The sequence below is a fragment of the Girardinichthys multiradiatus genome, chromosome 17 (assembly GCF_021462225.1).
Source record: "Girardinichthys multiradiatus isolate DD_20200921_A chromosome 17, DD_fGirMul_XY1, whole genome shotgun sequence".
In the NCBI taxonomy this organism is placed as follows: domain Eukaryota; kingdom Metazoa; phylum Chordata; class Actinopteri; order Cyprinodontiformes; family Goodeidae; genus Girardinichthys; species Girardinichthys multiradiatus.
In genome coordinates this window covers 20565888-20637976 of record NC_061809.1, presented here as the reverse complement: position 1 = coordinate 20637976, position 72089 = coordinate 20565888, and the positions used below count along the sequence as shown (strand labels likewise).

The window sequence follows — 72089 nt, the reverse complement described above, 5'->3', positions numbered from 1 at the left end:
CAATGAATCCAAAATTGTACATACAAGCTCAGAAATACTGTATTTATACAATACCCACTAATATTTGGTTAAATGTCCCATAACAAGTAGCAGAAAACCACACCATTTTTGTAGCCCTTTAAGAAGCTTCTGGTATAATTCTGGCTGGAAGTTTGACTGAACCTTTTGACAGAAATACAAAAGCTAATTTGAATTGGCAGATTTCCTGGTACAGACTTGGCTTTCAAGCATAGTCCTCAAATTTTTAAAAGGGCTTAGGGTGGGGTCATTCCAGAAGTATGATGTTTGCCTGATTTGTCCATTGCAAAACACGCTTTTTAAAGGTTTTTGTGCCACCAGTGGCCTTTATTTGCAGTACTCAGAAAGAAAAATGGGCAGAGAGCGAAGACGTGCAGCGCAGGTCCCAAGGTCAGAAATCAAAAAATCAGGGTAGCATTTAGCTTATGGTATGGCCCCATCCTCAAGTCTATTAAAAATGTCATGGTTGTATGCTTAAATGCTGGGTCAACACCAGGAAACTGCAGTTTAAATGAACTCTACACATTCTGTCAAGAAGAGTGGTCAGATATTCAGCCAGAATTTGGTGTGGTATCAGTGCAACTTGCTAATGGAAATTTAATCAAATATTAACTAGAGTGTGCATATATTTGAGCTTGAATGAACAATTTTGACCCTATGTGGATTAGAAAAAAGACTTACAATAATAATAACAGGTCTTAAAGTTTTAAGGGTTTCCTTTGTGTTAACACATCGTTAGCCTCATAGCATAATTGCCTAAGTCATATTTTGGCAAATACGACTTAAGCAAATATGCTAGGCTAATGACATTTAATTTAATCGGGATACTAAATTGTCAGTTGGAAATTTCATAGTATAGATTTAAAGTTATAATGAAAATAAAATAGAAAAGGCACCCTTTAAGGTTCCAGAAAACACTGAATACATTACTGGTTGTTCCACAAAAATGCAAAGACAACATATCAGATTGGCAAAGGCTGTAATCTAATGTAGTAGTGCTATACAATGGCTGACTGTCAGACAATGCAAATCCCCGAGTCTCATGAGGATCCAAAACAGCTTTTGGGTTGGATACTATCTACTGTGTTTACATGTCCTGACGGTTTGCCGTGGAACAAAATAGCCAAGAGACAGCAGGCAGTTCGGAAGAACACAGTTGACAGTATCACAAAGGACATTGCTTCAAATCAACAAAGGCTATCTAAAGGCAGGAGACGATATGTGCAGGTTTCTTATCAGTCGAATTGCTCTCTGTGTACCATAACAACTTTGTCTGATTAACCCTGCACTCATCAACTGTGTATCCGTGTGTGCAGAAAAAGGATAAGAGTGTATATATGAGTGTACACAAAGTAGATTTTGTATTTGTGTGTTTGGCTGATAGGCATAAACAGACATCTCAAACTGTAGCATTTGCCTACACTGATTACATCTCTGCCTTTTCAGGCAAAACCTGTCATACCCCATACCATGCTGCAGTACAGTCACACATATGGTATGCATGCTCACAAACACATAAATTAAACACTAACCCTGCACAGGCGTGTGATGTGTAAACATTTTATCTGCAGTGGACGAGAGGCACTTTAAACTTCCCCTTTAGGATATGTCAACAAACAGGCCAATTTGTACATGCAAATGTGAAGACCCAGTGGTTAGATGTAAATCTTGGACATGATGAACTCATACCTACCCGAGCTCCTGTATTGTAATGAAAGGCTTTATGTGGATTGGTTATCAGAGGTCTGTATTTACAGGTGTGTAGAGAGCACAGAAAATGTAATGAGCCTTACAACCTGGTAGGTCCACTCAACTGGAACACTAAATGCTAAATATCTTGGGTCCTAATTCAACATGTATGTGAAGAAGTGTGCAATGACTTTACAGTGCCTTGAGAAAGTACTCAGACCCCTTAAACTTGTTCATATTTTGCAACCTTACAGCTACAGACTTCAATGAACTATATGAACATTATAAATGTTAGGCCAACACATAGTACTGCAAAAATGTGAATTAAAAGGAAAATAATTTCACTTAAAACTAAACTAAAATTAGTCTTTTGGGGTATGTCTCTACCAGGTTTGTACATCTGCGGACTAACATGTTTGCCCATTTTACTTTACAATATAGCTCCGCCTCTGTCAGATTGAACGGATTATGTCTTTTAACAGCAATTTTGAAATCTTGTCAAAGATTTTCAATTGAATTAATCTGGGTAGGTTTGCAGACGTGGTATACTTTTTCTCTTTTCAGAAGATGTATTGAACAATCCCCAGTGAGGTGTTTAACGCTTGGATCACAGGGCTGTGTGTGTGTGTGTGTGTGTGTGTGTGTGTGTGTTCCTGTCTTGGCATCACAGTGAGAACCATTTTCCCGATTTCACCATCTAATTGAGGACCGTTTGTACCAAAGTGAGGACATTTTGCTGGTCCTCACGACCTATTTTGCTAACGGTTAGGTTTAGGACTAAGGTGTGAATTGACTTTAGGTTAAGGTTAGGGTTAGGCATGCACTGGTAATAGTTAGGTTTAGGGTTATTGTCAGGGTTAGGGCATAGAAAGGGTTGAAAATGACTGAAAATCAATGGAAGTCAATGGGAGTCAACACATGGTCCTCACTATATATATAGCAAAACAAGAGTGTGTGTGTGTGTGTGTGTGTGTCTACCTCCCCTGATTGCAGGTGTGACTGGAAGGTGTGTCTTCACAGCTGGAACTTGTCAGTTTGTCACCCATCATTCACCATTACTCAACTGCCTGTCCACCCTCCAAAGCACCACCACCTCTCACGTCTCCACCTGGGAGCAAGAACAAGGACATTATTACCAGCAAGCACCACTCACCACCACCTGCCAACTCAGCCTCTGTAGGTATACTCACCTTCCTCCCAAGGAACTCCACATCTCTCCAGCAGTAAGCTAACTGTGTCATCCATCAGTCTCATAATATCTGATTTATATCCAACTTCTTATAATAAAAACCTACCTCAACTCTTCAGTGTCATCCTTGATTTTTCCTGTGAACCCAGTAGAAACCATTGACTAATTTACTTGTCTCAATAAACAGCTCAAACTTCTATCTGTAATTGTTGCCTGCATGGGAGTCTCAAACAATAACATGACAAACCCTGCTTTGAACCTCTTCACAGCCAAATTTGTGAAAAAATGTGTGTTGGTGTTCCTTTCTCTTTGCAAGGATGAACTGCTTTGTGTTGGTCTATCACATAAAAATAAATCCCAAAAAACACATTGAAGTTTTTGGTTGTAAGAGTGTGAAAAAGTTCAAGGGCTGTGGATACTTTTGCAAGGCACTTTAAATGGAAACATATCAATCATTGTACAAAGCATGTAAAGAGACATGTAAGAATGCAAGCCTGGGAGTTATCAAGTCTGACACCCATGAAGTTTTGTTTTGAAGCTGCTCAAATCTAGGTCCTGTACATGGGTTTAAAAAAAAGACAAACTTTGTGCAACCTGGAACTTGCAGGGCTATTGTTTTCTTTGATAAAAAGACAAAAAGAAATGAATACATTGGAATAGCAACAACCCCCCACATTTTTGCTTTTCTTTCCTCTAACTTCAACTGGAAAACATTAAAATGCCAAACATGCCATAAGGATAAAGGTCTGAAGTTTAGCAGTATTTCATTCCGAATAACTATAGGTTGCTTAGCAGATTAAGAGGCCATATTTCATTCGGAGCATGATAAATATAGTTGATTACTATGTTTTTCAAGGTTAGTGTAATGAAGCCATGTTATTGTCTTATGGTTTAGCTGGAGGCCATATCGTCCAAATCAGGCTTTCACTTTACAACTAGGCTGTTGTTGAAATCAAGTTTCAGTTTTATTTATCTAAATTGTAATTGCTGCATCATTGACATGGAGAAGAAACAAAACTATCTTTCAGCAGCCTGTGATTTGGCCTTTTCACATCTGTTGCGAACTAAATGACCTTTGCACCGCAGCAGCTGCAGTGCAGGAACTTTTTCCATTACTGTTTGCTGTTCAGAACCATTACAGGGTAATATGGATTTATTGCAGGCAAGGTATACTAAATGAAGAAGTAAAACTTTTTTCAGTTTACATATTAGGCTTTCGCTGTTTTTGCTAAAGCTACACATGGAGTGCCCTTTTGGTTTTGTCTGTTTCCCTTTTCTTTTCTAGTGATTGCTCTCTAAAACTCCCCTCTTGCATTTATAAATGTTCTCACACCACAAACTACCGCTGGAAACATTAAAAATAAAAATCCCCTCACTTCCCTGAAAGAGCACTGACATTGCCTTTGGTCATGAGCAGAGAAATCCTCTTTTGTTCACTTGATGATCACAACTAGACACAGGTTCTTCTGAAAAGTGCAAAAAAAAGCAAAAAGCTAACTTTGATAAGTCTGCGGGGATCTTTTTGAACTCCCGATAGCGGTGCCTCAACAAGCTCTGAACAACAGAACCACAGACTGCCTGAAATTAGCCTTGCAGTCAGTCACATGCACTGTGGTAGTCATTTAGTAAATAGTTCCTTCGTTTGTTACACACTATCACTCTGACCACTAATTAGACAATGCCCATAAGAGGCAGGGTTAAAATGTACAGACTGAAGGAGCAGCAGTTGGGCAATAGCTAAGAGGATTATAAGGACAGAATAACAAAGAGCTTTAAAGACTTGAATATGTGTGCCTCCAGGGACCCCTATAGCAGTGGCACTGATCCATTTTTATTTCATGACCTTAAAATAGATCTACTTATAACTGTTCCTTGTGTCTTACTGAGATTAAATAACTTGTGAGCACTGATTTTCCCTTGAGCACGTAGCTGTAGGGACTTTTTCTTTATCTTGTCAAGACCACATCTTTAAACCTGTTGGATGGAGTCTGCTCCACAACTGGATACAAAGTACCCCTGACGTTTGTTAGTGTATTTTCCAAAGATACATAAAAAAGAAGCTACTTAATGGTTAATAGTGGCACATACAGTCTGGCAATATCATTGCTTGAGGCGTTTTTTACATTGGTGTATTTAACCCCTTAAAGATTTCTTCTGGGTTTGCTTTGTGTCACACTTAACCGTTTTACATCATCAAACATATTTTCATACCAGATAGAGATAACTTGAGTAAATACAAAATGCAGTGAGAAACAGTGTAACAGGGAAAAATTAATTGCCCCCCTACTTTTAAATTATGAACTTTCAAATGACATTTGTTTGAAAAGCTGTGCTCAGTTTTACACATCACACCCAGGCCTGATTACTGGGAGACATGTAGAGTAAATAACTCACATGAAAAATACCTGTCTGACAGCATGAATGAGGCTAATAAATCACAAAGAGCAACAAATTACACACTCTAATGAATTTCAAGAAAAGATGAAAAATAAAGTCATTTAAATATATAATTTTGGAATAATTTACAAAGCCATTGTTTTCAGGTTTTGAAACTCAAACAAACATGAGTAGGAGCCATTATCAACAAATGGAGAAAACATGGAACCTTTGGGAACCTTCCAATGATTGGACATCCCGCCTAAATTAGTCCAAGAGCTCATTAGTGACTCATCCAAGAGGTATAAAAAGAACCTAGAAGAACATCTAAAGTAATGCAGGCATTACTTGCCTCAGTTATGGTCAGTGTTCATGATTCAACAGTAACAAAGAGAATGGGTTAAAATGGCATTTATTGGGTATTTCCTATATGCAAATCATGGCTGACCAAAAGTAACATGAAGGCCTGTTTGATTTTCCCCTAAAATATTTTGATATTTCCAAGACTTAGGAAATATTCAGAGAACCCGACAAGTCAAAAGTGTAACTTTTTGGAAGGGGTGGACACACACAGCAAACATCATACAGAGAGCCAGAGGTGGTAGAGTGATGGTCTGGAGCTGCTCTGCTGCTTCAGAACTTGAGCAACAGGTCATAATTGGTGGAGCCGTGGATTCTGCTTCCTACCAGAGAACTTTAAAGGAGATTGTGCAACCTCTGGTTTGTGACTTTAAGCTCAAGCCCACCGGAGTTATGCAGCAGGACAATGATCCAAAGCATAACAACAAGTCCATCTCTGAATAGCTCAAAAAAATTACTATGAAGGTTTTGTTATGGCCTAGCCAAAGTCCGGAAATGTTGTAGTGTGACCTTAAACAGGTCATTCATGTTTGAAAACCTTTTAATGTGCCTGACTTAAAACAATTCTGCAAAGAAGAGTGGATCCTAGACAGGGATGCAGAAAGATGCTATGCCAGTTATTTGATGGTGGCATTTGTCACCAAGAGTGGCCCAATCAGTTATTACGATTTGTGGTCAATTACTTTTTATATAGGGCCTGTTTGACTTAGTTTGGATAGCTTTTTTTCTTTAATTAATTAAATCATCATGCTTTTTGTGTTCACTCAGTTAATAATTTTCTGATATTAACATTTGTTTGACAATCTGACACATTTAGCTGTGACAAAAAAGCAAAGATTTAAGCAATATGTGAGAGGATAAATACTTTTCACAGCAATCTGCAAAGAACAGAAGAGCGAAAAGGGTATAGCTTTCAGCACAATTAGCACTAAAACTACTAAATTTAGCACGTGGTCATTCTCTAATTCTACTGAATTTTATGTATCATTATAAGTTGTCATGATCCATGGGTGTTTGTGTCTTCTTTGTTTTTTGTCTGTACTCTAATCATTCTTAGGTTTCTTATTGTTGTCATTAATGTATTGCCTTATTGGTTCATTCCTTTGTCTTGAGTTCTGACTTTTTCTTGTCTCCTGTTCATTTCGGTTAAGAGTCCTATCTCATTGCTGGCTATTTCCTTTTGGTTTGTAGATGTTTTGTATTTAGTTCAGCTCTCTCCGTGCTCTCTGTGTTAATCTGTTCAGCATTCCTCTGCTTAGACTCACCTGATTTCCATGTCACTAATCACACTTCCACTGTGCTGAAGCTCCTGGGATTCTTGGTATCACTGCTGGTTACTTACATTATGCTCACCTGGTTCCATGTCCTGCTATCCTCTTGCCAATCCTGTTAGTTTCTTTGTTGTTTTCAGTAACTCCCCAAATCATTATGCAGTTCCTATTTTCATGTCGGCCATGCTCAAACACTCACTCTAACTTAAATGAATGTTATACACAAGATTATTATTACTGCACTACAACCCCAATTTCCAACGAAGTTGGGAAATTGTGTCAAACGTCACGAAAAACAGAATACAATGATTTAAAAATCCTGTTCATCCTATATGTAATTGAATACACAACAAAGACAAGATATTTAATGTTCAAACTGATTGGTTTTTTGCAAATATTCCCTCATTTTGAATTTGATGCTTGCAAGACGTTCCAAAAAAAGCTGGGACAGAAGCATGTTTACCGCTGTGTTACATCACCTTTCCTTTAACACTCAAAAAGCGGGAAGTGTGGACACTAATTGACAGCTATGTAGGTGGAATTCTTTCCCATTCTTGCTTAACGTACAACTTCAGTTGTTTGACAGTCCAAGGACTCTGTTGTCTTTTTTTGCTCTTTATAATGCAGCACACATTTTCAATAGGGGACAAGTCTGGACTGCAGACAGGCCAGTCTTTTACATTCACTATTTTCCTACGAAGCCATGCTGTTGTAACACATGCAGAATGTGGCTTGGCATTTTCTTAATGAAATAAGCAGCAATGTCCCTAAAAGATGTTGCTTGGATGACAGCATATGTTGCTTCAAAACCTGTATGTACCTTTGAGCATTAATGGTGCCTTCACAGTTAAGCAAGTTATCCATGCCATACAATTTGAAATGAGGAACAGAGCACACTTATCCCCTTTGTGTCAGTCCATCTCAGATGAGCTCGTGCTCAGATAAGCCGGCTGTGTTCCTGGGTGTTGTTAATAAACGGCCTTCGCTTTGCATGGTAGAGTTTTAAACTGGGGTTATAATCAGTGAAATATTATTTTTGCTGCAGCGGTAATTACATTTGCTTGTCTGTTTTGAATAAAAGTAATGAGATCACTTTATACATTTTTGCTATATTTTGTTTTTGTAAATGTGAAACCGTGATATTCCTAAAGGTTTTAATTTTGTGAGAAGCTCTTTATGGCTCATGCCTTATGTTACCACATAATATGAGGCAGGATCCATTCGACTCCATTGTTTCGGACACTCCAACAGCTCATACATCTATATCCATATTATGACAGCAGAATGTTTTTAGTAAATCTCTTATGGCTAAAAAGACTAAACCAGCATACAGTCTTTTATGCTGGGTTTAATTTACAGACATTTTAAAGCTTATTCCTTTGAGAGATAGACCTAAGTATAAACAATATAGTGTTACAATGCAACCCTCACTACATTACATTACTACGCCAAAGGGATCAATCATCAGGCATTGCACCATCATACATCTTTTGACACATTTCCCATAATCTCATTAGGAAGCAGGTGTAAACAATATGGAAACTGTTGTGCAACAGTTTACTGTAATATTAGGTACACTTAGCAGCAGGAAAAACACAAGCAGCAGGTCAATGGAGTGCATGCGAGGAAATGTTTGGAACTCTGGCCTTAAAAAGATTTGGATTGTTATTTTGAAAAACTATGCATGCTTGATAGGATTAGCAGATGTGAACGTTTGACATGGGATTGTAAATAACTTACTTTATAATACAATAAATTTCAGAATACACATATATTTTATATAAATTCTATTCTGAACATCAGAAGGGATCAATGTGTAAAATTATCAACAAATTCTTGCACTTACATTTTTTTTTCTGTGACTCACAGATTTATTAGAAGCTTTTTGTTTTGTTTTACGGAAAAGCACCTGTTTCCGCTGGTAACCGTTCTGAACATCCCAGCTGCTTTAAAAAAAAAAAGATTTACACCCCCATCATTGGTCTGTATGCTTGTTTGTATGTTTACCAAGTTATGTCCAAAGAGGAGCATCTAGGTGTGCAATTTGGTGCTATGATTTTAATTTTAGCAGTGAATCGTTTTCAGCTATTTGTTTCTCCTATGATGACAAATTTATGGCTTCAATCGAGCCAATGAATGAAGCAAACATTTTTAATTAAGCCTTAGAAATTTGAATTCCTTGTATTTACCCATACAAAGTAAAAGTTAATTACTTAAACCTTCCTTATGAAACAAAAATCTTGTTTTACCTCCTTCTCTCTCTGGACATGTTGGTGCTTTTTGACATGTATTGACATGTCTACTAACTCTGATCTGTGATGTTGCTTCAAATGAGTAAACGAATGAGCTTCTATTCCAAAATAAGATCGTGCCGAAATGTTATTGACATGCCAAGAAATGTGTAACTGGATACAAATCCCCTTCAAATATCATAAAATCACTCAAGCAAATGGAGGCGTGAAAGTATGTGAGTCAACATAACCTGATTTCAGATATATATTAGCTTTCTCCATTTGTAGAAAATTATATTTGATTCAATCTGCGCTCTGCTTCACTTGCACCTGGCAATCAGCTCCATGCATGAATGTTTTTCTGGGTTCAATGAAAGCCAGATTCACCTCACTACAATGACGCTCTGTATTAGAACCTCAAAGGTTTCACATATATTACAATGCATTAGACGTTCAGAAAATAAAAGTGTCACTCGCATGTATTGTCAATTATGGGGTGTCTTCCTTTGCATTTTTTCTCAATGTATAGCATCTCCTGCTTAAAAACGGGATTGGGCAGGAATATAAAAAAACATATTCAAAGAGGATGCATAACCTTATATTGGATGCATACATCATGATGCTCTGTGGTGCTTTTTATTCAACACGTTTTTGATGGAGATTTGAAAGATTGCTGCCTTCTATTGTAATCAAGCATAATTGCTAGAAAATAACTTTTAAAAATCTAATACTGGACACTGGTATTTCTTTGTTTCATTTTGTAAATAATAAATTTGAATATATTGCTATGTCACTAACCAGAACAGCACGGTGTGTAACAGTACACACAAGTCATGGTTCCTTTTGTACCTTGATTTTGGGGTACAAGTTAGGTATGGGTATGAAAAAAAGGCCAAATGTTGACCATTAGTTTTTTTCATTTTAGTTATTTTGACAAACAAATAAGCCAAAAAAAACAAAACAACCTAAAACAAACCATGGCCGTATGTGTATTTGAGTAATATTACATTTCCAAACTATGTGTTTACACTAATGTCAAATGGCAAGGAAATCATACTGGTTCGCCAACACGAGCAAGACAGGTTTAGTTGGGTGTAATTACAGTCATGCGTATAACGTTTAGTCAAAAGGAATAAAAACTTAAAAATCATAGCACAGGCATTAGCATGAGACCACAGTGTTTCTTGTGACAGAGAAAAACTATTGCTATCCCTAGAAAAAACTATTGCATTTCATTTCACCAGCATTGGAAGACATGTAGGAAATTGAAGTGCCCACATTACCTTTCTGCACATTTAACACCTGATTTTGAAGATATCACAAGATACTCCACTAGTGCTGCAACTTCCATGTACCAGCACTGGTCTGATAACATTATTCAATGTCATGCTACACTTTGCAGTTGCTTTACTCACCTCAGCATGCAGTATGCTTGATCCCAAAATGTATACCATCACTTACTGTCTTTTAATCTGACTAATATTTATCGTGTCACTTAGCAATATAAATCACCTAAATTTTATTTGCAAATGGTCAGTTGATCCTGTAGTAGTAAGAAAACAAAATACTACGAGACACAGACAACAACCCTGACAACAAAAGAGACATCTTTATTCCTGATACAGCTGAACTGTGTGAATCCCAAACAGTCACAAATGCACTCTGCATATGTGTGCGTTAGAACAGGAGGACATTGGATGTGATGCAAATATTTTAAACACATGACTTTACAAGATGTAACCTGGCTTTTTCAGGGAAAGGATATTTTTTTTGGTATGCATCAACTTGTACCCAGCAGAGGGATGTTTTCAGACAACCAACGATTTAAAGTAATTTTCTCTTATGCTTGTAGTCCACTGTAAGAAATGGGATGATATGACTTCAAAAAATGAAATGTAACACCATCATGTTGCACAATGTTACAATGGTTTTAATCAGGATTGATAATCTCCAACATTTCATCAAGGATCAAATGTCCTAAATGGGGATCAGAACCAAACCCACTGTTAATAAGGTATAATATAAAATAATTTGAAGATAATATCCACTTACATTAAAACTTCTCATGACGTATGAAGAATTTTATGATTACTAATAGCCATATCTTACTAGATATACCTAACTACCAAGATTAATAATATGATATGCAATAGTAAAGTACAGGTTATGTAAACATGACTGATTAGATTTAAAACAGCCACATAGCTGCCTGTATGGGATGTGGATGGGTGTAAATTTTAGTGTTGTGGACACAAATAGATGGCTGATGTGTGACTGGGTTCGGCTGGAATGTTTGAGAATTTCTACAGCTCTTTAAGGCTAAATTATATTTTTATCCAATTAAAAATAAAACATTTTTATTCATTCGCTTTCCTTTTTGGATTAATTATGTCTGAATTAAATTAATCACAAAAAGGATTCCAGATTGCCTTGAGTGATTGAGTCTATGTTTTATCATATTTTTTTATTCTTTGTTAAATACTAGAGACAATTTCTGTTTGCACAACAGATGATAATTTTTTTATAAGTGAAATATTTTTCACTTTTTCAGATTATTCTTTTTATGTCCATTATTTACAAAATAATTTTTTTAAAGAAATGTCTTACAACCTCAACATCTAAAAGAATCCTCACTAACAATTTATCCTTTTTTTCTAAAACTAGTGCCTACCTTGGTAATATTGTATTGTTATATGGTATGGTAATATGTTGTATCATTTGTTTGGATTAATGTTGTAAAATAAGTTCATGTTGTAAAGAAATTAAGTGTGAAACTTTAAAGTAGAAAAGAATAGGTCAGGAGGTTTCACCTACAATTGCATTCATACCCCTATTTGATAATGGAAAAACTTGTGCTCCCGACTGAATACTGAGTGCAGATGCAACAAGAATGACAGTAAAAAGCCCACAATAAGCATTTGTGCTTTACTAGTTACTTTGGGAAATATGAACAGCAAGCCAGACAATAATTGCTGGAGACCATGTTTTGGCTGGGGCATGGTTGTTGTCTGTATGTTGTGCCCTGTTGGAGCGTGATACTCCTTATGTACGGCTTGCAGCCAGTACCAGTTGTTCTCTTTTTCATCCTTCCCAAGTTTAATATCCAAGCCAGATTTAATAAAAACTGAGGTCTAAGAATGCTGCCTTTCTTAATTTTAAGTGGCCATTAAACAGCACTTTGTTGCAATGCAATTACCACACCCCTTTATTTCTATGTATGCATCAGGGGACCTTTGATTGCAGAGGCTGCACCTTTTTACTTTGTATTCTTAGTTTGGTGTGTTATTAGATTGTTTATATATATATATATATATATATATATATATATAGTTATGTGATATAGTTATAGTAAAGTGACTGTATCTAAGTGTCCAATATATCCATGAGTGGATAGGTCACAATTTCCTCCATGTCATTCCAGAAAATACAGAAATAATAGTTTTTAGTCCTAAAAATGTACAGTTCATATTAAAAGATTAAACTTGACTCCACGTGACTAAAGTCCACAGAGCAAGCAAAAAAAACTTACTGTCATCATGGACATTCAGAAACATGTAGTCTACAATAAATCCACCAACTACCACCATTAAAACATTGCCAAAATAAAGGGTTTCCAAACAACAGGACACAGAAATGTTATGTGTGCCCATATTTTCAGTAGACTTAGATTATTTGAATGGTGTCTATACAAGTCTTGGCAAAAAGAAAAAAAAAAACAATAAACAACCAAGCACATAAAATCACATTTTTCAAATCTTGTGGATGGTCTTTCAAGTAGTGTATGGTCTTCGTCCTAAATGCATTTCAGAGCTCCGGGTCAAGTATCAACCATGCAGGCTCCAGAGGTCATTAAAGACCTCTTTATTCTGTGTTCCCAGAACTAGTATTAAATAAGGGGAGGCAGTTTCTATGCTCCTTGGCTGTGCTGACATTGCTGCCTCTTTGAAATTGGGACTGAAACAATACAGGTTACTGCAGCTTATTTATAAAAGCCAAAGTTTGTTTTGTCATTTCCATCTCGACCTAAGTTTTAAGTTTTCCTAAATGTAGTCATTTTAATGTTATGTTATTATGTCTCATATTTTTTGTCGGGGCTGGAGTTTCTCTTGTATGTTTTTGTCTGTGTTTTTTGACTCCTAGTAGGCGCTAGTGCTCAGCAGTGGTGGAGACAGGTGATTTCCTTCTCAGTGATTGAGTCCTGGAGTACTTAAGCAGGAAGCAGCCAGGATCTCATCGCTCGAGTATTAGCCTCTGTGGTAGCTACTCAGCCAGCCTCGTATTAATTAAGTTTACGTGTACTTTGCCTTCGACAATGTTTAACTTGTTCTTTATTCTTCTTAGTGAACTGAACCGGCGACTACCTGGAGGTTACCCAGGCTGGCCCCGGTGGCTTCGTTCAAACACTAACTACGTTTTCAAGGACATCCAAGGATTATACCGGCGACTACCTGGAGGTTACCTAGGCTGGCGCCGGTGGCTTCTTTTTACATTAGCCTCGCTCCTAGGATCTCCCCAGGAAGGATCTTTCACACACACCTACCCGACGGCAAACTCTGGAACTTCCCCGGCTGGCTGCTTCCGGACCCAGATTCTCCAGAGACCATTCAACCTAACCTGTCCACCCTCCACCTCTTCGCTGATGCTTCGCCTGCACTCCAGCTGTAACCCAAGTAACTAAGAAATCATCGGACTTACCATTGACTGCATATTCACTTCTTCTCCAGTCCGAATCCCTCTCCTCCTGGCGGATTGCCTACTCCCTCCTAGTAAGAGACATTTCACATTTAAGTTCCGGTTTCGTTTACTGTGCCCCTTACCTATCGTTTTTTCTTACAGTTGTTCCTGCACACCATACCAATCCATTCTCATTAAATAAACCTTTTTTCAAACTTGTACCGTTTCTCTTGAGCGTGATTCTGCATGTGGGTCAGATCCATACGTAACACTGACATTTTTATGCATTTTGTAATGCTTCGTTCACCTTTTTGAGGTTCGTTTTTTTATCTTTTTTAAAAAACATACTTTTCTTTTGTTGTTCCTGTGAAGTACTATGAACTATCCTGTGTATGAATGGTGTTATACCAATAAATGTGCCTTGCTCGACTATTATGTAACAGAAGGTATTAAAAAGAAGGATGCACAACAAGGCAATGTTCAGAAATCCAGCGGACACACCCCATTAACTTATTACCATTATTCTTAGTTTCTTAGACAAAACTGATTAAAGCAGTTTAAGTACTATCTAATTACAGGCTGAAAATGGACACTGAACAAAGCAGAAGAAAAATAACAAACAAAAGCTGGCATTTTGAGATGAGATAGTAAATCATGTGCTCTAGTACACAATTAACAACTCAAATTTTACCTTAACATCTTCAGTAGATCACTTGTTTCACATATCTTCACCTTCCATCTATGTCTAGACTCAAACAGTGAGAAAAAGCCATCTGGAGTTTTTTTTCTCCCCCATTTTACACAGAACAAACATCTACTTTCCAGTAGGTCATCAAATTTCCCCCCATTGAACACTACAAACAATGTTTGCTTTGCCAATATTATCACAGGAAACCAGAAACACCTGTGATATTATGTGTAAGATAAAACCGGACAGCAGTTTGCAGAGAACTGACGATGCCACAAATATTCCCTTACAGATCAGTAAATAGATCAGGCTTTTCAAAAAGTGAAGCACATACACCGATGTAACTGAGATGTCTGGGAAGTTTTAAGCATCGCATGTTGGATTACGAATGACTGACACTTCTGCATGACCTTTTTTCTGGTCAGCCACACTTCAGACCTTAGAGGATAAAATTAGAACCCAGAGTCACTGTGGCCTAAAGGTAATGGTTGCTGACCTGAATGCCACAGCTGCTCAACCACCACAGTTTTTCCATGTATGCATCACCTGTTTGTGCAGCTTTGCTCCATAAAGGGTCACCTTGTTGCTTGACCTAATGTTTTTACATGCTCAGTATGTCTTGATTTGCTGCTGCAGCTCTTCCTTCTTTCCAGGAAAACCTCAATAATTCAATGGATGTGTGTTGTCTTTACAGTGCACGGCACACATGCAGGTCCAAACATTTACTGAATGAAAGAGAAGAAAACATTAAGAAAAGGATAGGGTTCATTTTCTAGAAGCACACATGTCAAATAAAACGTGCCACTTTGCCAGTGAACTTACAGTGAAGAAAAATCTGAAATGTAAATTTAACACAATCAATGCTATGTTCTTTTTTTGCATTCGCTTTTGTTTACCTTTTGATATTTCTGCCAAGTCCAGCAGAATTGGCCCCATTAAACTGTGTCTATATACTCCATACTTCATGGTCACAATCCAGAAATAAAAAGAGCGATCTGTATTAAATAAATATTTTAAGTGCTCAAAATCACTCTTTTTTTTTATCTATTCCTTTGTAAAACATTGACATCAATCAAAGCCATTGGTATTTATTTTTCTTTTTGTTGTGAACTTAGCCATTTATCTTAACTGTGTTCCTTGTTCCCATTAAGCAAACCTGTTTTCATTTACCTGATTACTGCCAGCAGTACTTATCTGCATTTTCTTTCTGCTCCGCTCCTTAAGTTTCTTCTGCTGCCACATACCCGAGGTGTTGTCCTGCTAGTACTGTTTTGTTTTTAACCAACTTAAAACCTACAGCTGAATCAAGTTGGCCTTTTTTTTTTTACTGTAATCACTTCTTTTTGTCAATCTTTTCTAAATTATAAAGAAAAACAACATGTTAAAACAGTTAAAGTACACATTCTCCAAACATTTATGCAGCTAAATGCCAAGTAAATACTAAGCCTAACATATACACAGCTTTTTTAATCATCTGATTAAAGTCAAAGTTCTGTTGTGTCTCACTCAGACCTGAAGGTTGTTCAACAAGCTTCTGCAAGGTTTTTGACCAAGTCCTCTGTTCTCACATGTCAAACCATTGTCTCCAAAGGATCTGTTGCACTTGCTTCACGTTAACTTCATAGTCCATTTCAAGCTTTTGGTATTAACTGTTAAAGCTATACAAGGATATGGACAAATCTACATTTGGAAACCTTTGCTCCATGGCGTGCTGCCTGTGCCTTATAGCCAAAAACTAAAGGAGAGTGTTTGCAACGGTTGCCCTGAGAAGTTGGGACTGTCTAACTCTGAGCTTGAGATCACTGGAGTTTCTTCTTAAAAAGCAACCAAAACATTTTGGCTTTGTGGTCTTTTATTTGCTTTTTCTACTGTTAACTATTTTCATCTTGAAAGGTGCCTTAATAGAAAAAGAAATCAAATTACTTCTGGATTTTTTTTTTTTACTGTATCAAAAGTGTTGTTTACAATAATAATGTGGCATAATATGTTACAATCTGTTTAACTCAGATTTTTGAACTGTCGATTCTAGCCTCACACTAATGAATCAGACTAACATTTGTATGGGCATTCTTTGAAAACAAAATGTGGGACAGAAGGATCTCTTCTTCAGCCAATAAACATAGAATTTGGCCTGTCTCTTCTAAAGAAGATGATCAATTTAGAAATGAAGAAGGTCATTTAACAGTTGGGAAAATAACAATAACCTCACGTATGAATTTTGTGTTTGAAAGTGTTTATAAATTTAGGTGTTGCTGTAAAAAGGCCCTAAAATGGTAAACAAAGCATTCTGAAACCAGCTGGTTTTGAACAGCTGCATTGCTGAGTTGTTCATGGGAATATAATGAGCCAGAATTGGATGGTAGTAATGCTCAGCTCCTGCTGAGGTGCCCGAGCACCCTGGGCTTTTATACAACTTGTTATTCTTCAGTTCTGGCTCACTAACACCTGATAAACTCAACTCCATAAGACCTGAAGGTGTTGGCTTGATAAGAAACTTATCTGGTCCAGCACTGCATATTTAATGTTTTAGCATACACATCTTTTCCAGTGTCCTGCTTCTTTTAACTAAAAACATACATCATAAAAACACCTGAAGACTGAACCAAATACCTGAATTTAGTATAACAGACTGTATTTTAAGATCATATTGGAGCCTTTCCCTTCTTTATAAGGTAATGGCATAAATTATGTCAACATTTCTCCATCACCAAGGAAGGAGCAACAGTTGTCTGACAGCAGAGGTCAAAGTTTAGAAAGTTTAGAAATGGGACACAACAATGGATTTCCTCATGACGATCCAATAAAAACTGTATTTTGTACTATATGAGCAAAAATAAAGAGAAGGGCAAATTTCTGGATCACAAAATGCTCCAGAAAGTTAGAAAACTATCATAATCTAATTAGTTTTTCTTGCAAATACACTGAGATGCATATTATTTGTTAAACAATTAGGAGTTAGTATCTTGTTCAATAAGATCTTGAAATAATATGCCAAGGAACAAAAGAGTCCAACCTTTGCATTTGTCAAAGACACCCTGGGATGCTCGGCAGCATATCATAATCCTTAATCTTAAACCTCCCAACTCCCTTGTGACAGCGGCATACTGTAACCCTTTCACAAATAAAGAACAACTGTGCTTGTTTTTTCTTTTCCAGGAGGGAAATATATATGTGTATATATACAGTATAGATCAAACGTTTGGACACACCTTCTCATTCAAAGAGTTTTCTTTATTTACATGACTATGAATACTGTAGCTTCACACTGAAGGCATCAAAACATTAATCAAATGAACATGTGGAATTATATGCTGAACAAAAAAGTGTGAAACAACTGAAAATATGTCTTATATTCTAGGTTCTTTAAAGTAGCCACCTTTTGCTTTGATTACTGTATATATATATATATATGTATATGTGTGTATGTATGTGTGCAACCTGGCTTTAGTTTGCACACTGGTTTATATAATCCTATTTATGTAGCTGCACAGAGAACCAAATATATAATTGATATATAATTTCCAGATTTATGTCCTTTACTTACTCTGTCTTACCCTCTACCATATGGGCTCCCATATAACAGTGTTGGAAATGTGTTTTATTTTTGCTTTATACAGTTTTACGTGCATGTATAGGCATGCTCCTGTGCCAGCGTATGCTTCATTCTTCTGTTCCTGGTGAATGTTAAACGGTATTAAAGACTTCTAAGACCTCTGTCATTAGAGTAACAAGATCTAATGACTGAGCGCGGAGGAACCGAATACACACATGCAATTGGTTCGTATAAGAGTGAAGACCCTCAATTTCAGGCATACCAGAAACTATTATGACTCCTCCATTTTTCATGGCACTAATGTGGATATGTGTGAGAGTGAGCAAAAAGATGGGACTGAAGGAGAAAGAAGAATGGGGATTGAAATTATAGCAGAGGTTATCATCAACCTCTGCAGTCTGATTTCAGAAGCAAGACGCATAGACGAAAACCTCAATGTCACCCTTCTAGCCTCCCACAGGAGACAGGAAATAGGAAAGTCTTCTTGTTTTCCCACTCCAACAGGCAGCCTCATCTCTTCCAGTAAACTATAATTATCACCAAACAGATGAAGATTACAGGGGTTGGGGGAGGCAGTGGTGAGGATTTTGAACAATAGTGCAGAAAATGATTGGCTTTTTATTGAGGTTGTATAATAAAGGCGAATACAGCTTAAATGAGCTGATTCTGTGGCTCGCTACAATCTCTGTGAATCTCGGGTTACTATCCTTGGGTTCTATTAGCATTTTGCACAAGATTTGTTGCTGGTAATTGTGTTTGGCATTTATAAAGACTTGAATCCCAGACAGGGCAGAAAAATAGGAGGTATCTTAATATCTATCTCTTATGCACTGCTAATGAATTGCTGTTGACTTAATTGGAAGAATGAAGTACAAGTTCTTGAGTTTTTTCTGAAGGTGTGGGCAGGAGTGACCAAATAGGCTATGGGCCATATTTGGAGAGCTCCAGGCCAACTGGTGTTGTGTTTCAACAGGGCTCATGTAACATGGGAGGCCAAATGCTTTGAGGGGGGGCACAGATCAAACATGTTGTGAAAAAGGACCCAACTGGATTGCAATGGGTATAAAATGAAACACATATGGCTCTGTGGTGGTGGATATATACACAGACAATTATACAGACGGTGAAACTCGCAGGCAGATCTAAAGATACAGTTCAGAGACATAAACATTTGCGTACATGGCAAAACTTCCAAACATTTGGAAACAGTTTGATGCGCCAACGCCCCTGTCATCGTTCCAATCACCTTTACAGTGTGTTTTTCTCGATCATCTTAATCAGTCCTGTTTTAACACCACCACCTCTTTGTCTTCCACACCTTCTGGCACACCGGCAAAGCAAATATAACAGCCACTCCCCTCCTGTCCTATCACCAGTTATTTCTGGATTCTCATTGGCTACCTGCAAACCAAGCTTGCAACACCTCCCAAAGGTTCATTGACCTCCATTCCCTCTGTCTCTACGAAACAACAACATCTTCATGCAAGAATCTGAATAATGTCAGCCGCAGTGACTAATCTAAGTGGATAAACACCCACCTGCATTCTGAGGTAATGCTCTGCACAGTTTGTCCTGGTTTCATGCAATCTGCACATTTAAGACTTGCTCCTCTGTTCCAAAAAAGCCAAGGGAGTTCTGTTTGGGTGTTTTAAAACATTTGTGTCTATTGCATGAGACTTGGAGACTGGTGCTTTAATGCAAACAAGAATGTAAAGCTATGAGGTGTGATGCGCAGTTCACACATCATACTCCATGCGGTTCAGCCAGAAGGTATCTTGTTCCAGGATTCACAGAGAAATGCAAAACGGGGCAGATCCCATAAGGTCTGCATATTTACGTGAGCTGAGACACACCATGAGGAGGAGGTGGAGGTGGAAGTTAAACCTACACACCTGCATCATTTTTATGGAAACCAAAACACCCTGCAGACAGTGCTATGTTCACATAAGAAAGGAAACTCTGAATTACGGTAATGTTTACAGTTAGTTTGGCAAGATTTCAAAGTATACACGCGAAACTGGTAAAGAAACATAGCAGCTATAGCCTAAAACAGGGAAAATAGTTACCATACAAAACAATTTAAATTTTAATTTAATTTAAATAATTCCAATGGATCTCTTGATTCGTCATTTCACCTTTTAACTCCTTGTTTTGTTCCAAATGTCTTGCCTACATCTATATATATAATTAAAAATTGCTTTTCACTAACACTCTCAATCTGACTGGGCTTGAACTACTTTATGAAGAAGAATAGGCAAAAATGTAAAAGTCTAGAGGTGTAAAGCCGGAAGATGAAATGCAGCTGTAACTGCATTGAAAGGTTGTTCTACAATGTGTTGACTCAAGGGGGACTTTAATAGAAATGCAGCCACACTTCTTAATTATAGCTCACACTTTAAAATTATGCACTATTTTAAATTGTTCGAAAACGGACATGGAAGTTTGTGGTTTTAATAGGACAGAATGTGCAAAACTTTAAGCAGGGTGAATACTTTTGCATTGCACTGTAACTAAAAGGGAAAATGGTCTGAACTTGAAAGTTTTTTTCGTTTGAAATTTAAATTTAAATTATTCTTTACTTGATGTTGGTTTACCACATATCCCCCCCCCCACCCACACACACACACACACACACACCCTCCCACCCCCCACCCCAAACTATCAAGCTGTTCAAGTGGTAGGAATACTTTTGAAATATCCTGTATCTCAATTGATCTGTATCGGCATATTTCCTGTAAAACTGTTAAAGAAGGAAAAACTATTCTTGAAATGGGGAAAAAACATTAGAGAGGGTGTGTGCACTGTTACACATGATTTAGTGAAACCACAGCCCAGGGCCAGTCCCTAACAGAGAAGCCCACCCAAGTCTGGAACCTCCCTTTTTCTTTTTCTTCATTGCTACAGTACACCACCGTTATGATTCTGAAGCTGCATGAAGACTGTTGATGTTGAAACTATTGCATAGTGAAACACTGCTCATCTCTGCATGATTTGCACTTTGTGGGACAGGTTTTAAGTCAGACTAGGGTTGGGAAGCTTTTATCTCTAGTTATTTCACATGCTGAGAACTGCAGAAAATGAGTAAACATACTGGATTATTATTTGGATTACTACTGTATTCTTCAGTGGCCAAGGTGGCACCAGCAGTTTGCACTATTCCTTACAGCTAGAGGACTACAGGTCAACTCTCAGCTTGGCCCTCACTTGGTAGGTTGTGCATGTTCTTCCTGTGCATGTGTAGGATTTCTCTGGGCATTCCGGTTTCCTCCCACAGTCCAAAACAACTATCTTAGGTTAATTGGCAGCTCCAATTGAAGCTTAGATGTGTGTATATTTGTCTTTATGTTCTCTTGTGGGTATACCCAGCCTCTTGCTGAAAAAAGCTCCCCCACTCTTGCAACACTGAAAACGCTGGGGCAGGAAATTATAAGCTTTTGTTCCATCTGCTCCTTTTGGAAAGAATTTGTGTAAAATAGGCATGTCAGTTATTTTTATTATTTGTTTTTGCTGTTGTTAATTTTATTGTTTGTTCAAAATAAATTAATAAAATAAAAAAGAAAAGGATATTTTCCCTACATTTTTAAATTCAAGTAAAAATAATTAAAGATTCTGATGAATTTCTTCTTCTGTGCACCCTATACCATGTATACAACAATAATAAATTGCAATGGCATTGCAAACAACGACTGGTTTGTGGTCACGCTTACACTGGTCTAAAGTTTTTCACCCGCAGTGATCTGATTCACCTCTGCTTCCTGGCCTGGAGTTGCAGCTGTGCTGCAGAAAATGACAGTGATGGCAATGAATAAAACCTTTGTTTTCCACCCAAAACCAAAGAGAGCATGCACGTACATGTTAAGACATTACATATGGTGAAACGCTTTAAAATGTCTTGATTCTGAACACATTACTCCTACATAAACTTTAGTTCACAGGCTAAAAGACAGCAAAACAGCACATCCTTTCATCTCATCAATAACAAATACGTTCAACTTCAACCAAACAAAGATCCATTTAATCAGTAATCGATCCATGCGAGCATCCCTGCTCTGCGTTGTGTCTGTGCTGAAGTCAGCAGGAAGTTCCCACAAACCCACATAGTGTAAACACAGCTGCCTGGATCAGTGTGTGCATTCATGTATGTTGGGAGGGAAGTCATAGGACTGGAGGTGGGGTAGAGAACCAGGGTGGTGAGGTTATTGGGGGGGGGGAGGGTCAGAGATAATGAAAGAAACAGTTGTGGAAGATACTTGGGGGATTAACGCAGAGCTGAAAGTAAACAAGAAGGATAGGCTTTGTGTATGTGTGTGTACGATGTTTACGTTCAAATAATGATGGCCTTGATCTGAGTTCCATCAGTTACATGTTCTAGTCTGATAAACATCAAAAAGAGCCCAAGCAGGCTGCTAATCGTTGTGAGGAAAACAGTTCTGAAGAAGTTAAAGACTGAAATTCTCAGTCAGATGGACGATTACATTAACAATATATAATCTGCATTAAGTGATTCAGTGTTGCATAGTGATAAAAAAAAAACAGGCTACAATTTGTCAATAATGACACAAACTGAAACTGGAGAAATACTGTCTGAAATAAAACAAGGTCTGGTCAGGTATGTTGCCTGACTTGAATCCAGTGGAAAATGTTTTGTAAGGAGGGAAGTGAAGCAACATATGTTCCAAAAGCTAAAAAGAGCTAAAGATTGAGATAATATCGACATAAATAAAAAATAAAACAAACAAGCATATAAACAACTAGCAGGACATCTCTGCATTTATCTGTGCAGCACTGAATTGCTGGGTTTGAAAGTAGTTAAAAACATCTTAGCTTGTAAAATAAAAGTCACACATTTGCCCTGAGAAAAGTACTGTATGAAGATGCAGCACTTTAATATTTAATGTCTTAAATCTGAAAGGTTTGATGCAAGTAATTTTCCTATGATGCAGAAATCCCAGAGCATAGGTTACAGGGTGTTATAATGCTGAAGGAAGCTGAAATAGGGAGGTGTACGGGTGTACAGTATGGGCTGCAGTATTAGTTAGTGTCCTAATTCTGTTAATTGGCTGTACCTGTAAGAACAAGCACAGAAGAAAGTATGCTCTGCTTTTGAATCTGCACGCCATGCATCAAAATTAAATAGTTGTCTAGTTTTTCGGTTAAGAGCAGGGGTGAAAGTGAGCCGGTACGGTCCGGTACTGCGTACCCCTAAAAGATTCTGCGCCGGTACGCAGTACCGGAAAGAGGGAAGAGCTGCTGTCTGCTATGAAGCCGTCATCCAGAACCAGTTACTCGCTGCAACAATTCACGAGCACACAAAGAACATCGGATCCGCTACCAATAGGCAGTCTAAAACACAACTTAGTCTGTTTATAAATATAGTTATTTTCCCCTCATTCCAAATAGTTTCTGAACTGTTCTGCTATGCTAGAGCCTCAATGCTCTTGCTTTGCTTCTCTTCCCTCGGAGCTCGAGGTTTTTGTGAACGGCCAGCATTTAAACCGAGCACCACTACTTTCACCCCTTTAGAATATTTATACTATGTGAAAACTGATTGACAGATTTCACAAACAGAAAATATGCATTTTTATCAAAAGTTTCATGGTTATAAAGAAAGGACTCCTCAAATGTCTGCTGACAGACAAACAGAAGCAAGAGTGTTCTTAGTGGTGGTCAAAGGGCAACGGTCAAGGGGTCACAAAGAGGAGTTTGAACTCTTCAGAGGCTTTTTAACAGGGAGCCACCTTTGTTCACTGGGCAGATTTATATTGGGAGCATGAAGATAGAAATAAACAAAGAAACTGCAGTTCCCATAGGCTGCCTGTATTTATTATTCTGTGCCCTCAGGCCCACTACAAGAGGTTTAGAGGTTCCTAAGATGGAGATGAGCTGCATTCACACATCATGCACTGTATAGCTTGTTTTATATAAAAGAGGCCAGAGGTGACTTACTCCTACACTTTGTTTTCACAAGCTCTGCAGGCATTCTGCCCACATTATTGAGAACAATGAGCACACGCATGTCATACACACAAGCACATACATTTCTTTACAACAGAAAAAAGCATCTTGTATCCACATGTACGACAACAGTGGGAAGCACAGACAGCATAGTCACTTTTGTCCTTTATAGGCCTGTAAAAACACAGAAGGGATGGAAAATGGCAGGGAACGTTGTGTGAAGCTCAGGAGACATCAGAGGAAGTTTATACACTCTCTACGGTTGTACAGGATGTCACTTCTATTGAACACATACAGGGGTTGGACAATGAAACTGAAACACCTGGTTTTAGACCACAATGATTTATTAGTATGGTGTAGGGCCTCCTTTTGCGGCCAATACAGCGTCAATTCGTCTTGGGAATGACATATACAAGTCCTGCACAGTGGTCAGAGGGATTTTAAGCCATTCTTCTTGCAGGATAGTGGCCAAGTCACTACGTGATACTGGTGGAGGAAAACGTTTCCTGACTCGCTCCTCCAAAACACCTCAAAGTGGCTCAATAATATTTAGATCTGGTGACTGTGCAGGCCATGGGAGATGTTCAACTTCACTTTCATGTTCATCAAACCAATCTTTCACCAGTCTTGCTGTGTGTATTGGTGCATTGTCATCCTGATACACGGCACCACCTTCAGGATACAATGTTTGAACCATTGGATGCACATGGTCCTCAAGAATGGTTCGGTAGTCCTTGGGAGTGACGCGCCCATCTAGCACAAGTATTGGGCCAAGGGAATGCCATGATATGGCAGCTCAAACCATCACTGATCCACCCCCATGCTTCACTCTGGGCCTGCAACAGTCTGGATGGTACGCTTCTTTGGGGCATCTCCACACCGTAACTCTCCCGGATGTGGGGAAAACAGTAAAGGTGGACTCATCAGAGAACAATACATGTTTCACATTGTCCACAGCCCAAGATTTGCGCTCCTTGCACCATTGAAACCGACGTTTGGCATTGGCATGAGTGACCAAAGGTTTGGCTATAGCAGCCCGGCCGTGTATATTGACCCTGTGGAGCTCCCGACGGACAGTTCTGGTGGAAACAGGAGAGTTGAGGAGCACATTTAATTCTGCCGTGATTTGGGCAGCCGTGGTTTTATGTTTTTTGGATACAATCCGGGTTAGCACCCGAACATCCCTTTCAGACAGCTTCCTCTTGCGTCCACAGTTAATCCTGTTGGATGTGGTTCGTCCTTCTTGGTGGTATGCTGACATTACCCTGGATACCGTGGCTCTTGATACATCACAAAGACTTGCTGTCTTGGTCACAGATGCGCCAGCAAGACGTGCACCAACAATTTGTCCTCTTTTGAACTCTGGTATGTCACCCATAATGTTGTGTGCATTTCAATATTTTGAGCTAAACTGTGCTCTTACCCTGCTAATTGAACCTTCACACTCTGTTCTTACTGGTGCAATGTGCAATCAATGAAGACTGGCTACCAGGCTGGTCCAATTTAGCCTTGAAACCTCCCACACTAAAATGACAGGTGTTTCAGTTTCATTGTCCAACCCCTGTAGGTTAATGCTGTTCAAAGTAACAGGGAATATGGGTATCTGAGGACTGTATGAGACCCTACAGATCAAGTCACTTATTTTACACTATCAGCTTTACAGTGATATTAACAATTGAAAACATGAATGGGTAAGCCTTTTTATAAAGTTCCTGGTCTTGTCTGATTAAAAATGCAAATGAAATCAGGACTTTTTACACTTAAAATCTCCCAAAAAATAAAGGTTTCTGAGAAACTAGATGGTTTTTTGAATCATCACAAATAAAATTGCATACAGAGACATATTTGTCGGAGTGTAAATCTTTATATCCTTAATTAGGCAAAAACAACTTCTGAAGAATTATTTCTGCAACATTACATAACATGGCGTTTAAATAAACTATAGGGCAATAGCGCCTTCTGCAGGTCATTTTATAGACTAGAGAGCTGAGAAACTGGAAGAAAATTATACACATTTTAACATAAACATAAACACAGTAAAATATATGTTTTCCTGTTGAAATCAGTTTGAATGATCGATTAAGTTTTATAAAATTTGGCAAACTCTTAAGTTCAAGTGTTAAAAACGTTGATTTTAAATTTTATACAAGCAGGGGCACCTGCTTAAATTTTTTTAAATGACATACAGGTCCTTCTCAAAATATTAGCATATTGGGATAAAGTTCATTATTTTCCATAATGTCATGATGAAAATGTAACATTTATATATTTTAGATTCATTGCACACTAACTGAAATATTTCAGGTCTTTTATTGTCTTAATACGGATGATTTTGGCATACAGCTCATGAAAACCCAAAATTCCTATCTCACAAAATTAGCATATTTCATCCGACCAAAAAAAGAAAAGTGTTTTTAATACAAAAAACGTCAACCTTCAAATAATAATGTACAGTTATGCGCTCAATACTTGGTCGGGAATCCTTTTGCAGAAATGACTGCTTCAATGCGGCGTTGCATGGAGGCAATCAGCCTGTGGCACTGCTGAGGTCTTATGGAGGCCCAGGATGCTTCGATAGCGGCCTTTAGCTCATCCAGAGTGTTGGGTCTTGAGTCTCTCAACGTTCTCTTCACAATATCCCACAGATTCTCTATGGGGTTCAGGTCAGGAGAGTTGGCAGGCCAATTGAGCACAGTGATACCATGGTCAGTAAGCCATTTACCAGTGGTTTTGGCACTGTGAGCAGGTGCCAGGTCGTGCTGAAAAATGAAATCTTCATCTCCATAAAGCTTTTCAGCAGATGGAAGCATGAAGTGCTCCAAAATCTCCTGATAGCTAGCTGCATTGACCCTGCCCTTGATAAAACACAGTGGACCAACACCAGCAGCTGACACGGCACCCCAGACCATCACTGACTGTGGGTACTTGACACTGGACTTCTGGCATTTTGGCATTTCCTTCTCCCCAGTCTTCCTCCAGACTCTGGCACCTTGATTTCTGAATGACATGCAGAATTTGCTTTCATCCGAAAAAAGTACTTTGGACCACTGAGCAACAGTCCAGTACTGCTTCTCTGTAGCCCAGGTCAGGCGCTTCTGCTGCTGTTTCTGGTTCAAAAGTGGCTTGACCTGGGGAATGCGGCACCTGTAGCCCATTTCCTGCACACGCCTGTGCACGGTGGCTCTGGATGTTTCTACTCCAGACTCAGTCCACTGCTTCCGCAGGTCCCCCAAGGTCTGGAATCGGCCCTTCTCCACAATCTTCCTCAGGGTCCAGTCACCTCTTCTCTTTGTGCAGCGTTTTCTGCCACACTTTTTCCTTCCCACAGACTTCCCACTGAGGTGCCTTGATACAGCACTCTGGGAACAGCCTATTCGTTCAGAAATTTCTTTCTGTGTCTTACCCTCTTGCTTGAGGGTGTCAATAGTGGCCTTCAGGACAGCAGTCAGGTCGGCAGTCTTACCCATGATTGGGGTTTTGAGTGATGAACCAGGCTGGGAGTTTTAAAGGCCTCAGGAATCTTTTGCAGGTGTTTAGAGTTAACTCGTTGATTCAGATGATTAGGTTCATAGCTCGTTTAGAGACCCTTTTAATGATATGCTAATTTTGTGAGATAGGAATTTTGGGTTTTCATGAGCTGTATGCCAAAATCATCCGTATTAAGACAATAAAAGACCTGAAATATTTCAGTTAGTGTGCAATGAATCTAAAATTTATGAATGTTACATTTTCATCATGACATTATGGAAAATAATGAACTTTATCACAATATGCTAATATTTTGAGAAGGACCTGTAATTTGACAGGAAGTTTAACTTCTCTTTTTTTACAAAAATGTGGCACAGACATATGTAAATAACCATTGCAGCCAATCGCAGCTTGTCTTTTCTACTCATAAATTAATATTCATAAACATGTTAATATTGATTTAAGAGTAGAAAAGACCAGGAGGAGGCCCAGGGGACGGTCCAGGACACGCTGGAGGGACTATGTCTCTCGGCTGGACTGGGAACACATTTGGCTCGACACAGAGGAGCTGGAGGAGGTGTCTGGGGAGAGGGACCTCTGGGTGTCTGTACTGAGTCTGCTGCCCCCACCAGTGGAAGACAACGAGTACCAGTATTATGCATATTAGTATGCAAAGTTTTACTGGTGGCTTCTGTTTGTAAAAGGAAAACCAAAGAACTGCTGTAATAAAAAAATGTTTTATGGACATGGAAAGACAGAGGTTTATTTACTATTTGGCAGAAACTTGGCTGCCAAAAATAAATAGATGTAACATTGTGGCAGAAATTGCGTTAACCTGAAAGTTCAGCAGTTTTGTTATTCTCACTTTAATAAAATGTTAAGTGCTGTTATCTTGGGCATCAGCGAGAACTGCTGTTCTGCGACCTGGCTCTTTATAATACACTTCTGACTAAATTCTTAAGACTGAGGGAAAAGTTACAAGGATTCACAAGGTTTGCTGGTTGCAACATGCTTGACGTGTTTCCAGTTGGCTTATGGGAACATTTCTCCATGTGGTGAAGATCAGAATCAGAATCAGCTTTATTGCCAAGTTCGTACATACAAACAAGGAATTTGACTCCGGTACACTTTGCTCTTTGGTTTTGTTTTTGTATTACAGAATATACATATTTACAATGTACAATATACACATATATAAATAAAAAGGTGCATTTGCAACATCTGTATGCTGTTGTTTGGTACTCTATTGAATGTTAATCAGAGAAACAGCCTGGGGGAAGAAACTGTCTCTGTGGCGGCTGGTTTTAGTGAACAGTGCTCTGTAACGGCGGCCTGAAGGTAAAGCTCTGAACAGTTTATGTGCAGGCTGTGTGGGGTCTGTAGAGATTTTAGCAGCTCTTTTCCTGACCCTAGACCTGTATAAGTCCTGGATGGAGGGAAGGTCAGCCCTGATTATTCTCTCTGCAGTCCTGATTATTCGATGGCTTAAGGAGGGGCACCTACCATCTGAAACAACAATCCCTAAACAGGAGATTTAGATCAGGGGAACGCGCAGGATGGTTCGGGATGTTTCTTCTTTGCCAGACAGGAATTGTGAATTGCATTGTTGTTCTGTTGAAAGACACAGTCATCAACACACCCACTGCAGCACAGCCTGCAGCCAAGGTTTAAAGTCCCTGCACAACCTGAATCTCCTGTTCCACTGACAGAAAAAGCTCCAAGATCAAGGAGGCTCCTCCACTGTGCCAGTTAGAAAAGGTTTTGATCTGCCTGTTTACGTTTTAAAACGTTTTTAAAAAAATTACCTTTTCTATTTTTTTCTCCATTTAAAATCGGGTCTGGAACTACCAGCACAAAATGCAAGTGCTTGTAACCTTTTTCCCCAGTGACACACAACAATAAAACACTTATCTGTATTACATTCTTTAAAAAGTTACATTTTTAAAACCTTTATTTTACCAGGAAGATCTCTCTGAGGTTAAAAACCTCTTTTTCAAGAAAAGATACAAACCCTAAGTAACAAAGTTAAGAATGTACTGATCAGCATAAAGCAGTTCATATTGGAAAATAACCCTGTAAGTTAGCATTAACCAGTACAGACTTCCTGTTTTGTCAATAGTGTTTCATCCTTTAGAGCTAAAATTTGTAAACGGTAAATTTGTACTCAAAAGAAGTCTTTGATTATTTGGTAATTTGTCTATTTTCACACCTGTGTTATTGAAATGACCCTGTATGACCTGTTGTTCTCTTCATGGAAGCCTAAAACATCCCCAATGACAAACCAAGTAAAAAGAGCAGTCAAAGCACACCATTTCAATATCATTTATTTATTCTCAGAACTTATATTACTGTTGTAACATTCTTTAAATTAAATCTTTTGAATACAAGTCTTTGTCCAAAGAAATATTTACAAATTTCACAGTGAATTTGGTACATTTGATTACAAAGTCTTGATGGTTAATTGTAATTTTCTAAAAAATAAAAAACCTCTGGGAAGATAACAACTGAATCACAACACTTGTTGGCTAAAAAACATGAAAACTATTATTAAGGCAGAGTATGGTAAAAGTAATAGATAGTTAAGCACCCAGCTAAAAATGAGGGCAACAATCTTGATTTTGATAAAAAACAGTGCAAAAACTTGTCTGTTAAAGCCAGGTCTTTGGGTTCTAAGGACAGAAAGTTAAAAGAAATCAAAAAATAGAAGTAATATCTACCATTCAGTGTACTATATTCTCTTTCCTCTTTAAAGCATTGGAAAGCACCTATTTTAACATATCCAAACAAAGATGCAAGATGGTAAGAGCTTTCATTCACCACTCGATACTATATTGCTTTTATTCAAACAGAAAAGCAGTGTCCAAATCTGAAATGCTTTATCATCACAGGTGTAATGTAACCCTTTTAAACAGATAGAAGTCTCACCAGTCTGAATTAATATGGCAGGAAAGTCAGGCTGAAAAGGTGAGATTACACTGATATGTGGTTATGGCTGACACAAAAGCTGAAATCAGTCCTGCCTCTGTGGTACGCAGCCTTCCATCTCCAACACTTCGGGCCAGCCCTCGTATTTGTTTGTGGCTGCGCTGTTCTTTATGTGCTGGAGAGAGAAAAAACAAAAAAGGCATAGTTTGCTAACTGCAAACCAGAAAACGCATATAGCAACACTAGGACACATATTGTTCTTCTTAATTAAAAGAATGTTAAGACATTGAGCTAAAAAGAATCTCGAACAGGCATAAATTCAACAACATAGGTATCTTCAGAGTGTTGTGAGTTCAGTAAGCAGGTGGGTTAACCATGCTGGAACAAAGCCTAATGACAGCCTAGACTGTTGGCATTTAGAAAAGGCAAGCAGGTTAATTGTGTTCTACAGTGCATTGCGATGACATATGACAAATCAACAAAGTATGACCGTCAGAGAAAACAATACACGGGTTTCAAAAGATTTTACAACTAAAATCTAAAATTGCGCACCCTGTTACTCTGATTCCCCTGAATAAAACCCAGTGTCTTCAAAATAATGTAATTAGTAAACAGAGTCCACCTGTGTGTCATTTAAAGTCAACATAAATTCAGATGTTTTCGAGTCGTTTGTCAGAGAACACTAGTGGAAAAAACACGTGAGGATGAAGACCGTAAGAAGTCCTGTTTGTTGTGTGCATGAGAAGGCTCATGGTAAATTACCAACATGTGGAAGAACATGCTCCAATGAAATGAGAACATCATTAAACATTGTTTTAAATGCAGAAAACAAACAACGCACATCTCCCTGGTGAAACAGAGTTTTGACAGAATCATGTTGGATGCCTTTGTTTGGAGAGAAGTTAATGAGAGCTGAATTTAAGATGGATAAAGGTTGTGAGATTATGGGGGTTGTGTTACCTGCTCAAATGGGCTCTTGGTCTTGATGCCTTTTCCACCTAGAAAGATCCAGTTATCCCGGAAGCCCAAATTTCCCACAGCTGAGCTGCCCAGATCTGTAATCAGCTTCCTGGCTTCATCGTTGAGTCTATCGAAGCAAAGACACAAACCATTTCAAGGTCACATCCTGCAGAAAAATCTCCAATACTTGGCCCAATTCAAATTGATTGAATCAAAACTGTAGAATATATTAGTGGTTAATGTTTTTACTTTGTTGCAGGATCATCAAACGAAGCCATCATTATGATTGACCCATCTTCAATTTCTTTTAGAAACTTGATAAACGGCTCCACGTCTATAGAAGGTTATAGGCAGTTAATACAGTGCAAATGTCTTTATATGCTCACTTCAGAAAGAAATTTGACACAAACTGACCTCCTGCCCACATGTCATAAAAAGCCGTCTTTAAAGGTTCTCCTGTCTTTCCTGGTGAGAAATTTTTTTTTATTTAGAAATAAAACTACAAAAAGAGTACATTAAGATTTTGTTAATAAAGCAAATTACAGGTTTTAGTTTGGAAAGCTGTGTTTTACCGTTGATCAGAGCAATGTTGATCCCTCTACCAACATTGTTCTTCACACCGCTCATTATTCTACAGCAGAGAGAAAGAGGAAAATCTGATTAGAGCTCACGGGTTTTTTCTCCAACATGGCCTGTTATCAGCATTAACAGACAAATGACCCAATAAAATATCCGTAGACTAAATGCAGATTCTGTTGTGACACCACCGAAAGAATGTTATCCTGACTTGTCAGCAGTGACAGAGGGAGACTGTTTAAAGTGTTGGTGACCCAATTCCTTTCTTACAGTTTGTCCTCCAGGCACATTCTGGGCCCGACCACATTGGCGGCACCGCTCGCCAGCTTGAAGGCAAAGTGTCCAGGTGGACACGCCTTGGAAAGTCCACATTTATGGACAGCTGGCTTTGTGTCTGTGAAAACAAAAAAACTCTTATTTACAAATCAAGTAAAATCAAGCCCGGTTCTAGGCAGCAAAGATAAAATGGACCAATAAATACCATGCAGGCTGCACTCATTGGTACCCCTGGTAAAGATGTGTAATAACCCTTAAAATAAATTCTTCTTTTAATGCAGGATCATAATCTCACCCTGAAAAATATATTCCAACATTCAACTTAAGTGCGTCTATTCAGTGGAAAATTATTTTAAATGGATTTATCTGGGATTGATACCAGCAACCATATGAAATGTAACAGAAGATTAAAGTGCTGCCCAATCTTCAGACGTTTTAATTGCAGGCGTAATATTATTTGTCATGCTGAACAAGTGTATTAAAATTAAAATATGGATTTTCTTTTTTCAGTATACAATAATTCTACTGCTATAACAAAAGATCTTATTTTAAGGCTTTTTACACACCGTTACTAGGGCTGCACATAAATGGTTAATTCATCCTAAACCCTAGCAAAAGTCTTCAAATGCTAACGTGCTAACCTACAAAGGTAAACTATGCTTTTGATCTGCATCAACAGGCATTTAAGAGAACATTTAGCCACTTAACAGTATGACAAACACTCATGATTACCATCATTATGCTGTCTAGCATGGAAGGAATACAAGAAAGAGGCAGACTTGCATCATATAGCGGTTACTCAGGACAAATGACAGATGAATAACTTGGGGATACCTACGTTCTTCATTTGCTGGCAAAGATCTGACTAAAAAGCAGAAAACAAATAGATAAAACATTAAAATGTTCAATTTGAGGAAAACAGAAAACAATTACTATTCAACCAGTGTAATATTTGGCTACTCTTTTTCCTTACAAGGTCTAAGGTCATATGTTTTATTTAACCTATTTTACAGTACATTTGTTACACAGTTAGGACGAGCCCACTACTTTGTCAAAGCACCAGAGCCTTAGGTCAAACACACATTAACTGTAGCCTGGCTACAGATCCTTACATCTTCTATGTAAATTTCATCTGCTAAAAGGTTTTGTTTTAAATCCATGGCTTTTTCAGGCATATCTCGTGTGTTTACTGATGAAGTTACCCTTAAACTTTTCTACAATTTGTGTTGTTACAACCACAAACTGTGTTGTGTTGAAATGTAATGTGATAACCCAGTGCAAAGTACCACATAATTACAAAGTGAACAAAGGATACAGTTTTCAAAATATCTTTAGCAAATTAAATGCATTAAAATTCACAAGAAATTGAATATTGTTGTGTTTTTGTATTCAGCACATCACCTCCATTTATCTTCCCATCTGCTCTTGCCAGCTTTTACTTTCCTTCTCAAAAACAAGCATCCCCACAGCATGATACTGCCACCACCATGTTTTATTGTGTGGATGGTGTCTTCTGGGTGATGTGCAGTTAGTTTATGTAGGCCAGGATTTTTAAAATCCTAATTAAACCCATGAATTTTTTTACTTTTAATGGAACAAACTCTTAAATCAGATATAACCTATATAGCTCTGCGACAAAATCTATTTCTTAAAGTATATTTAAATATTTATATAAAGATCAGTGCGGAAATCCCACAATTGTAACCACAAATCCACAAAAGGCAAACAAATGTGAGTCCTCACGGGCATTTCCTTCAGTCCTAAACAAACATTTACAACCATTGCTGTTGAACTGCCATGAGTGAAAATCTTTTAACATGTTAAAAGAGATGTCACCCACCCAAACTGGCGAGCTTAAATTCCACGTTGATCTCCAGCAGCTGAAAAGCCAGAAAGACAGCAAGGAGGAACGCTAAGATGAGCGCTGCTAACTTCAACATGCCTGAGAGAATAACACACATGGAGCGTCACCAACTTTGTCAAAACCATCTACGCATTTATGAAGTCCGAGAACGTGAACTCACCGCCAGCCCTGAACATCTTAGCGAGCCTCCTGCCACGAGTTCTTTGCAGACAACAACCTTGGAATTGAGAAAAAAAAATTATTGTATCGGTTCTGCGCAACAAAAAAACGGAAGGTCACAGCCGGGCGTCAGCCGTGGCTAATACGTACTGTGTTGATTACTATTAAGTGCCTTCGGCCTGCATTATTTACCTTTATAAAAAGGCAACTAAAACACCACTCATAAGATATGACATTAAATGCCAACAGTAAACTCTGTTTGTAAACGCTTTAAGCGCTAAACTGGCTCTGCTAACTGACACGGGAACACCAAACCATAACTTTTGCTTTAATGGTGTTTCTTACTTACAACTCCAGTAGTAACACTGGCTCACACCAGTTCAAATGATGCTAGTTAACCGAGGGACTGATAGTGCCGACGCTTCCTGTTACGACAGCCGAGCCTTGTAAAAAAAAAAAAAACAGGCTAAGATGTATCACTCTTTCGGGAAAAAAAAAAACATTGACGCATAGGCTCACGCAGACCTGCAAAACATGCAAGTAGTTTTAACAACTTAGCAAGCATGTGTTGTAAAAAAAAAAGTAAATGGATCATCTTTTAACTGCTCAAAAACAGCATGCTTGTGACTGAAATAAAGTTGACAGTTTTGTTGTTGTTGGGCTAGAATCATGTGTGGAAATTCTCAAACTTTCTCCATAAACGTTTTGAACTGCTGTCATGAAGCAAATAGTCAACCGGCTTCACAATCAGAACCACCAGACTGCTACACAGGGTTCCACAATTGCTAATAAGAACATGCATTGTATATTTTCCACTTCAATTCTTACTTAAATCTGTCAAAGAAACACTTCCTTTGCTATAAGCATGTATTGTTATACAGTGAAATAACATGTATATTTTGTTAGACACTAAACGAAATATAGTCATATTGAATTTATAAAATATATGTGTTCTGATAAGGCTCATTTGTCAGAATGAAAGTCCCCTTTGAAAATAACAACCTTTAAACTATGATATTAAACATACTTTCTATTAACCTCACATTTCTGTATTTAAATTAGTTTTTTGTTGGTCTGATGTAATATTCTGAATGTGGTGTTTTCATTTGCTCTAAGTGGACAACTCACCTAGTTAGCAGAAATAAAGGTTTGAAAACATCAGCCTGTGTGTAATTATTCTATATAATGTGTTTCACCTAATGAATCGAGTTACTGAAATTAAAGAACTTTTCAATACGTTACTAATTTCTCAAATGGGTCTGTATATGGACAAGAAAGAACACTTGAGAAGTTAGTGAAAGTATTATTTTTGGCTGGTTCCTTACAGTATATTCAGTCTCTTCCAAAATCAAAAGTGATACTTGCTTTTTGTTTCTTTATTCTTTCTATATGTCATTTGTAAAGCTGATGCAAAACATCCGACAAGTAAATTCTTACAAAGTGAGCAATAAATAGTTCATCCAGACATGAAACTACCTATTCAACAAGCAGAGAAAACCTTACATACTGGTTACTTTGACAGGAAAAACATTTATTTTTAACTATGTTTAACTGATTCAGCAAAGATGTAAAACATGTTAAGTGTATGAAAAATAAATAAGAGGTCCATCATAATTCTACATTAAAGCCAGTTAAGCAGCAGCTTCACAAGTATAATTCTCTTTAGCCCCCCAATTAATTACTTTAAACATGCAGTTATAATATATACAAATAAAAAGTTGTAACTTTGTATCAAAACTTAAAAACAATATACGTTCTCTGCAAGAACAGTAATCGAAGTAAATACAAATTTAAAATAAAACGAGTTATTTTGTATATTATTCAAAATGTTTTATCCAATGACTCGAAAAGGTAAATCCCATTGAAAAATTTCAATCCAAATTAAGTTTCTCTTTAGAGTAATCCTATACGAGTGACACATCTGTCAAACAAACTCTTTGTCTCCACCAACTTCCTGCATTTTTCTTCACTTCTTTTGAGAAAGACAGAGCATATCACACTGCCCCCTACTGACCTTCTTGGCAGATTCAACGCATTAATGTTTGGGATGTTTCATTTTTTTGTGTTGGAGAACACCACATGCAAGCAAAAATATTTTTAAAACATTAAACACACCAAAAAGGTACAGACATAAAGAACAGTCAATATTTTTTTCAGGGTATTTACATTTAAAAGCTGAACTATTTGCAAAAAAGTAAATAAAATAAGGTAGAAAAATACTGTACAAATAAAAAAAAAAAAACATACACACATAAGGCACAAAATAGTTTAACTTAATAAGTTAACAGTTATTATTTTCATGTCTTTTCATTCATAGTTGGAGCAGTATTTTTTCTGTGCGACTGATTTCAATCGTTAGCATTTTCTTGAATTTTAGTCATGTGTCATTCAAGAAGATCCTGGCAAAACAAGAGCATAGGGGCATTAGTACGCATGTGAAAATGAGATCATCAATAATATACAAGTGTATGAAATTAAGAGAAAATGTCCTAAAGCTCTCCTGAAGTACTCTTACCACGTCTGAGTCGTGCTGGTAGGCTGTGCCGTTGCTGCTGGCACCACTCTCCAGGTCGGCTGAGATGCCATTATTATCATCCTGGATGCGTAAGTTAGAGAAGCGATATGCTGGCATCCTGCAGAAACCACAGTAATCTGTTAGTACTCAATAAGTGCATGATGCATGTTGCAGTTGTGTATGTCTGACTCACCTGGTTCTATAAACCTGTTTCCTGACAGCAAGGACTGCAGAGAAGATAGCCAGCAGGACAATAACTGCTGCGCCTGCAGACACCAGGATCAGGACAAGCCTTTCTTTCTGGAAAACATATTAGGGAATACTGAACAATAGGAATAGAAGACCAAACAAACGGAAAATAGTTCAAAACAAAATCATTCTCACTGGTGTATCAAAGTGTGTAACTGAAGATGTGGACTTGGCAGAAGGGCCAGGGCTGGGTTTAACTCCGCATGGTCGGATGACTGTCTGCACCACATCCTGAGGAGTGAACCCACCTTCACACTTGTTACTTGGGACTTTTCGGTACCTGCAAACAGTTTGGGAATACAGTGTCTTGGAAACATGTTCTATGTTTTGTCACATAACAAGCACAAACTTCATTGTAATCTATTAGGATTTTACATGATAGAAAAAAAAAAAAGCACATAATTGTAAAATGGAAGACAAATATTACATTCTATTCAAAATGTTTCAGGAAGATCTGAAAAGTGTGGCATGCATTCGTAAACACCCCTTTGAGCCAATACTTTTTGTAGTACCATCTTTTGCTGCAGTTACAGATGGGAGTCTTTTGGGGTATCTCTCAACCAGCTTTGCCTGTCTAGAAACTGGTATGTTGGCTCAAAAATTGTTTAAATTGGATGGAGAGCATCTTTAAACATCTATTTTCAAGTCCTGCCACAAATCCTTGATTATATTCAGGCCTGGGCTTTGACTGGAACATTCTAACACATGAATATGCTTGGATCTGCTGCTTGTTTTCCACAACACATTATGTTTTGCATGTAGACCAAACAGTTCAGTTCTGTCCTTATCTGACCCAAGCCCTGTTTTTGACATGTTTGCTGTGTCCTCTACATTGCTCAAGGCAAGCTGAAAACAGGACTTCTTATGGTTCTTTTTAAACAATAGCTTTTTTTTTGCCACTTTTCTCTCTATTGATAGTTTCTCCCACCTAAGCTATGGACACCAGCAGTTACGATGGGTCTCTTGCCTGCTTCTCTCAAAATCTTCTCCTTCCCAGTTTAAAATTAAGTCATATCTTGTCTGGTTTGAAATTTTGTCATATCTTTATTTGAAAAATAAATTGAACATTGACTTAACTGTGCTTTATACTTTTCTACAACTTTTCTCTGACCAGCCTGCTGTGCTCACTGCTCTTTATAATGTTGTTTGTTCACTAATGTCCTCTAAGAAACCCCTGAAGTCTGCAAAACAGCTGCATTTGTACTGAGATAAAATTACAGAGAGATGTAATTTATTAATTAAGCAACTTCTGAAGACAACGGTTTATACCAGATTTTGTTTAGGCATAAAGTAACAGAGGTAAATACAAGTCCCACACTTTTTCTTTTTTTCAAAAATATATATATATATAGTATTTTCCCCTTTCTGTTGGTCTGTAACTTAAAAATCCCAATAAGCATGTTTGAGTTTGTGATTGTAATGTAAAAATAAGTGGAATAATTGAAGGGGTGTGAATATTTCTGTGGAGCACAGAAGAGTTGGACCTAAGTGTGCATGAAAAAGACATGAAGGTCTTCAATTTAATGTATTTAATTTTGATCATTACCCTGCTGTCAGAAGTTCATCCTCCTCTCCATTCAGACACGTCTCAAAGGTTTTATTTGGAGTATTTGGCTGCCTCACACACGCCGAGGTGTTCACATGACGATAGTAACCATAGTCACTGTTTTCAAATACAATAAGAGGTTCACAAAAATGCCTGCAAGACAACACAACCCTCCCCTTAAACAGACCCAGACCGAGATTCCATTTTTGGTGAAGCTATTTCAAGTATTTAGGCATTTTTAGAGTATGAAATGTTTATAATTTTATTAAGAGAGTATAAACAATTTGACATACCATACGTAGTCCTCTCTGGTGCATGGACAGGGGATTTGTTTTTTGGTGACAACAAAGTTTCGCCCATTTCTGCACACAGACTGCTTCTTCAACCTCCTATAGGTCTCCTTCATACCAAGGACACAGCCATTTCTCTTTGAGTCCCCTTTTTCTGTAGAATGAGCCAGCCACTCTTCATAGTCCTTGTTATTACCTAACAAGAAATGAAATAAAAACTAATAAATGTGTAACTATCAGTTGCATTCATCAAAACATGTATAATAAGCAAAATCCCCCTTATGACAGCAATGGTTTATTGTTTCTGTTAAATTCAAAATGGTAAAAGTCAATATGTAAATTTTAAAATAGGCGTTAAAGGAAAATACATGAAAAGGTCTTAAATTTGGAGTTAGAAGTATTTTATGAGCCATTTTGATAAATTAAAAAGTGAGGAGGAAACCACACTTAGCATGAATGTTATGGCTGATGCAGGATCTCAACACACATATAGCATCATTTACTGACAACATGGTAAATATGTGTAAAAAGCCTTAAAATAAATTCATTCTTTACAGCTGCATCGTTTATGTGCACTGCAAACATACCAAAATCCTGTTAAAAGAGTACTTGCCCAAATTAGCCCATTACAGGACTATAATTCTTAAGATGGTTGTTGTACTTGTATTATATTGAATATTTGTTGCATTTTTTAAAAGCATGAGTTCAAAGACTCCCTTCACATAAAAAAAAAACTTTACCCACCTACCACTATGTGGCAGCATATCCTAGAAATACTAGGCTAGATGTTTAGCTGAAAGCACACCTATTATATGTGATATTAGGGGTATTATTGTCATCCTTGACTTACATTCTCTGGTAATGAGGCTCTGGAAGTCGATAGTGACGGCCACCCACATTGGCTGGCCATCTTCCTCTGGCCTGAAACCCCACACGCTGACATTCATGGCCTTGGTGCCTGGCTCAGAGGCCAAGCCTGCGAAGAAGAAGGGCTGCTCGGTGAAGTTATATGACTTCCAGCACTGGCCTTCATCAGTTGAGAATCTGATCAGGGATGTCAGTGGCACAGTTTAAACTCATCATTTTTAAACATAACTAATACTGAAGCTTACAGTAATTTCTTTAATTACTTGATGGTCTTGACTTGTCCTTCATGGTGGGCCTCCACAGCCACTATGAGAGCCCCAGAGTCCAGTATGCTGTAGTGGTGAGGACCCCTAAGGGTCCCTATCCAGTTATAACCCCCATCTGAGGAAACAAAGACATCTGGGTGCTGCGATGATGAGAGAGAATTACCCACGGTGCCTGTTGGAGAAAGAGATAATAATTAGATTTTCTAATAATATTTAAAATAAAGGGGGTACAACACTGTTAAATTACCATGAGCAATGACGAGACCAATGGCAGATGGCTCAGACAGGGCAAGCATTGGAACTACTTTGTTATTACGACTGTGTTCTCCATGAATATGTAGGTTACACTGTTAAAAATAGGCATCAAAAGCAGAGTTAGAAATTAAACTTTAAAGAATAAAGCCTTTTTTTTGGTCTTCTAATTAACATACACGCTTGGCATTGTCTGCACAATTAACATTCTCTGGTTTCTTCAGTTGCCTCCAAGTTCCACCTCTGTTGAAGGAAATGACGGATCTGATTCGGCCATCTGCAATAAAACAGAGAACTCAGGTCAGGATTTGGTTTTTAATTTTTAATCTAGGAGCACAGAAATGAAAAGGTCACAAGCTGCTTTAAAATTCCATTGTGTATTGTTATGGAAATGTTTTGTGCCTTGTTTGATGTGCTCTTTGATACTCTACAGGAACTGACTAAAGTATTAGAACCCCTCAGAGTTGTTCCATTCTTCTTTGTTTAGTCTTAGAGTAATGGTTTCTCAGCCTTCTGCTTGCAGCTTTGTGAGATAATATGTATGCCACACTGTTACGATTATGTCTAGGACAATAGGTCTCATGAGAGGCACCTTGAAAACTGTTGTAGCTTCTAGGAGAACTTTTGCTTTGTCTGGTCAGAATGATTTGGCAGCACTACTGAGCACATCTCCAATGCTGTAAAATCCTCTCTTGCAAGATTAAAATAAAGCTGATTCTGAGTGACAATCATCGGTCTCTGTCTTGGTAAAAACAAATTTTTCAACAACAAATGGCGACAAGGATGGGATTCCTTGACTGGGTTCTTCCGAGGACATCAGCAGGAGTGTCTGATCAACCTGGGAAGAGCTTCCCTGCCTCAAACCCTTTTAGTGTTAAGGGGTGGAGGACTGCTGACTTGGTGTTCTTGGAGACTCAGCACTAGAATCCAAAAGAGCCAAATTTGTTTTCTTCCAGAGACGATGAGAAACAATGAATCAGCATAATTTAATTAATTATCATCAATATTAATTTGCTAAATAGTTTGATAATTATAACCAAAGGCCTATAAATTAAATTGCAAAATATTAAAAAAAAAGCAGAAATAGAGAAAATAATAAAAGGGCTAATAATAATGACTTCTTAAATTTTAACTAAAAGATTAAAAATAACAGTTTTCTACTGGGGACAACGTGGATCTGGGATTTTTCCCGCCTTGGAACAGAAGCAAGGTGTACAGACCTCGCTGACGCGGTTGATGCCAAGCTGCGCGCGGGTGTACAGTAATTCACCAGTAGAGACCCCTCCCTGTACGGTTGAGTGAGGCTCCCCTAACCAGTAAGTTAGGGGGAAGGCAATTAGGGTGCCAGAAAGCTCTAAACTCTTGTGGAGACGTCTGCAGGTTTTAAATGAATATTCCCCCATTTACCAGTAAGTAAGGGTGTGGCAAGGCTGTCAGTATGGGACAGCAGTTCATTTCTAAGGGATTACCTCCTCCTCCCCAGGGAGAAACGTATGAAAAAATATGGACCACAACGCACCAAGTGCATCAATATATGGGTTAAAACCTTTGCAGCTCTACAATATTAAAAAAGACTGAGGAAGCAACAAAAAAGAAAAATAGGAAAAAAAAGGACAATGGATGACAGGCATGTGAAAAACTAACTGACTGACTGACAATACTTCTGTTTGTGCAAAATCTGAACTATGTACTAAACCTTTTTCTCTGCCTCTTACACACATACACACACACATACACATGGGGATTTGAGTGCTCCCTGGACATTTGACACCTGCCCTCCCCACGGGCTTCACTCCACCAGAGACGCTTCTTCAACATGACCTGAAAGGGAGAGGTCCTGCAAGCCTGCCTGCCTGCTGCAGATGACAGCGTGAGAGTTTCCACCAGAACAAAACTCACAAGAAGTCTGGTAAAAAGCCCAAAACCCACTGAGATGGGCAACAATCCATGCTGTTTGCCAGAGCCAGAAGAGCATTACACTGGACTCATCTTGAGAACACATCTTATGCAGACAGAGGAGAAACAGGCTGGAGCAAAGTTTTCCCTCCCTCCTGAAGAAGTTAAAGTTGACAAGGAAAGAGCAAATGTCCACCAACAGGCCAGGGGAGGGCTAGGGTTTTTAGACTGATAGGGGACTGTGCCACAACAGTCCGACTCTGGAGCAGTCAAGAAACTGATGGGGATAACGTACAAAAACACACACATTTGCAAATATCTTTTCTTTTTTTCTGTAATGAAGAAAGCTTATTAACTGCAGCTGATGTGGTTTTGACGTTGACAGACGTAACAAGAGGTTAAATATTATTCCTGTATTAAAAAGATTTTTTTCCAAAAGGGTCATAAAGTAATTGTTTAAGAGAAACAAGTTCTCCCTCTCATCATGGTAGATTCAGGGTCAAATATTGCTACTAAAAGTCCTTAAAAGAAAGAGGAATTTTAAACACCTCCAAAACTCAGCGGTAACCATGTGCTTTCTATGTCAGCCTCAGGACAGATCCCAAGGAGGAGCATTTTAAAGACCATCACATGTGTAACACCTGATGGACTCTCCTTCAGGTATCGTTTCCTGTTGTCAGAGTGTACCCCGTTAATCTAACGGGTGGAGACCTCTGAGAATAGGGTTAGTTTTACTGCAGAGGGTCTCCGTACAGTCTGACACAGTACTTCCTGTGGGGTACAGCTTTGTCCACAAGCGTTAACTGAAGCTTGAATGGATGGTGCAAATTCATTGTTTTTACAGCAGCTGCTGGGAAGAGGTTAGATTAGCTGATTTTCCCACTCTTCTGATTTTATGAAGCCTGCTGACTTACACTGTACCTCATATATAATCTTGGTTCTGCATTTTCTCCTCTGGGAAAAGAAAGAAAATCTAATCACTTCTGTGTTGCATTGGAATGTAAACACACTTGTTATTTTCTCTAACACCCCAACAGCAAAATGTTTCAGAGTAATGGGTTCAGTTAAACACATCTTCCCTGGCAAAAATCTGTAAAATGAGAATGGAAAGTTGTATTTTTGGTTCTGAAGGTAAGAAAGAATCGAATTAGACAAGTGGTACCACACAAACTCTATCATGTTCTTTAAAGACTCTGCTTAGAAAGGCCTTCTTCCAGAAACTGTGGAACTATTTCCCACCACAGTACCAGATTCTGAAGCATGCTTTTCCTTTAATCCAAAAGAGATCTGTGTTGTTTTATAATAATATCTGAAGCTCCTTATGAACTCTGGGTTAAAAGAAAATATGACATGGGGCTAATTTAGAGCTGTGAGCTAGTAATTGAAACTCCTAAATCTGTTATTGTTGATGCCAGAAATAATAAACCCTTTAGTCTGAAAGTATTTAAGGTATTTAATCCATTTTCTTTAATCTCTGCAGAAAGCTGGCATCAGTGTTTAAAGCAGTGGTCCTCAACCTGTGGTTCCTGGACATTTGAGGCCCGTGAGCCATAGATTGTGGGTCAGTGAAGAAAATTTAAATAAATCAATAAAGGTATGCCATTTAACTGAATAGAGTACATTCAAATAAAAAAAACAACACAAAATACTACACTTATTAAATAAAAGATCCAAGCCAATGATGGGTTCTGGATTTAAAATCTATTAATACTCAAATTAGGTTTCTACTTTGGGGATCACAGATTGAGGCTGAAGGTTGCCAGGGCTAGGATTCAGGAAATTAAAACTCATAGTGACTAAAGTCCTTTATAACAGAATAAAGGCAGAAGTGATTAGGGTTCAGGAATTAAAATCCTAGGAAAGACCTTTATGGGGCATAAAGGCAAGTAAAGTCCTTTATTTTAGGGATAAATAAAGGCCCCTCTTTTAAAATTAAACAGGAAGAGCGGCTCAAACTCCAGTCTCCTCCCCAGGGAGAAATGTTTGATTTCATGACAACTTGGATGAGTTTGAAAATGTTCAAATAAAGATTTCATTTTTGGGGACTTATAGAGTAAAATAATAATTAAATCCTTCACTACCTAGGAGTACCAAACAAAATTCAAATTAGTACAAAAGATAATTTCAAATTACCGATATTTCAAATAATGGAACATTTTCTAGCATTTGAATTATAACAGAGGGGTCCTGAGAATAATTTTCTTCCCCAACTTTCAAACTTTAATAACCCTGATTTAAGGAAAATTATGTCCAATTATGTCTTTTGAAGTGCTATAATGAAATAAAATCTAGTTGGGGATTAAACTTAATTGTTAATTTTTCTGTTTAAGTTTTAACACTGCAGTGTTTGTGTTTGTTTAGTGTTTGGGTATAACCATAAAATGTCAATGCCGGCCAAAAAATAATTGTCTCCATTTAACCTGAGCAGAGAAATTCTGAAATACAGCTGTGATCAAATTAAAACTTAACACAAAGAGAAATTTAACAGCAACTCTGCTGTCATTACAATGTTTAAAGTATGAAGAATTAACAAAGAGTTTCAGCAGCAAACCATTTGGATTCATTTCAGAGAAGACTGCTGCTGTGCTTCGAAATGATTTGAGATCTCTTTGAATTGTGTGCACTTATCTTTAAACAGGATCCTGATGATTATCAATCAAACCATCTGGAGATATCCTAAGAAAAACATTTTTGAAAAGAGATTGCTGAACATTTCTTTAAATTCCTGAAGCTTCATTAAGTCACTGAGTAGATTTGATATAATTAAAACATTTATTAAATTTGATATTTACAATTTGATTGGGAAAACAAAAAAATTTTGGCCAACTGTGTCTCTGTCTGTGATGTTTGTCTTTGTTTCATTGGAATGTATGAGTGTTTGTTCATATGTTGCATGCTATAATAATTCATGATTAGAATAATGTTTTCTAATCCCAGACTGATTAAAACCTTCAGTTTTCAGGAAAGCTTCTTAACTCCTAAGAAGCAGCGTGTTTTTGATGTAAGTTGATGTTAACAGTTCTGCGGTCTAAGGTCCACTAAGACGGAATATATTTTGATAACAAACCTGAGTCATGATCCTATACTATTGTTAGGGTTTGAAAACTTTTGTATTGTTTATCACTCATGTCTGCTCTAAGTGCTTTTCCCTCCTACATGCCACAGAAAGGGAGATGGGGAGAGGAGTGAGTTATGCTTTTATCAGCAACATCTAGGGACTGGTACCAAGTCCTCATTCCCTCTTTGTTTAAAATCAAGACACATGAACCCTAACCTTTCTGACCCCACACACACACACACACACACACCCTGAATGTTTGTTGAACTGTGTGTGAACCAGCATGTATAAATAAAGAGAGAGGGGTGCTAACACTTTGTAGTCTGCACTGCAGAGTGTGACCTACCCTTGCTGCAAGTAAATCTGACTCTGTATTGTTCTTGCCTCTGAATTGACTAATTAATACCTAACAACTATAATTAATGATTATGTTCAATTGGTAGGATTTATGCATTAAACCTGCATGATTTAAATTTACTCATCTTAAACCAAGACAAATCAAGATGATGTGACTCATTTATAATTGAAACATTAAAATGAACTTCATAACATTTAATGTTTTATTGTTAAAACTGAGGTGACTGCAAATAGAAACAACCAGGTTGTTTTTTCCAAATTTTATTTAGGTAAATTCACAGTGGTGAACTCTGAGACTAATTTAATTAAAACTAATTCATTTGGAATACATGATGATAAATTAATTCATGATTAATGAATAATTCTAATTATGTAAATGGCTAAAACATAGAGCTAACAAAAGCTATAAATATTTTAAATACATCAATCCTATGTGGTTCTAACTAGGTTAAAATTATATGCATGACTTGGACTGAAATTTAAAGGAAAATGCCACATTACCTACACAAACTGAAGCTAACGAAATGATAAAATAAACAGTCTAATAGGGGAAATAGACCTTTATATTAATGTACAAAATGAACCTTTTGAGGAGCAATCTATTGGCAAGAAGGAAATAGATTCTTAATTTCTTTAAATTATATTTAATGTGGTCTTGGTTGCTAAAACATTTTTTTCAATCATTGAAGACAAAAGACAAATGCTAAATTGACTAATGGGTTGAACCATGCGTGCAAAGAGGGGATGTCAGCCTTAATAAAAAAAAAAAATGAAACACTGGGTTACAAAAGTTTTAGCACGTGTGGGAGCAGTACTGTAACTATGGGGAAGGTTGCTCATATCTCCAGTGAGGACTTAGTGACATTGTGAGAGAAAATTACACTCTGTGTTTTGTTTATAAAACTGGTGCCCAGCTCCCCAAGGCCTCATCCTGAGAACCTGTCTGAATGTACGGGGTTAATTCCTCTAAATTAGTCAAAAGATTAATTCTCCCTTGCTGGAAATTTTTCAATGAAGATCCATGTAATTATTAAAGTAGTTTCTGCTTAATGGAAAAGGTAAAAATACAAACAAAATTATTTTAACCTTCAGTTACTGAACCAACTGTTGGAAATAAAGGAGTTCAGACGGCAGCAGATCTAAAGTTTGACATCGCCAAGTGATACAGTGGATAAAATGCAGAATCAGAATGGACCAGTCTTACTTATCAAAGTAAATATCCCTATTTGAAGATTTTTGAGCTTTAACATGATGCAAACTGAGTTACGCATGTGGGATTATACCTTGGACAATGGTCCTGGGAATAGTTTATTTATTCTAGAACTGTTGAAGGCCACTGAAAACAGCTATTACTGTAGAAGTTTGTTTGCAACCGTATATCGAGCCTTCTATCTAGGTGCGCTGTCTGCCATTAGCAGGATGCAGTCAGATTACACCAACTGCAGCAAGGGTTATTGGACCAGGCAAGGAAGAGACATCGAAGGTCCGAACGCAAACAGAGTTCATTCCAAGGTGCTGCTGGTGGCTCGAACAGTGGCTGCTTACCGCAGACGGCTTCCTAATCCACCAGATGATTCCACTCCTGAAGGACGTCGGTCCAAGCCAACGGGCTAGAGCAGTAGGCCTGCTCCAACCATCACAGGATGTAAAGAAAGGAGATCACCCCATGAAGGACAACGGCCCACCACAAGCCAAAGAACTGTAAGCTAATCACTAGAGAGTGATTGAAGAGGTGGGTGAAGAACACTGTTTTTACAATGGGCATAATAATCCCTTGGGCAGTGCAACGTTTGCTTTAAATAAGATCACGGATGAGAAGAAGATGTCTTTTATCTACCTCAATTCTCCTAAATTGAAGATGTACAGAAGATGGACTTTTTGCATGTTTGTTCTCTGTCTTCATCACTGTTATGTTGGTTTATTCTTTCCATGTTTTTTTTTTTTTTATCAAAGCTTATCAGGTCTGACAGAGCTGTCTCCACATCAGAACAACTGATACAAGTAACCGTAAAGGTAACCCTAAGACTACCACAGTGGCAGCAAGGATTGACTTCTGTGATGTGGTCCCCCGCAGAGGTTATGACAGTTGGTTTCAGAATGCAGATGTGTACATTTGAGTCCGCACACCTGGGAGGCTAGCAATTGGAAAATGGTGTCCGGACTGGACTTATGTGTACTGGAACTCAAATCCAAAAGGTTCTATCAACCCGAACTCTAACTATGTTCCACAGGCCCTGTGGCAACACATCAGTTTGATTAGAGACAAATCTACCCAACAAGCTGACACCACTAGATATAATCCCCTGGTAAGAGAAATGTGGAAGAATCCCTGGCCTACTGTTAATCATGCAGAACTTAATGAACTTGTTTTGGTTTTAGGAGCTGATGTCTCTGGAAGAGACCCACTGGGATTGTTTCGAATTCAGTTTGTGGATCAACCTAAACGTCCTAATGAAGTTCTAGATATTACTGGTGTTAGCCCTTCTCCTAGCCCAACCACACCTCCTCAAGCATTGGTCACTTACTTAAATGTCTCAGCAACTGAAGTAATGTTACAAGCTGAAACTGGATTTTCTGACAAAAACACCTGGTTAGAATGGATAACATTTATGCTAAAAGCACTAACATGACAGAGTGTATTGCCTGTTCATCAGCCAGACCACAACGTTTCACTACTCCTGCTCTCCCACGTGGTGTTCCAGATGAGTATAAGTTAGCCAATCCTATAGTCAATGGGTTTGAATCAATATTTCTTCGGATTACTCCTAACAAAAACGTTGATCGCATTAATTATGTCCACTACAATATGCAGCGCTTAGCAAACATCACTAGAGATGTAATGGTCGGCGTAACTGACCAATTATCCTCCAGTTCTCTTATGTCTTGGCAAACCAGAATGGCTTTAGACATGTTATTAGCTGAAAAGGGAGGTGTTTGTGCCATGTTTGGTCCTTTATGTTTTACTTTTATTCCAAATAACAGGTCCTGATGGTTCAGTAACCAGAGCCCTGGATGGATTATGCACCCTGGCTCCGTTGCTGATTCTTTGTCTGACTGGTTTACTGCTACCTTTGGTAAATGGAAGGGTTTTATTATTGCAGGTATGACTTCTTTTGTCTGCGTAATCTAATTAATAGATTGATAAACCAACACACTTTTTAAATTTTTTCTTTTACGGAGTTAAACTTTCCTAAAATCTTTTAAAGTGATCTTAACCATTTTTTCTACTAAGATCCCTGAGTTTTTTACTCAAACAATGTTTTTTTTATTTGGGCCTTGTATATTTAAAAGTGCTGCTAAATTCGACAGGTTAGTTTTGTCTTGAAAAAAGCACAAGGATCACACCTTTTGGGGATACGAGTGTGTTTCTACACCTAAAATGATTGTTTAGCCAGACAACTGGCACCAATTCTTTCAGAGCCACTTAAGGATGATGAAACTAATAGGTCCCATTTCAGGTCTTTGGTGTAATTGTTCCTGTTTCTTATCCCTTTTAGATATTGTTTATCTGCAACAGGGGCAACTTGGATTAACCAATAACCATGTCTTTGTGTTTACCTAAAATAACTAATAGTAACTTTTAGGTGATTTTAGTTCTGTAAAAAAGAAAGCATCTTTTAGTTCAGTTACATGTTTAGCTCTTAAAATTGAATTATAACAAACTCAGATGAATAATAATGCAAGATATATTGTACCTCACTGTGTTAACAAAAGTACTCTATTGTAATATGAGAGTAAGTTTTAGCCAGATGTTTCTGATCAAATGTATTGATTAAAGGATTATGGGAAACCATGAACAGCTCTATAAAAAGAGAAGATTTGTCAGTTGTCTTGTTTGGAGAATTTTGGTGAAAAATGAATGAATCAGCAACCTTGAAACGAAAAACTAGCAACAATCTTAAAGAACTACTGCCGTCCACGTGTTGCAAACTATTTGGAGTCTATTTTTCTACCTCAAAAATTATTCACAAGTGGAAAACAGTCAAGCCAACTGCCAGACTTCACCAACAACTTTGAAAAGCTACAAGTATCTTGTGAACCGGTAGTGCTCAATACACTATAATTAGAAAAACAATGGATAAGTATAGCTTGCTTGGAAGCACTGAAATGGCACTACAAGAGAATGCACCAAAACAGGACAGCTTCAGTTTGCAAAGCTGTATCTAAACAAACCACAAGATATCTATGTATGAGTGTTTGTTCATATGTTGCATGCTATAATAATTCATGATTAGAATAATGTTTTCTAATCCCAGACTGATTAAAACCTTCAGTTTTCAGGAAAGCTTCTTAACTCCTAAGAAGCAGCGTGTTTTTTATGTAAGTTGATGTTAACAGTTCTGCGGTCTAAGGTCCACTAAGACGGGTTGGAAGGACAGAACCATGGGGACTGCCCACAGCCCACCTATAGACAGCCTATCAGAGGTTGGTTCCGCCTGGCTCCGCCCACCTACCAGGTTTGAACACACCTTAACTTACATGGAAACGCTCACCCCTCCCTTCCTGAGTTCAACATTGTTAGAAAGAAAAGTGAGAATAATAAAGAGGGCTTGTTGTGATAAGTGCGATAAAATGCATGTTTATAAAATGATTGAGTGAGGATAAAGCATGAAATTTAGATTTATGTGTTTTAGAATTAAAATGTTAATGAAATAGTTAAAACTTCTTCAAATAATTAGTTTTGCTTGCAGAATTATGGGGGATTTAATGGACTGAAAATTTTATCCTGGTGCCAATAAATTAAACTAGCTGAAAGTTCAAGATATGCCACAAATAAGGAATATATTTTGATAACAAACCTGAGTCATGATCCTATACTATTGTTAGGGTTTGAAAACTTTTGTATTGTTTATCACTCATGTCTGCTCTAAGTGCTTTTCCCTCCTACATGCCACAGAAAGGGAGATGGGGAGAGGAGTGAGTTATGCTTTTATCAGCAACATCTAGGGACTGGTACCAAGTCCTCATTCCCTATTTGTTTAAAATCAAGACACATGAACCCTAACCTTTCTGACCCCCCCCCCACACACACACACACACCCTGAATGTTTGTTGAACTGTGTGTGAACCAGCATGTATAAATAAAGAGAGAGGGGTGCTAACACTTTGTAGTCTGCACTGCAGAGTGTGACCTACCCTTGCTGCAAGTAAATCTGACTCTGTATTGTTCTTGCCTCTGAATTGACTAATTAATACCTAACAACTATAATTAATGATTATGTTCAATTGGTAGGATTTATGCATTAAACCTGCATGATTTAAATTTACTCATCTTAAACCAAGACAAATCAAGATGATGTGACTCATTTATAATTGAAACATTAAAATGAACTTCATAACATTTAATGTTTTATTGTTAAAACTGAGGTGACTGCAAATAGAAACAACCAGGTTGTTTTTTCCAAATTTTATTTAGGTAAATTCACAGTGGTGAACTCTGAGACTAATTTAATTAAAACTAATTCATTTGGAATACATGATGATAAATTAATTCATTATTAATGAATAATTCTAATTATGTAAATGGCTAAAACATAGAGCTAACAAAAGCTATAAATATTTTAAATACATCAATCCTATGTGGTTCTAACTAGGTTAAATGTCAGTGGATCAACAGCTTCCTGACGGACCGACAGCAGCAGATGAGACTGGGGAGCATCTTCTCTCGATCCAGATCAATAAGTACTGGTGCCCCCCAGGGGTGTGTTCTATCCCCACTCCTCTTCTCTCTGTACACAAATGACTGCACCTCATCGGACTCGTCCGTGAAACTCCTTAAGTTTGCAGACGACACCACTGTCATTGGACTGATCCAGGACGGTGATGAGTCTGCATAGAGACAGCAGGTGGATTGGCTGGTACACTGGTGCGGTTAGAACTCCCTTGAACTGAACCCACTCAAGACTGTGGAAATGGTGGTGGACGTTCGGAGAACACCACCCCCATACACCCCCCTCACCATCCTCAACAACACTGTATCGGCCGTGGACCACTTCAGGTTCTTAGGAACCACCATCTCTGAGGACCTGAGATGGTCTTCACACATAGACACTGTTCGGAAAAAGGCCCAGCAGAGACTGTACTTCCTGAGGCAACTCAAGAAGTTCAACCTTCCACAGGAGCTGTTGGTCATCTTCTACACTGCCATCATTCAATCTGTCCTGTCTTCATCCATCTCAGTGTGGTTTGGCTCATCCACAAAACAGGACAGGTCCAGACTGCCACGAATAATCAGGACTGCAGAGAGAATAATCAGGGCTGACCTTCCCTCCATCCAGGACTTATACAGGTCTAGGGTCAGGAAAAGAGCTGCCAAAATCTCTGCAGACCCCACACACCCTGCACATAAACTGTTTAGAGTTTTACCTTCAGGCCGCCGCTACAGAGACAGTTTCTTCCCCCAGACTGTTTCTCTGTTGAACATTCAATAGAGTACAAAACAACAGCATACAGATGTTGCAAATGCACCTTTTCTATTAGATATGTGTATATTGTACATTGTAAATATGTATATTCTGTAATGCAAAAACAGAACAAAAGAGCAAAGTGTACCGGAGTCAAATTCCTTGTTTGTATGCACGATAAATGGCAATAAAGCTGATTCTGATTCTGATTAAAAATAAAGTGCATCTAGACAACTTAGCTAGCTGCTCAGTGAATAAAGGCTTAAAGGCTTCATACCTTTTTGGGGATATTTTCAATAAAAGTTGAAAAGAGGACTTCTGATGATAATTCAGGCAACTATAATTTATTTCAACAAGTATTTAACACAATGCTCCACCTCTGGTTCCACTATCCACTGTCTCGTTTGTGATACAGTTAACATTAGCGCTATGCTGTCTTGTTTTTGACAGACGCTGCCTACCCTGCCTGGACAATTGTTTTTGCATACTTTTGAGACAGATTTGAACTTCATTCATTATCAAACATAAATTACCCTCTTAAAGTATCACATAAGGTAATTATTGATGGTTGTATTTAGCCAAGTTTAGGATCAAATGAGGACCAAATTATGTTTTATGTAAAATTTGAATTTGTACAACATTCAAGCTGCAAGAGGGTGTACTTTTTATTGAATGTTCAATAAGACTTTGAGTATTTGTCTGCATGAACAGATAGAGAAACTTACCAAAATCTAGTTTATTAGTCAGGTAAACTCCTCTCAGAGAGGTGATGTTGGTGAAATCGCTCTTCCTATGTCCATCAAACAGATGCCGCTCCAGTGACTTGGAGAACAGTATTCCACGGTCATCAGATGTGTACATAGTACCAAAGAAGGTATCTGGAGTGAAACCAAGCAAATTACACTATAACAGGAATGTCAAGTGGTGGGTATGACCTCATAATGTTGGAAGTCCTTTGTTAAAATGGTAGGCGTGACATTTTGTGCAGAAGTTATACGAAAAAGAGAGGAGGCAATAACTCACTAACACAAGACTTGGAGGACAACCATCAACAGCTAAGTCATCAATCCTATTTTATGGGTGTGAATCTTACAGACGTGTCTGCCAAAAGCTTGAAGGACAAAGACAGCTGAGAGACGTGATGGACATCATGAAATGTATGTGTGTTGCTTGTGTTACACCCTGAGCCACAGACTAGATCGTCAGCTTTAGCAGCACAGCCTAGTTGTCCTTCTCTGCAGCCAAAAATAGATAGCCTCCCCTATTTATCTCCGCAGTTCAAAGGTCCCACTAAGATGACATTAGAGCACCAACTGGAGCAGATATATAGGTTATTTTGATTTAAAAAAAAACATTCAGAAAAGCTTGACTGGGTGAAATAAATATAGGTGAAGGGAAAAAAGGAAGGAAATAGAAGGAGAGGAGGACATAATAAAAAAATGGAGTTGCATGCACGATTTAGAAATGAGGTAGATGACTTGTCAGCATCACAGAACCAGTAAAACCAGTTCAGCCATTCTTGCCAACTTTTCCACCAAACAAAAGTAGTTGAGAAAGCTTTAAATTCTCAAGTGCATTAGATATATTTGCAAATGCAAATAAGTCAGGCATGTTTAAGTATTTGTGGGCATGCTTTCTATCTCCTTATTGAAAAAAAACACAGATGAGGAGATAAACTCAGCATGTGTATTTGTTTGATACCTCCTGGGTTGTCCACATGCATGAAGAGCATGTCCTCATCGCCGTCCAAGATGGAGTAAAACTGCAAACACATGCATAAATTAAGGCAGAGACAGTATGAGGGTGAGAACATCTAGAATTGCTGATTTTTTTTTCTTTTTGATGACTAATTGAATCTCCTTCATAAACACAGTCTAATCATTTTGAGACAAGTTTGTGTTTGCGGTGTCAACATGATGTGAATGCCGGAGTTTCATTGGGTAGGTGTGTATTCAGGGAGTGCTGGAAAAAGGCAACGTTTCCAATCTTGATGTTACTTCAGCTATCCTCTCTAAATAATGTCATAAGAGACCAAAGCAGGTAGGACTTTTAAAATGTATTAGTATAACCCGGATTTAGGAAAATGCTTTAGAATGACAGCTTTTCATTCATCATGAATGGGTAAGCAGAAAAACTTTGAATATCTATGACTGTCAACTACAACTCAGGAAACACCTACACCAAGGCTAAACAAGTCTGGAAACTGCTGGAACACCTGTGTCATTTTTTTTTTACTGTAAAGCCAGTTTAACATGAACACATATCTAAAGGGTGCCTACCAAGTTGGCACCTTCAGACGCAATTGAAATCTGCAGTTGCCTGCATGGACAAGCTAAATGTCCTCTGGAGAAAAAATTTAATGGTCATTGGAGACATAGATTGAACTATTTGGCCAGTGACAAGAACTCTACAAGAGTGGACTTAGCTACCGGATATCAGGAACAGCACAAAACCGAATATGGTCTTAAGATGTGGAATGTTCATAATCTTGAAGTCAATCAGCATGTACACTGCAAACTGACTCTGACTAAACCAAAGGCAGCAAATAATCATGTACAGTTATGCACTCAATACTTGGTCGGGAATCCTTTTGCAGAAATGACTGCTTCAATGCGGCGTGGCATGGAGGCAATCAGCCTGTGGCACTGCTGAGGTCTTCTGGAGGCCCAGGATGCTTCGATAGCGGCCTTTAGCTCATCCAGAGTGTTGGGTCTTGAGTCTCTCAACGTTCTCTTCACAATATCCCACAGATTATCTATGGGGTTCAGGTCAGGAGAGTTGGCAGGCCAATTGAGCAAGGTGATACCATGGTCAGTAAACCATTTACCAGTGGTTTTGGCACTGTGAGCAGGTGCCAGGTCGTGCTGAAAAATGAAAAATGAAATCTTCATCTCCATAAAGCTTTTCAGCAGATGGAAGCATGAAGTGCTCCAAAATCTCCTGATAGCTAGCTGCATTGACCCTGCCCTTGATAAAACACAGTGGACCAACACCAGCAGCTGACACGGCACCCCAGACCATCACTGACTGTGGGTACTTGACACTGGACTTCTGGCATTTTGGCATTTCCTTCTCCCCAGTCTTCCTCCAGACTCTGGCACCTTGATTTCCGAATGACATGCAGAATTTGCTTTCATCCGAAAAAAGTACTTTGGACCACTGAGCAACAGTCCAGTGCTGCTTCTCTGTAGCCCAGATCAGGCGCTTCTGCCGCTGTTTCTGGTTCAAAAGTGGCTTGACCTGGGGAATGCGGCACCTGTAGCCCATTTCCTGCACACGCCTGTGCACGGTGGCTCTGGATGTTTCTACTCCAGACTCAGTCCACTGCTTCCGCAGGTCCCCCAAGGTCTGGAATCGGCCCTTCTCCACAATCTTCCTCAGGGTCCGGTCACCTCTTCTCGTTGTGCAGCGTTTTCTGCCACACTTTTTCCTTCCCACAGACTTCCCACTGAGGTGCCTTGATACAGCACTCTGGGAACAGCCTATTCGTTCAGAAATGTCTTTCTGTGTCTTACCCTCTTGCTTGAGGGTGTCAATAGTGGCCTTCTGGACAGCAGTCAGGTCGGCAGTCTTACCCATGATTGGGGTTTTGAGTGATGAACCAGGCTGGGAGTTTTAAAGGCCTCAGGAATCTTTTGCAGGTGTTTAGAGTTAACTCGTTGATTCAGATGATTAGGTTCATAGCTCGTTTAGAGACCCTTTTAATGATATGCTAATTTTGTGAGATAGGAATTTTGGGTTTTCATGAGCTGTATGCCAAAATCATCCGTATTAAGACAATAAAAGACCTGAAATATTTCAGTTAGTGTGCAATGAATCTAAAATATATGAATGTTAAATTTTCATCATTACATTATGGAAAATAATGAACTTTATCACAATATGCTAATATTTTGAGAAGGACCTGTATTTGCGTATACAGCTTTCAAAAACTCATGATCTGTAAATCCCACAGCAACTAATACAAACATGTCTGGTCTTCTTACCTGCTCTGTGGAAGCAGAAGGCAGAACGGCCTGACTGAAGGTGTCTCCTTGGTCTGATGAAAAATACATGACACGCGGAGACCTCTGAAAACAAAACAGGATGTCATTTAAAATATACCATGGGAAGATATTTGTATTATTTTGGTAATGCAGGATAACTGTGTCCTCTCGTCTTACCGGGTCTTCCATAACAGAGAAGAAGAGAAAAGCTCCTATGTAGCCAAAACTGAAGATGTCCTCATGAATTATGGTGAAGGTCTTCCCCAGATCCTTTGTCCTCTTCAGCGCTAAATCCCCTCTTTCTTCTGCTTCAACTAATAAGAGAGGAATAAAAGCATGCAAAATCAGAAGTCTGAACTCATCATAAATAGATTTTGTCTTTTTATAAGTCAGTCACCTTTGACATTATTTTATGTTTGCACTAATAAAACATTTATTTAGACAAAAGAAAAGAAAACTTATTTGGCCCACAGTTTAAATGTTACCTAAACCTTTTTCCAATCATGGTAGTTATGAACCGTGAGGATTTTTGTCCAACAAGACATGTGGTTTTCAACATATATTAAAAGAATTTAGATGAAATACGAAATATTCCATCCAAGCTACATTGTTATTTGGTGAAAAAATGCAGTGGCACCACAGTTTTAAAATAGAAATAAATGGGAAAATCACTGAATAAAAATTTATTAAATATAAAACTATTTAATAAATATGTCAGTATTTATTTAATTGCTGAATAGTTAGAATCCTATGATTTATTTTATTGTTTTTGGGTTTGTTTGTTTTTCTATTTTATTAAACTATTGCCCAGAAAGATAACTAGTAGTCAGTGGTTGTGAATAGCATTGCTGCTGTGATTGGTCTGAAAGTGCCTTGAAGTAGACCTAACCAGTATAATGTAAGGGTCTATTTAACAAGGCACAGTGACAGTTTAAATTCTTATCATACGGTAAACAGTACCTCAGGAAGTGGGAATAATATGAGTAAATAATAAATATAAATATTAAAACAGCATTGCAAATTTTAATAAATTTTTGACACATTTTAACTACAGTACAGACCAAAAGTTTGGACACACCTTCTCATTCAAAGAGTTGTCTTTATTTTCATGACTATGAATATTGTAGCTTCACACTGAAGGCATCAAAACTATGAATTAACACATGTGGAATTATATCCTGAACAGAAAAGTGTGAAACAACTGAAAATATGTCTTATATTCTAGGTTCTTCAAAGTAGCCACCTTTGGCTTTGATTACTGCTCCGCGCACTCTTGGCATTCTGTTGATGAGCTTCAAGAGGTAGTCACCTGAAATGGTTTTCCAACAGTCTTGAAGGTCAGTGAGTCCGAACAATTGGGAAAACTTTGAAAGTGTCCCCAAGTGCAGTCGCAAAAACCATCAAGTGCTACAAAGAAACTGGCTCACATGAGGACCGCCCAAGGAAATGAAGACCAAGAGTCACCTCTGCTGCGGACGATAAGTTCATCCGAGTCACCAGCCTCAGAAATCGCAGGTTAACAGCAGCTCAGATTAGAGAACAGGTCAATGCCACACAGAGTTCTAGCAGCAGACACATCTCTAGAACAACTGTTAAGAGGAGACTGTGTGAATCAGGCCTTCATGGTAAAATAGCTGCTAGGAAACCACTGCTGAGGACAGGCAACAAGCAGAAGAGACTTGTTTGGGCTAAAGATCACAAGGAATGGACATTAGACTAGTGGAAATCTGTGCTTTGGTCTGATGAGTCCAAGTTTGAGATCTTTGGTTCCAACCACCGTGTCTTTGTGCGGTGCAGAAGAGGTGAACGGATGGACTCTACATGCCTGGTTCCCACCGTGAAGCATGGAGGAGGAGGTGTGATGGTGTGGGGGTGCTTTGCTGGTGACACTGTTGGGGATTTATTCAAAATTGAAGGCATAATGAACCAGCATGGCTACCACAGTGTCTTGCAGCGGCATGCTATTCCATCCGGTTTGCGTTTAGTTGGACCATCATTTATTTTTCAACAGGACAATGAGCCCAAATACACCTCCAGGCTGTGTAAGGGCTATTTGACCAAGAAGGAGAGTGATGGGGATGACCTGGCCTCCACAGTCACCGGACCTGAACCCAATCAAGATTGTTTGGGGTGAGCTGGATCACAGAGTGAAGGCAAAAGGGCCAACAAGTGCTAAGCATCTCTGGGAACTCCTTCAAGACTGTTGGAAAACCATTTCAGGTGACTACCTCTTGAAGCTCATCAACAGAATGCCAAGAGTGTGTGGAGCAGTAATCAAAGCAAAAGATGGCTACTTTGAAGAACCTAGAATATAAGACATATTTTCAGTTGTTTCACACTTTTTTGTTCAGTATATAATTCCACATGTGTTAATTTATAGTTTTGATGCCTTCAGTGTGAAGCTACAATATTCATAGTCATGAAAATAAAGAAAACACTTTGAATGAGAAGGTGTGTCCAAACTTTTGATCTATACTGTATATAAATGTGGTTTTTTTAATTTCATTCAAATTATTATGAATCTTTATTCTTTAATGACTAATTTATTTATTGTATTCAGGCACCTTTTCTTGAGTTGCAACGCTTTATTAATTTATTTCGCTGTTCACAGTGCAAGAATTTTAAAATCTCTGTGTCACCCTACCAGCTCAGTCTCCCCATCCTTTTCTATATAACACTAGTTTAATTTGACCAAACCACTTCTTAAAGCCTTCAAGGTTCTTTCTGAACCAGAAATACCATCTGCATTTGCTATACAAAACTAACAAAATGCATTTTAAAATATTGATTTGTGACTTCCTTTTTCAAACTTTCTTGCTTCCTACCTGCATCAACCCGGCTGCAGCTGAAGAACAAATTTATGCCGGCTCCCCTGATGGAAATAGGAAGTTACAAACATTACACAAAAAGACAGAATGTCACAAGATTCTTGTTAATAATAATTTTACAGGGTACTCCTTTTCATTAGAGTACGACATCCTGCAAAGCATTCTTTTCTAATTGTTAGATGCTGTGTAATGATCTTTTATCTTAGCCATTAGGTAATCTACATTAAGTAACACAATTTTCAGTTTTCCTCACCATGAGAAAGAATGCACTCCATCGTGAACTTTTGTCCATTTGGCGCCAAAGTCCATAGAGAGCCAAAGACCGCCCTGCAAGTCAGGAAACAGAGCAGTGTTTGCTTTTTCTCTAAGGTGTGTCTTTGATATGTGTACCTCACATGTTGACTGTGTGTCAGCAGATAATTTTAAACCAAGCGTAGGAAACATCAGATGAAAAACATGAGCAGGGAACTGAACATTTAAAACATTTACATCTATGCTGAGGGCCACCAAGTAGTCAGGGTTAAAGAAGTGGTAGGTAATGGGCTGAGCCAGGTGAAAGGGCAGCTGGATGAACTTAAAAGTTGCTCCAGCGTCCATAGACGTGAAGATGATCCCTCCTGGGTTGTCCACTATATGTGTGTCTGCAGTAAGTATCACCTGCAATGAAAATGGGTTTAGAACTGACATGCGTTGGATCAGCTATCGTGCATACAGAGCTTCACAACAATATTCACAATGCTTAAGCTTTACAAATATTGTCATAACTACATACTTCAATATATTTCTGGGAATTTTGTTTGATCAACCAACAAGTTGTACATAGTTATGACATGAAAGGGACGTTTTTGTCATATAGAAATCCATTAAGTGTGACGTGTTTATATTCACCCCTTTACTCCAGTACCCCGAAGAAAATCCAGTGCAATATACAGAAAACCAGCCAAGAGACCTATATTAACTCTGGAGGAGCAACAAATATCCATAGCACAGGTGGGAGAATCTTTTGACAGAAAAAGTATTATGTACTGTACACTCCACAAATCTGGTTTTCACAGAGGAGTGGCACTGCACATATGCAGTTACAGAAATCACATGGAAGCATGGGCTCTGGTCAGTTGAGAGCAAAATGGACCTTTTTGGTCTGAAGGATAATCGTTGAAAGAAGATTTCAGCAACACTGACTGGATGTGTGGGAACAGAAGACATGGGTAGAGTTGATTAGACAACAGGGAAGGTGTCATCACACTGTTTGTGTAGCAACACATCCTCAACCTCATGCAACACTCTTAAGCTACTGAAACTGTTTCAGTTTGACTCCCCTAAGAACCTCAAACAGTTTCTTCCGCCCTGTCCCAATCCTTAGATTGTTGTCAACCGAAACGATGGTGGAGGCTATAGGTTCAATGCAGCAACCCCCATGTTAAGCACCACTCTCTTCAATCATGCAAACTGATAACTAAACTATGAACTTACTGAGCTCCCTGGTCCAACACTGACTCCAAACTCTTCCTTGATGAAGGTGTGGTTGATGCAGTGGGAGATGTCATGAAAGGACTTGCCATAATCAGTGCTGTTGAAATATAAAAAGGAAACTCATTAAAACTCTGTGCGAGGCAGGATAAATGTGCAGGTTAAATCTCGCCTCACCTTCGGTAAAGTCGAGACGAGCCTCCTGCTAGGTAAGCATTGAGTGGACCACTGATTGTTGACAGCACCAGGATCACCTGATAAATGGAGAACACTGTGTGAGTGGGGCAGTTCTCAATATTAACCTTGAACTCATGAAAATGTTTCTCCTCAATTCACAATAAAAATAAGCTCCAACCTTTTTTTGTTCAAACAAACATAAAAATTTGTTTCCTATGGAAAGCATCTCACACAGCAATTTCAGATCAAGTTCAACATTGAAGCATTATATTTAATTAAAGTTTAAGTTTCACAATGTTACATAGACAACATTTAATTATCTGATGAACATTTCTCAAAAAAGGTATCTATTCAGTATGTCCTTTACCAAATAATTATTATTTCTCAGTCATTTAGATTGTATTTTTTTAATTCAATTGTTTTTTACTTATCAATTTATTATTTAGAACTTTAGATGTTTTTATATTTTTCTGACTATATTATACTTATCATTATATCAAATAATAAGAAAATGCTTTGTATCATTACATAAATATATGTATATATGTTTAGTTATTGTTTTAGAATGTCTTTTAAAACGTTTCTATTTAATTATTGTGTTTCCTTCTCTGCAATGGTTTTATTTATTTATTTACTTTGCTGTTCATGGTTGACTTAATTTGGACTGTTTCTTTAGTGTTTATTTTATGTCGGCCCAGTGTTTTTTGCTAGTGCAAACCACACAAAAATGTTCTATAAATCTAGAGAGATTATTTTTTTGACTGATAACAGCAACTTTCTGTTTTAAAATAAAAAGAAGCGTTTGAACACAAAGAGCAAATAAAATACTCACTCCTGTCTCATCACCCACCCATGTGAGAATCACATAGGAGCCATCATCACCATTAAACCCTGTCTAGGAGAAAAAGATGACAGAACGGTTCAAACTCATTTACATAGAAATTTACATAAACTACTTTCATCTGGTTTTTAATTCTAAATCAAAAATGTCATTAATCAGCCTCTATGTGTATAGTTCCAGTCTCAAATACATCTTAATTACTTATTAACAGGTGACTCATTTTAGCTTCAGAGCAGCATACTCTCACCTCCTGTGTGTTATCATCCAGAATCTTGTGCTCTGTCGGGGTGAGGGGGAGCCAGCAGGAGGTGAAGGCAGGACCTCGAGAAGGGGTCGAGGTGCCCGTGGAGGTGCTGGTGTCCCTCCGGTGGCGTGGGGGCGTTTGGCTCCGGCTGAGAGTCACCGTCCTCCCCCAGGGGCTGTTGCTGATCTCGGCTCTGAGAGTCAGAGCAAAGTGGAAGACGCACAACCCGCCGAGGAACACAGTAGTCCAGATCATGTCAGCAGAGAGAATGGACCCACAAGATGAAGGAAAAGAGTTACAGTGACCGGTGTCCCTGCAGATGCTGGCTCAGTTAAAGGTGTTGCGCTCTGAAAGCAAGTTGGGGGTGTGGAATGCTTGAACTGGCCATTAACATAAAAAAGTGCTGCGTTAAGAGAACAGGTGCTTCTGCCCGCATCCATGTGACCTGCATGAAGGATTAACATCTCAACAGTACGCATCCAGGTTCCCCGCTTCTTTTTGCATAATTTAGTGCTGTTGTTTTTCAGAAAAAAATGCATTCACATGGTTAATGCATGGCGAGGACTGAGGTTAATAATGTCATTCATGTTAAGTATTGGTACATACTTTTTTATGACTGTCTTTAAGGGTTTTGTCGTAACCAAGGGATATATGTGGATCACAGTGGTTATAATGGTGCAGCAAGAGGAGAGCATTATTGTGTGTGATTGTGGGAGATCCATTTGAGATGTAAAGTGCCTTCAAAAGTATTCACCCCTCTTGGATTTTTACCTATTTTGTTACATTTCAACCTGTAATTTAAACATTTCTAATTATATTTTTATGTGATTGATCGGCACAAAATAGTCTAAGTTGGTGAAGTGAAATTAGAAAAATATACTGCTTACAACATAATGAAAAGGAAAATTAAAACTGGCAAGTGCTTATCCACCACCGTTTCCGTGAAGCTCTTAAAAAGCTCTGGTGCAACCAATTACCTTCAAAAGACACATAATTAGTGAAATCTGTCAGTATAAACACACCTTTCCTGAACAGCCCCAGAGGCTGCAACACCACAAAGCAAGAACCATCACACCATGCAGACCAAGGAGCTCTCCAAACAAGTTAGGGACAAAGTTGTTGAGAAGTACAAGTCAGGGTGGGGTTATAAAACAATACTCAAATCTTTGATGTTTCTGCCTGAGCACCATCAAATCATCTTTAAATGGAAAGCACATGGTACCACAACAAATCTGCCAAGAGAGGACCAACCACCAAAACTCACAGACCGGGCAAGGAAAACATTAATCAGAGAGGCAGCAGAGTTCCACAGAAGAGAATGCATTATATGCTCATAGAACCACAATAAGCTGCACTCCAAGCACTCCACAAAACTGAGCTTTATGGACACGTGGACAGAACAAAATACATAATTTAGTGTTAAAAATAAGAAGGCACGTTTGGAGTGCATGTGGGCGACTCCCCAAATGTATGGAGGAAGGTGATCTGGTCAGATGAGACTAAAATTGAACTTTTCAGCTATCAAGGAAAATGCCATGTCTGGGGCAAAGCCAACACATCCCATAATCCAGAAAACACTGTCCCCACAGTGAAACATGGTGTTGGCAGCGTCATGCTGTGGGGATATTTTTCAGCAGCAGCGACTGGGAAACTGGTCCGAGTTGAGGGAAAGATGGATGGTGCCAATTACAGAGATATTATTGAGCAAGTCTGTCCGTGATTTGAGAATGGGATGGATGTTCAACTTCCAGCAGGACAATGACCTGAAGCAACACTGGAAACATTTAAATGTGTTGGAACGGCCCAGAGAAAGCCCCAATCAAATTGAGAATCTGTTGTTTGACTTGAAGAGAAAACCATCCAACATCAAGGTGCTGGAGCAGTTTTGCCTTGAGGAATGGACATAAATCCAAGTGGCAAGATGTGGCAAGCTCATAGACTTATCCAAAGCCATTTGCAGCTGTAATTGCCACAAAAGGTGGCTGTACAAAGTATCGACATTAGGGGGGTGGACAGTTAAGCACGCTGATGTTTTCTGTTATTTTGTCCTATTTGTTGTTTCCTTCACAATGGAAAAATAATGCATCTTCAAAGCTGTAGGAATGTTCTGTAAATAAATGGTGCAAACTCTCCAACAACCAATTTTCAGGTTGCAAGGCAAAAAACATGAAAAATACAAAGGGGGTGAATACTTGTAAAGCACTGTATACAGAACATCTCAATCAAGGAGAGAAAGATGTTTATCAGTGTAAAAACAAGCCAGTCTTATTTTATGAATTATAAGAATGAGATACAAATGCAGCTAAAATACAAACACATCTCATTAAAACAGCATCAAAAAGTGAAACTCACCTTATATATAGATTAATTACACACAGTGTTATATTTCTGTTAATTTTCATTATTGTGGCTTAGAACTAAAGAAAACCCCAACATTCAGTTCTCAGAAATGTTGTATATAGCAAAAGACCAATAAAAATATGAATTTTATACAGAAAGATCAAGGCCCACAATCATGGGAAAACCTGCTGACTTGACAGTTGTCAAGCAGACGGTTACTGATGCCCTCCACCAGCGAGATAAGCTACAAAAGGTCGTAGCTAAAGAAGCTTTTAATTCATATAATAAGCTGTATACAAGCATTTTAATGGACAGTTTACTAGAAGTAAAAAAATAGTGGGGTAGATTTACTGCCAAATGTACCAATATGTGGTTCAAAAACCATGTTAACGTTGTCCTTAAAAAGCAGGACTCTACCTTAATAGAGAATATTTTTATTAGTCTTATGTAATATTCTAATTTTCTGAGAAACTAAATGTTGGGCTTTCATCACCTGTAATCCATAAACCTCAAGGCTAACAGAAATAAATACTTAAATATTACACCATGTGTAATGAATCTATAGCCTTATACAAGTTTCACTATTTAAATAAAATACCATAAATAAATAAATTTTTCAATGATTATCTGATTATTTTGAGTTCCTGCTCCTGTAGTAGTAGCAGTAGTAAAGAAATCAAGAGATGAGGTTGACTAATTTTCATTCTTGATCTTTCCATCATTCACCCGGATGAGCTTCATGTGCCAAAGAGCTTCAGGAGATTTAGAAATTTGACGCACAAGTTTTCACTCGTTTCCTTGTTAACGCAAGAGTTTAAAGCAAGGACATGTACAGACAGTCATTTTTAAGTACCTCCTTTTCAAAGAGAAACCTGTGAAGATCCATTTCAGAGGGGTCCTGCCTGCAAAGCGCAGCTGTCTTGCCGCCGGCTAATACTTTCATTCGTTTTAAATCTTCAGCCAAGACAGTTAAATGTCGTGTAACGTTTACGTGTTGTTTGCGTGTCATCATTAAGCTTTAGGAGTGGCAACAAATAGAACCTGCCAGAAGGTTTCTTGTTAGTTCATAAAGCAGAGAAATGAAGGCAAAAACCACACCATGAGATGAGTAACTTAGGAATTTACACATAGGCAATGATTTCTGTCAGCTATGAGAAGCTACAAAAGGCACAAATGATGGATTTTGTAACATAAAAAAACCTTGTCACAATATCTAATATATATTATATATTTTATTAAAATATTTTATTAAAATTTTGACATTAATGCCTTTATATACACTTCTAGCGACATTTCTTCATACCCTTCTTCATAAATGTATATTTTATTGCAATAACATAACCTCATGCTGAAGCATTTGATCTTTAGTTTGAGTACATTTGGATAATAGAAATATAATACATAAAAAACTTTTTTAACAAAATCAGTGGTACCCCTCATTGTTCCTTTAAAACAATTGTAACTGACTGATGCAATCTTAAATTTATAGTTTACTTATTTAAGTTGATTAAAGTTTCTAAGAATGTATAATTACTAATCAATAACTTTATGTTTCCCTTAGGTATAAATATGACCTAACAAAGGGGCCAATTTTTCTTAGTTTCTAGGCTGGATAGACCCGTTTTCTTGTCTTTTACGAAGCCTTTAACTAGAACCCTGGATTTTGGTAAAATGAGACCTGAGAACTTGAGTATATGTCAACATTTGAAATGTCATAGATTTGAGTCAGCACTGACAACTGGTCTTGCCTGGGTACGTGACAAACACTAACAAAATAGCTTTAACCTTTAAGAAAAAAAAAAAAAAGAAAAGAATACTCCCCCAATGCAAACTACTTCTTAAAACCAGTTGGTGTAGGTTTCCATTATTTGTCACCATTAGTGTGGACCTGATAATGCAAGTCAACACTGTTGCGTCAATAGTGTCGTCACATTTTTGTTTGCAAGCGATGATTCACAATTCTCTATGCACTAACTTGCACTACTCCACTCTCCCTGGAAATGGGAAAGATCATCTGAAGCCCATTAAGAACACAGAGCAATACAGGGCTGAGCAATGGTGAGTGATACAAACTAAAAAGAGAGCCTAAGCGTTTTAAAGTTGTTTAGTGCCAAGTACTAGTTCCCCTGTGGTGTCATTTCTTTGAATCAAAGACATAATTTTTTCTCCATAAAAATTGCGCAGTCCTTTATTAGGTCAGACATTGTCAGGACCTGTTGATCACGTGGGCTCTTGCTCGTAATCCCGGCTGATTACCTTGTAGTGTTCCTATAAACCAATTTAAAAATTAAGTTAAACAATTAAGAAGAAAAGATTTTATTTCAGAAACAGCTACAAAAACATTATAGTTTTAGTGCAAGTCGTTCAGTAGTGCTGCCATTTCTGTTACAGCTTTGTAGTTGTTCTAAAAAATAGTGGCACAACAATTTTTAACAGTAGATGGAAAAACATACAAAAACATCCCTTGGGAATACTGATATATACAGTTCAAGTCTCTTCAAAGTGAAGAAAAGATCCAACACATTCAGCATCACAAAGTCTCTTATGAGCCAATGTTTCTAGACACAGACGGTCCTCGCAGGTCGGTCCTGGATTGGATCTGCATCTGTGACTGGTGGTCCAGTCCATGGATATAGTGGTGGTTCTGGGTATACATGAGTCCCCCGAAGGAATCAGCAATCCCATAAATAAATGCAAGTACAGAGAGTGCTGTTCCAATGGCGTAGAGCTTGAGTATTGCAGCTGCCATCATGATTGCCATGGACAAACTCGGTTGCCTTCAACAACAACAAAAAATGTCACTTTATATTTATTTAATTACTTTTATACAATATTATTAATTCATTTCCAAATGAATGTTTCCATATTTAGATGGAAGTTTATTGCCAATTGAAATATGGTGGTGAAAGCCTCATGCTGTGGGAAAGTTTATGTCCAGACCTAAATCCAATTAAGAATCTGGTAAGACTTGGACATTAATGCACACAGATCCTCGACATCAAATCTGACTTAGCTTGGGTTATTGTTCAAAGAAGAATTTACTCAATTTCAGTTTGTAGATGCAGAAAGCTGTTAAAAGGGCAAAATGGTCTACAAACAAGGGCTGCATACAAATCCACAAAACACATCTTTTAATTTATAAATAAACAAGTACATGTCATTTCACTTCCACTCCACAGGTTATTTACTTCATGTGAGTCTATTGCATAAATACCGAGGTTAAAACGTGACAAAATGTGGGAAAAATTCAATGGATATAAAAAAATAAAACTGCAAAGAATCGATACTTAAACCCGAGTTCAAATCCATAGGAAATTAACATTAACACAGAAAGCCTTTAAATCGCACCACACGCAAGGTGTTGCGGCCACATGTTGCTAACCGGTTTCGGTCGCTCTTTGTAGCTCTAAAATTGACCCAAACTTTGATAAAAAAAATGTCAGCCTAAGGCATGAAGGCAAGACTAAACGCAACAGTGAAAGAACGAGGTTTCTAAAATAAAACGGAAGACCTGATGATTGTTTACGAGGTAGCGAATACGGCGTACACAAAAGGCTGTTTGGCAGAAGAAACAAGAAAATCACATACCGATGATCAAGAGGTTTCTATCTTCTTCTCAGATTTGAAGGAGTTGAACAGCAACCAGACGAGCTGTAAAGAAATCCGCTTGCATGTCACACTGAGCTGGCTCTCTGCTGCTGTTTCTGCTGCTGTGTATCTTGAACAGTGTGCTACTTCCTGAACGTCCAGGCAAGCTTCGGGGTTTTTCCACGGGAGTTTTTTTTTATGCCGAAATAAAATTTGCATTCAAATTGTCCTGAGTGAGTCAGTCATTATTCACGCATTTTTGTCTGTTTATGGATTCTGTAGACCTATATACTGCTTGGTCGTTTTCAAGGAAATTTATAAAAAAAATTATTATCTTCCCCGGTGAATCACAGCATGCATATGTCAGTGTCACTTTTCCCTAAAACCTTTCACTGTATCCAGGGCCGGAGCAAAGATCTATTGGGCCCCAAGCAAAATGTGTTTCCACTTACATTTTGACTCTTGGACGACCATCTTACCATCAGCCTAATCTTTATTTTCCTTTACTGATTCTCTATCGCATTTTGGTCTAACTTCTGGCTGACCACACTCCAAGATGTTAAAAGCACAAAAATAAATGTTGGTAAAATTAAAAGATTCCATTAAATCTATATCTGCCAAAAGCTAGAATAATTTGGGATTATTATCCACCAAAACTTGGCTGATTTGAAATGTTAGAATAGAGCTATGCAGCTCCAGTCCTCTAGTGTCCTGATCCAACACAGCTGATTTATATACTTGAACCTACCTCCTTAGTATGCTCCACAGAGGCCTGGTAACAAAGCACCATTTGATTCAAGTGTGTTGAATCAGGAAGAAATCTAAAACATATAGGACAGTTTCCCTGAAAGACTGAGTTTGGACACCATTGGGTTAAAGAGTGCTTTTCTTAGCCTCTGCAAAACACAGTACATGATTTTAAAAACTGACTATTGAAAATTCTAAGGTATGTGATCTTGGTATCATTTGAGGAAATGTGACAAATTCAAAGGAGTAGTAATTACCACCTGACACTTCCTTTGTGATGCCACAGCATCAGAATTATTATAAACTTGGTAGAGTTGAAGAGACCTGGGCAAACCTTTGTTTCGTTCGCAATCAACCACCAGTGAAAAGGCCATGAAGAGCTGATCTACTGACAGTAATAGAATGCAAGAAAGGATTCAATTAGCATTATAATAAAACAATGTACACTCACTGGCCACTTTATTAGGTACACCTGTCCAACTTCTTGTTAACACAAATTTCTAATAAGCCAATCACATGGCAGCAACTCAATGCATTTAATTCAATTCAGTTTTTTATTCAATTCAGTTTCATTTATATAGTGCCAATTCACAACACATGTCGTCTCAAGGCACTTCACAAAGGGTGTGGAATGGTATAGGGGTTTAGGCATGTAGACATGGTCAAGCTGATCTGCTGCAGTTCAAACAGAGCATCAGAATGGGGAAGAAAGGTGATTTAAGTGACTTTGAACGTGGCATGGTTGTTGGTGCCAGACGCGCTGGTCTGAGAATTTCAGAAACTGCTGATCTACTGGGATTTTCACACAACTACCATCTCTAGGGTTTACAGAGAATGGTCAGAGGAGAATGGTCACACTGGTTCGAGCTGATAGAAGGGCAACAGTAACTGAAATAACCACTCATTACAACCAAGGCATGCAGAAGAGCATCTCGGAATGCACAACACGTTGAACTTTGAGGCAGATGGGCTACAGCAGCAGAAGACCACACCAAGTGTCACTCCTGTCAGCTAAGAACAGGAAACTGAGGCTACAATTCGCACAGGTTCACTAAAATTGGACAATAGAAGATAGGAAAAACGTTGCCTGGTCTGATGAGTCTCAATTTCTGCTGCAACACTCGGATGGTAGGGTCAGAATTTGGCATCAACAACATGAAAGCATGGATCTATCCTGCCTTGTATCAATGGTTCAGGCTGGTGGTGGTGGTGTAATGGTGTGGGGGATATTTTCTTGGCACACTTTAGGCCCCTTAGTACCAATTGAGAATCGTGTCAACGCCACATGAGTATTGTTGCTGACCATGTCCATCCCTTTATGACCACAGTGAACCCATCTTCTGATGGTTACTTCCAGCAGGATAATGCGCCATGTTATAAAGCACAAATCATGTCAGACTGGTTTCTTGAACATGACATTGAGTTCACTGTACTCAAATGGCCTCCACACTCACCAGATCTCAATCCAATAGAGCACCTTTGGGATGTGGTGGAACGGGAGATTCGCATCATGGATGTGCAGCCAACAAATCTGCAGCATCTGTATGATGCTATCATGTCAATGTGGACCAAACTCTCTGAGGAATGTTTCTAGTACCTTGTTGAATCTATGCCACGAAGGATTAAGGCAGTTCTGAAGGCAAAAGGGGGTCCAACCCGGTACTAGCAAGGTGTACCTGATAAAGTGGCTGGTGAATGTACTAATCACTTGACCAGACTTGGAATTGACAGATTTTCCCAAGATTGGCTCTTATTGGGGATTGTACGTCAAATACTGAAGAATCAGATTTTTTTTTGTTTGTTCATTTAATAAATGCATCCAAACAGAAAACTAATTATTTTTGATCCATAAATTAATCAATAACACCCAAAAGCATGTTGTCTAATGTGGCTCAGGTGCTAGGAGTTTGTCCTGTAATGATGGGTTGCCAGTTTGAGCCCCCACTCTTTCTGCCTCAGTTGTTGTGTCCTTGGTCAAGACACTTCACCCACATTGCTTGCTGATGGAGGTCAGTGGGCCCAGTGGTGCCAATTGTATGGCTGACCTATAAAACAGACAGTTACAAGGTACTATGGCCTAAGGCCCTTCTTGTCTTTGCACGTTTCTTTGCAGATATTTTACAGTTTGTATGACGCATACACAAAAAGAAAGTTCTGAGCCTAGTCTTATAAGTATACAATGTCTGCCTCACAGTATTGTGACAGTCTGTGCAACACATTTTGAAAGGTTTCGTTATATCCAGAACATATCAATATTATAATGGCATACATACAAATAAACAGTATCAATGAAAATCTTCTGACTGAATATCTGTGTGAATCAATATGTAAATAGTTTGGAGGAGGACAACCAAACCCCTGCTGTTAGCGGAACAAAGTTGCTTTCTTTCCTTTTAAGGCACTTTAAAAGTCATAGAAAGACCATTCTTGTTGGTCTAACACTTACGCCCAGTTAGGGAGACTAATTGTGAATATGGAAAAAATACATGGTTTCGCTTCCTTGTACTAAAAGACAACAAAGGTGCTTTTCAACATTTATCTTTCAGAATACTGAACATGATGAAATTAGGTAGACATAATGTTATATTACTTCTCCGCCAACAGGCACGGTTCCAGTTCTTCCGAAGCACATCTAATGTGAAATGATTATGATCTGTAATTAAAGATTGTGTTTCCTTAAAAGAAAGTATAAACAGTGACACAATAACTGCACTGTTTCAGATTTTAGGAGGGATCAAGTCTCATGACTTCCTGTAGATGGAAACCCAGAGTTGCGCAACAGGCTTTGAGAGCTTGCACTCTGAAACCACTGAATAAAATGCAACCCATTTATATCCTCCTTAATCAAAACCAGGTTAAATAGTACTTTGAGTAAATGCTGGTATTAAAATCTGCATTCACAAAAGTCTTTGTTGTACATTTCTTTCAACACCTCTATGCAAAATTACAATGACTAGTAGCTTTAGAAAATTACTATGCATGTGGAGCAAAGGGTAAACTTATTTTGTAGTACTTTGGGTTCAAATCTGAGGAGATGAGTGCTCATCAGTTCAACACAAAACAAGCCCAAACTTGACAGTGAAAACTTTCACAATACCACTGATGTGGTGTAAACTATAAAACATGCTCAATTTACGCTTACTTCAGCGTTAGTTTTAACAACACAGAACAATGTTTTAAGAAAATAAATTTGTTATTTTTGAATCCATGATTCTCTGCACCTTTCACAAGTTACCAATGTGTTCTTGAAAGGTAGCCAGCAGCTCAGATTACACACACGTTAAATGCTTCTCTCTGGTTTTCATTACTGTGTCTAGTCCAAAATGAGTGTGCTCTCTGGAACACAGAACTATGTATTGCTCAAGATTCTGCCATAACTACATACAACTGTATGTATTTATGGCAATAAAATGTTTCCACAGGTACAGGGCCTCACAAAAAGTAGTTGTACCCCTGGATTTTTTGCTTGTTACAAACACAGACTCCCATGTATTTTATTAAGATTGGAAGTGATATACCAACAGACAGTAGTGCATAACTCTGAAGTTAAACGCAAATATAAAAAAAATCTAAAGAGTCTCTAACAGGTTTTTTTTTTCAGGGTTGATCTGTATTTGGCTCCATTCATCTTCCTGTTAGGTCTTAGCAGACTCGCTGCCCCTGCTAAAGAAAAAAAAGCAATGCATGTGTTCAAGGCCATGTACACTTTTAGTTTTCCTCATATGGGGGAGTAAAACATTTCATTTGGGTCTCGTCTGAGCAGAGCCCATTCGTCTTGTCTTTGCTGGGTCCGTTTCAAGGCTTGTGGCAAACTTTAAATGGGACTCCTTGTGGTGTAATTGGGCTTTGTTTTGCTTGCAGCTCTTCCACAAAGGCAACTTTTGTGAAGTCCAAGCAAAATATGGAGGTACCATGTAGCTATTGGCTGCTTCTCTG

The 72089-nt window shown here is 38.2% G+C and overlaps 2 protein-coding genes and 1 long non-coding RNA gene across 6 annotated transcripts; all 3 read right to left on the bottom strand.

The window, feature by feature from the left end:
• Window positions 1–29780: 29780 nt before the first annotated feature.
• Window positions 29781–34682, bottom strand: fam3c (FAM3 metabolism regulating signaling molecule C). Of its 4 annotated transcripts, none has more exons than XM_047390223.1 (10): window positions 34582–34681; window positions 34234–34290; window positions 34050–34151; window positions 33048–33074; window positions 32204–32327; window positions 31930–31988; window positions 31772–31822; window positions 31607–31691; window positions 31358–31484; window positions 29781–30572 (listed from the first exon to the last, which is right to left on the bottom strand). In XM_047390223.1, exons 2-10 carry the CDS (start codon window positions 34247–34249, stop codon window positions 30483–30485), a joined length of 681 nt encoding a protein of 226 aa, XP_047246179.1. In that variant the 5' UTR covers window positions 34250–34290; window positions 34582–34681; the 3' UTR covers window positions 29781–30482. The 4 variants fall into 4 exon arrangements, with proteins under 4 accessions (XP_047246179.1, XP_047246180.1, XP_047246181.1 ...); XM_047390224.1 differs by lacking the exon at window positions 34582–34681 and adding an exon at window positions 34383–34565; XM_047390225.1 differs by lacking the exon at window positions 34582–34681 and adding an exon at window positions 34425–34545.
• A 911-nt stretch (window positions 34683–35593) lies between these two features.
• si:dkey-159a18.1 (sortilin) lies at window positions 35594–61906 on the bottom strand. The gene is made up of 21 exons (XM_047390222.1): window positions 61482–61906; window positions 61226–61288; window positions 60394–60470; window positions 60220–60316; window positions 59236–59403; window positions 59000–59073; window positions 58744–58790; window positions 56096–56232; window positions 55919–56002; window positions 53634–53694; window positions 52658–52810; window positions 40397–40494; window positions 40213–40312; window positions 39963–40137; window positions 39683–39876; window positions 38836–39028; window positions 38543–38659; window positions 37132–37276; window positions 36941–37047; window positions 36748–36865; window positions 35594–36631 (listed from the first exon to the last, which is right to left on the bottom strand). The coding sequence occupies exons 1-21, from the start codon at window positions 61731–61733 to the stop codon at window positions 36617–36619; spliced, it is 2475 nt and encodes an 824-aa protein (XP_047246178.1). The 5' UTR covers window positions 61734–61906; the 3' UTR covers window positions 35594–36616.
• A 4212-nt stretch (window positions 61907–66118) lies between these two features.
• On the bottom strand, window positions 66119–68532 carry LOC124883154. The gene is made up of 2 exons (XR_007042092.1): window positions 67407–68532; window positions 66119–66595 (listed from the first exon to the last, which is right to left on the bottom strand). It is a non-coding gene; the product is annotated as an uncharacterized LOC124883154 (long non-coding RNA).
• Between the last annotated feature and the right edge of the window lie 3557 nt (window positions 68533–72089).

Bases quoted from the DNA above. Each gene is read 5' to 3' on its own strand.
- fam3c (XM_047390223.1), bottom strand. The intron at 33,075-34,049 runs GTGGGTGACATC...TCTGCTTTTTAG, and splicing joins ATTTAAGCTCGCCAGTTTGG to TCAGATCTTTGCCAGCAAAT. The intron at 31,485-31,606 runs GTAAAAACATTA...TTGCTTCGATAG, and splicing joins TTTGATGATCCTGCAACAAA to ACTCAACGATGAAGCCAGGA.
- si:dkey-159a18.1 (XM_047390222.1), bottom strand. From the start codon at position 61,733: ATGATCTGGACTACTGTGTTCCTCGGCGGGTTGTGCGTCTTCCACTTT. The intron at 59,404-60,219 runs GTAAGTTCATAG...TTTTCATTGCAG, and splicing joins GTGTTGGACCAGGGAGCTCA to GTGATACTTACTGCAGACAC. The intron at 59,074-59,235 runs GTAAATGTTTTA...CCTGACTTGCAG, and splicing joins TGGTGGCCCTCAGCATAGAT to GGCGGTCTTTGGCTCTCTAT.